Raw genomic sequence first — 72,089 nt, 5'->3', positions numbered from 1 at the left:
TATCGTAGTCAAAACTATGTAGTACTGGCATAAAAACATAGTCCGATGGGACAGAATAGAGCATTCAGAAATAAATCCACACATACATAGTCAATTAATTTTCGACAAATGTGCCAAGAATACACAATGGGAAAATGATAATCTCTTCAGTAAATGGTATTGAGAAAACTGGATATTCACATGCAGAAAAAATCAAATAGGACCATTAGTTTACACTCTACCCAAAAATCAATTCAAAGTGTCAAGATGGCTTAAAGATTTAAAAAAGATCTGAAACTGCAAAGTTCCTAGAAGAAAACATCAAAGGAAAGCTCCTTGTCATTGGCCTTGGCAATGATTTTTTTGGATGTGGCACCAAATGCACAAGGAGTAAAATAAAAAACCAAAGATTGAGACTACATCAAACTAAAAACTTCTGCGTGGCAAAAGAAACAATCAACAAAATTAAAAGGCAACCTATGTAATGGGAGAAAATGTTTGCAAACTGTGTGTCTTACAAGGGGTGAATATCCAAAATATATAAGAAATTTATTCAACGCAGCAACAAAAAGACAAATAATCCAATTTAAAAATGGGCAGAGGACCTGAACAGACATTTTCCCAAAGAATACCTGTGAGTGGCCAACAGACACTTGAAAAGATGCTCAACATCACTAGTCATCAGGGAAATGGAAATAAAAACCACAACGAGATATCATCTTACACTTGTTAAGATGGTTTTTATAAAAAAATATAAATAAAAGTGTTGGCAAGTATGTGGAGAAAAGGGAACCCTTGTATACTGCTTATTGAAATGTAAATCAGCTCGGCCATTATGGAAATGGCTGTATGCAGACTCCTCAAAAAATTAAAAAAGAAAACTATCATATGATTCAGCAATTCCATTTATGCACATACATCCAAAGGAAATCAAATCACTATCTCAAAGAGATGTCTGCACTCCCGTATTCATTGCAGCATTTGTCACCATAGCCAAGATAAGGAAACAACTGAAGTTTTCATTGACCAATGAATGGATAAAGAAAACGTGATATATAGGAATGTATATATTTATACCTGCAACTTTAATATTATTTATTAAATAAATGTTATTCAACTTTTTAAAAGGAAATTCTGTCATTTGTGACAACGTGGATGAACTTGGAGGACATTATGGTAAGTGAAAAAAGCCAGACCCCCAAAAGTAAATATTGCATGATCTCACTCACACAGAATCTAAAAAAGAAAAAGTAAGTCAAACTCATAGTAACAGAGAGTAGAAAGGAAGTTACCAGAGGCTGGGGAGTGGGGAAAAGGAGGATTATTGATCAAAAGGTACAAATTTTCAGTCATAAGATGAGCAAATTCTAGAAACCTTATGTACAGTATGGGAACTGCAGTTAACACTAATGTTTTGTATACTTGAAATTTGCTGAGAGAGTAGACTTCAAGTGTTCTCAGCCCCCTCAAAAAAAGGTAACTATGAGAGGTGATGTTTCTGTTATATATTTTGTTTCTGATAATAATTTCTGATAATATATCAAAATGTTAATTGTATACCTTAAATGTATACAATTTTTATTTTTTCAAAAATAAATAAAAACATATAGACAAAAATGTGCATACACAACAATTAGTTTACTTGAATATATGTTGGCAACCAATAGTTACTACACTGTGGACTGTAATACACATTTCCTTTTTTTCCCCTCCCCAAAGACCCAGTGCATGGTTGTATGTCCTAGTTTTAAGTCCTTCTAGTTCTTCTATGTGAGCTGCCACCACAGCATGGCAACTGACATATGGGTGGCGTGGTTCCACGACCAGGAAATGAACCTGGGCTGCTGAAGCGGTAAGGGCACCCGACTTTAACCACTAGGCCATCAGGGCTGGCTCTAATACACTTTTCTTAAATTCTTAGTTTTAGGAGTTATAGTTTAATAGAGTAGCTAAACATGAACACAAATAATCACACTACAAGATTATATATGTGATGTGGTTTAAGAGAGGTGCAGGAATTTTAGTATGGAAGTTCACAGGAGATGAAGTGATGCTTTTGGCTGTACACATCAGGAAAATGTAACATATCAAGTGATAGTTTGAGTTAATTTGGCTTAGACAAATTTTTAGTACGAAGTAGAGGATAAAGAAGAAGGGAGAGAGTATTCTAGTCACAAGAAAATTAAAGATCAGAGGCAATGAGAATCAGAAAGTGAAACATTGGAATTAAAGTAGATGTTCTAAAATAATTTACTATTCATTACTTCTTTTCTAGTAATTCCTCTTACTCACACATACAAACTATCTTTGTCTGGCTTTCAAGATATTCTACCCCATTGTAAAAGGAATTTTTGGATACATAAAACCCAGGGCCAGCTATGCACTCTTTTCACATAAATTTATGACCTAAGGCTTGGTGTTAAAGAGATGCCATGCATCTTCTCACTTATTGCTCTAAAGGATAGACCACAAGCATTTCACTCTCTTTTCCACATCCTGAAAATAAAAGAGCTTGCTAAATATTTGAATGCATCCATCCCAAGTGGAAATTTTCTCATCGAATTACCTACTTTAGTTTTTGAAGAAAGTATATTAATCCAAGTTCTAAGTACAACCAGTAGAAATCAGAGAAGTAAAATGTTGAAAAGGTCAGAAAAAATTCTTATATGAAAGATCCATGACTCTAATTTCTATCTTCTAATGTATTTTACTCAAAATGACTGGCTATATTTTAGCCACTCAAGTAAGAAGTATAACTATCATATGACATATACAAATATGATAATTCACTGTGAATACAATAAGCTTTGATTTTAGCCAATGTTGTTCCTTGATGCCAGCTTTTGACATCTTTTAAGCTAGAAATGAAAGAGAAGATGAAAAAGCTCTATGATTTTACCCTCCAGAGAAGAGATGTCTTCCTAATATGGAACACTCTTTCAAGAATGGCCTCCGATAGCTTAAACAAAATAGTTTGGATAAACTCTACTGACTGCTTGCCTGACTTAATAGATCAATGTTTTCTATGAATATTTGGAGGGCTTTTTTTCTTATATCATATGACAGCATATTTGTCACATTTTGCAAGCGGTATTCATATAGTTTTCTCTATGGGCTAAATTTGGTGATGGATTAGAAAATTAATATAAGTGACAGGATTACTGAGTGTATTACAGAAACTTGATCAACAAATAAACTTTAACCACAGTTCCTTAATAGTACATATATGTAGGAGATGGTTAGTTTTTTTTAAATAAATTCTAGCAATAAACATGTGAGCATTTGATTTATGGAATCAAATTCCATATTCTTTATTATAAATTATTCAGGCATCAACCTTTATTCTTGCTTCAACTGTTGCTGAAGTAGTCACTACTGGTGACAACTGGGAACTTTTTTTTCATGATGTGCAAATACTTGCTGACTCACCATTGCCTTGGATCTTTCTGGTCCTGTTGCATCCTCTTAAGCCTGGCTATGACTTCCTTTGGAGTTCTGATTTGCACAGTTTGCCCTCTGATCTTGTACAACACATCACATTTCTCCCTCACCATGTTGATCTACCCACCTACCTCACTCAAAGATTGTTTATTTGTACCCCAACTAACTTTCATGTTCCCAACTCAGGGGGTTGTGAGAATGCCTGGATCTGTTACATACAAATTATGGGCTCTGAGGAAACATATATAATCTTAGATACATCTCCCCATAAAATGTATACAACTATTTCTACTCTTCATTCAGATGCCATGTTGAATGTTGTTCGAAGTCCAGGAAGACTATGTAGGAATCATTCTACTCTGATATTTCTCCTTTCTGGATATTTGTGTCATACCCTCACCACTTCTTTCCACATAAAGGAAACTCAAATCTGTCCTTCTGTTCTTATCTTTCAGTTACCTCTTCCTTACAATGGAAGAAATTTTCTTCCCTGCATGATAGTGATTTCCTTTATGTCATATTCTTGTCCTTTTTACTTAAGGTTTATTTTGTGTTCACTATATTAGACTTTGGTTCTTGATATTCTTTAAAGGCTTTGGGATTTAAAAAATAGAACAGAAAACTAACCAAGCTGTGGACATTTAAAAAGTTAAATTTTAAATTAGAACTGGGAAATAACTATTTTAAGATGTATCTATCCTTCTCTTACCTGTTTTAAACTTATTTTATGAGTTATATACAGCTGGTGAACTGTGTATGCACATACTTTTATGAATGGTATTTCTATCTAACTACCTTACTGACCAGAGTTAAAGTTTGAAACTGCAAAATGAATGTGCAGCTTTCTGGTCACTCAGGTTTTAGGAAGGATTCTACTCTAAACATTGTTTGGATAGGGATCATTTGATTTTCTGGAATAAGTTGAGAGATATTCCACATAACTACCCAGGACACACCTGTTACTATATAATCCATAATTTACAGATCATGTTGCTTAAGCTTTACTTTGGGTCAAAAATTTGTATTCATTTGCCACTAGCAAGCCAAAGAGATATAGTCACATTGTTTTTTGGATGTGTCCTACAAGGATCGTTTTAATAATATTCTCCTAATAATGCTGAGAAAATGACTTTTTAATAGATATTTTAAATAAAATAATTATGCCTCCACAGGAAATTGCAAGGATATTACAGAGAGTTCTCTTGTATCCTTTATCCAGTTTTTCCTGATGGTTACATCTTCCATAATTATAGTACAATATACAAAGTTATTTACTTTGGTGTAATGAGTGTATATATAGATCTATGTCATTTTATCACATGTGTAGATTTGTGTAACCACCACTACAAGCAAAATACAGAACTATTTATTACCACAAATGTCTCCCTCATGATATCCCTTTATATTTTCCCTCACACTTATCAACTTCCCACCATCCCTAACTCCTGGCAACTTAACCAACCTGTTTTTCCTTGCTATGTTTCATCATTTCAAGAATGTTATATAAGTGAAGTATACAATATATGACACAAAGATTGGTTTGCAAAAAATGTTTACCATTATTTTTTGTGACATCTCTCCAAGTTGTTATGCATGGATAGTCTGTCCCTTTGTATTGCTGAGTAGTAATCCATGGTTTGGATGTAATACAGTTTGTTTAACCGCTCATCTGTTGACATCTGGATTTTTGAAGTTTTTTGGCTATTATAATAAAACTGGTATGAACATTCCTGTACAGGTTTTTCTGTGAACATAAGTTTTATTTATCTGACATAAATGCCTAGGAGTCCAGTTGCTGGAGTGTATGGTAATAACATGCTTAGTTTTATAAGAAATTGCTAAATTGTTTTCCAGAGGGTGTGTACCATTTTACATTCCCACCAGCAATGTTTGCATGATCCAGTTTCTGTGCATCCTCACCAGAAATTGATGTTATTACTATTTTTTTAATTTTTGCCTTTCTGACAGGAAAAAATATCATTGTAGTTTTAGTTTACATTTTCCTAATGGCTAATGATGTTGAACATCTTTTTATATGCATATTTGTCATCTGATATTCACTTCAATGAAATATCTCTTCTTGACTTTTGCCTATTTTCTTATTGAATTGTTTCTTTTCTTACTGTTGAGTTCTGAGAGTCTTTTACATACTCTAGATATGAGACATTTCGTAGATGTGTGGTTTTCAAATATTTTCTGACTTTGTAGCATGACTTTTTATCCTATTTGTAGGGTACTTCACATAGTAAGTTTTTAATTTTGAGGAAGTCCAATGTATTAATTTTTTTTATAGAGAGTGCTATTGGTGTCATGTCTAAGGGCTCCTTTGTAAGCTCCAGTTGCCAAAATTTTTCTTCTATATTTTCTGCTAAAAATTTAATATTTTACATTTAAGTCCATGACCTATTTTGAGTTAATTTTTACTAAAGGTATGAGACTTAGGTCAAGGTTCACTTCTATGCTGATGGATGTCTTATTGCTCCAACATCATTTATTGAAAAGATTGTCCTTCCTCCTGTGAATTGCTTTTGTACCTTTGTCAATAATCAGTTGATCATATTTTTTGTGGTTCTACTTCTAAGTTCTTTATTCTGTTCCATTTATCTACGTGTCTATCCTTCTACTATTACTACACATTCAGGATAAGCGCAGCTACATAACAGAACTTAAAGTCAGTTAAAATGCTTTTTCCCAATTTATCCTTCTTTTTCAAAATTGTTTTAGTTATTCTAGCTCCTTTGCCTTTCTATATACACTTTAGAATATTTTCAGGTCCTCTATTTCTAAGAGAAATCTTGGTGAGATTTTGAAAGAAATTGTGTTAAATCTGTATATTAACTTAGTGAGAATTGACATTTTACTATGTTGGTTTTTCCAATCCATGAACATGCTTTGTCTCTCTGTTTATTTAGATCTTCTTTGATTTCTTTCATCAACATTGTGTAGTTTTAAAACTGGTAGCCTTATTCTGTAGCACATTTTTTATTTTTACACTTACAACTAACAATTTCATTTTCTGAGGAATTTTGGATGATATATTTTAATTTTTTCTTCCTATTTATTGCTAATATATACAAATATAATCTTTCTTTATTCCAATGGTTTTTTTGTGGATTTCTTGAGTTTTGTACATAGACCACCATATCATTTGCAAATAGGTACAGTTTTATTTCTTTTTTTCAATCTGTATGACTTTTATTTCTTTTATTTCCTTATTATATGGGCTAGAATTTCCATTGAAATGTTGGACTGCAGTGATAAGAGTGGATGTCCTTACCTTGTTCGTGGGGAGCAAGTATTTAGTCTTTTACCATTTTATCAAGTAGTATATTAGCTGTAGTTTTATGTTTTTGTGGGAGTTTTAGTTCCTTTATATTTGTTCTCTCACAAGTTGAAGAAGTTTTCTATTCCTAGTTTTCTGTAAATTTTTATAATGAATTTGTGTTGAATTTTGTCAAATATTTTTTTCTACATAAATTTATACGATCATGTGTTTTCTTCTACTCTACTCTGTTTATATAGTGGATTATACTGGTTGATTTTCAAATGTTGAACCAGCCTTATATGCCTGCAATAAATCTCACATGATCATGATGTGTAATTATTTTTGTATATTACAGAATTCTCTCTACTATTATTTGGTTAACAACTTTTGTATCTATATTTGTGAGAGATATTGCTCTGTATTTTTCACTTTTTTACTGTCTTTGTCTGGTTTTGGTATCAGGATAATGCTGGCTTCATAAAATGATTTGGGATGGGTTCCATCCTCTATTTACAGAAAGAGATTGTGTAGGATGACTGTTAATTCTTTTTTAAATATTGGCTGGAATTCCCCAGTGAAATAATCTGGGCCTGCAAACATTTTTGGGAGGGGAGTTCTTAAATTATGAAATCAATTTCCTTCATTGTTAAAGGACAATTCAAATTATCTGTTTCATATTGGGTGAATTGTGGTGAATTGTACTTTTTGAGGAATTGGAACGTTTCATCAAAAAGCTGTCAAATCTGGGGCTGGCCCTGTGGCCGAGTGGTTAAGTTCACATGCTCTAATTTGGCAGCCCAGGGTTTTGCTGGTTTGGATCCTAGGCGAGGACCCAGCACTGCTCATCAAGCCATGCTGAGGCAGAGTCCCACATTCCACAACTAGAAAGACTCACAACTAAAAATATACAACTATGTACCTGGGAGCTTTGGTGAGAAGAGGGAAAAATAAAATCTTTAAAAAAAAGTTGTCAAATTTAACGTTTGTAGGGATATTTACATCATTCTCTAATCATCCTTTTGCTCACTGCAGCATCTATACTGATATCTTCTGTTCCATTCCTGATATTGATAGTGTGTAGGGTTTTTTTTTTTTTATCAGTCTAGTTAGGAGGTTGTCAATTTATTGATCTTTTCAAAGAACCATCTTTTTCATTCAGTAATATTTCTCTACTTTTTTGCTGTTTTCAATGTCATTGAATTCTGTGATTATATTTATTATTTTCTTCTTTCTTTTTGCTTTGTGTTTATTTTGCTTTTGTCCCCCTAGTTTCTTAAGGTGACAGTTTAGAAGCCAGATTTGATAGTTTTTTTGATATAAACTCCCAATACTATTTTAGCTGTGTCCCACAAGATTTTTAGAGTGTATTTTTATTTTCCCACAGTTCAATGCATTTTTTATTTATCTTGTGATTTCTCATTTTCCCCATGGATTTTTGTTTGTTTTGTTGATTTTTTTGAGTTTCTTTTTTTAATTTTAATTTTAATTTTTGTTCTTATAACAATAACATTGGATTATAACATTATATAACTTTCAGATATACATCATAATATATTTTGAATTCTGTGTAGATCAGATCATGTTCACCCCCCAAAGACTAATTACAATCAATCACCAGACATGTGCCCAATCACCCCTTTCACCCTCCTCCCACTCCACTTCCCATCTGGTAACCATCAATCCAATCTCTGTTGCTATGTGTTTGTTTGTAGTTGTTTTTATCTTCTACTTATGAGTGAGATCATATGGTAGTTGACTTTCTCCCTCTGACTTATTTCACTTAGCATAATTCCCTCAAGGTCCATCCATGTTGTAACAAATGGCTTGATTTCATCCTTTCTTATGGCTGAGTAGTATTCCATTGTGTATATATACCACATCTTATTTATCCATTCGTCCCTTGATGGGCACCTAGTTTGCTTCCAAGTCTTGTTTTTTTTCTTTTTAGAAATGTTCTTTTAGCTTCCTACAGTACAGAGATTTCCTTGTTAATAATTTCTAGTTTGATTCCATTGTCATCAGAAAACAAACTTTATATAACTTCAATTCTTTTAAATGTGAGGGTTTTTCGTTTGTTTGTTTCAGGATATAATTTATCTTGGTGAGTGTTCTATGGGAAAAGAATATGTATTCTGCTGTGGTTTGGGTGAAATGTTCTGTAAATGTAAATTAGGTGCTTTTGGTTGATGTTATTGTTAAGTTCTTTAGTAGTCTTGATAACTTTCTGTTCAGTTGTTCTACCAATTGATGCAAGAGGGGTGTCAATGTCTCCAACTATAATCATTGATTTATCTATTTCTCCTTTCAGTTCAATCATTTTTTGCTTCACATCTTTTCCAGCTCTGTTCTTTGGTGAATACACATTTAGAATTGCTATGTTGTGTTGGAAGATTGACACTTTTATCATTTGTCTATCTCTCTCTATGACTGTCCATGGTAATTTTCTTTTCTCTGAAGTCTACTTTATCAAAAATTCATATAAGTATTCTTGCTTTCTTTTAATTATGTGATATATTATTTTTATCCTGTTTCTTCCTATGTGCCCATGTGGTTACGTTTGAAGTGAGTATATTATAGACAGCATAGAGTTGGATCATTTACTTTTATCCATTCCGTCAATCTCTTTTAATTGGTATATTTAGACAATTCATGCTTAATAAAATTATTGATATTTCAGACCTCAAGTCTGACATTTCAATTTTTTGTTTCTTTTTCCTGCTTCCTGTTGGTTAATTGAAAATGTTTTAGAATTCCATTTGATTTTACCTATACTGTTTTTGAGCTTATCTTCTAATAGAAAAGGAGAAAGAGAGTGAGGCTGGCAAATATTCAAAAAAATAAGATCTGAAATTTGACAAAAGGCATAAAACTACACATTTTAAAAACTGAGAAAAATCCCAAACAGGATAAACCCTAATAAAGGCATGCCAAGACACATCAAAGTTCAACCTAAACTAAAAGCAAAGGAAAACGTCTTAAAAGCAGCAATAGATAAATGACATCTTTCCTATGGGAGAAAGATAATTCTAACGACTACAGGTTTCTCCTTAGGAAATATGAAGAAGCACAACATTTTATTTAAAGACAAGAAATAACAGTTTACTGGTGTTTCTGGGTTCCTGGAATTTTCAGTATCAAATCTGGGATATATGAGGCACAAAACAACCAAGAAACTCACCACTATGTCCTTCCTCAGGTTCTGAGGTCACTAGTAGGTCTAACTTCTTGTTTCTATCCTTCATATTTTTCTTATAATGGTTTTGTGTATAATGTCCATGATTTTTACTGGCACCTATTGGGAGGAATACGGAAAAATATGTCTACTCTATTTTTCCTGAAGCAGAAGTTCAAAACTAACTTTTTAAATGTTGTTTTAATGTTTTTATTTTACTGATGTTGCCCTTTTAAATAATTCTTCCATTACTCAGCAATACCTATACATGTTCCATTGATCCTATGAACTTCTTTCTTCTCTGGGATTTTGTTTTGTCAAATAGCTCATTTTCTCTTATATATATTCAATTTCTACTTTCCAATGTTTTTCTCTCAAAGTATAAAGTTTCTTAGCTGACCTACATCTTAAAAGAAAAAGAAATTACTACTGCCTTCAATCTTTGTTCTTCTCATAACACCCATCTCCATTATTATTGCAATGAAACTTCTCTAAGCCATTTCTACAGTCACTGACCCAAGTGACTTGAGTTCATGTACCAGATCTGCCTTTAATTAGTTAAGAAATCACAGGCATGTCACATAACCCTTCTTGGACTTGCCTTCCTAATGGGTAAAACAGTTCAATATAAAACAATTGTTTCAACTTTTTGTGAGGCTATTAATCTATGAAGATTTTGATATTACTGACCATACTTTCCACTTGAAAATTTTCAAAAAGCAGGAAAATGACATTTGAGTTATTAAAATATAAAACATTTTTTCTTCCTTCTTCAGTCTCTTTATTCATATGGCATGATATTTTTTTATCTTCTATTTAAGGTTCTGGTCTCTTGAGTCTAGGGATACTCAAGATGCAAGTATAGACCCCCACAGGTGTCCAAAGAACCTACTCTACAACTCAACACATTTGTGTGGCCCACTTGCTGCTGAGTTTCTCCTCCTACCAGTTACTTCCCTGCCTCAGCCAGGAGTGGAGAAGTTGACCCAGGATTTCTTCTTTCCACAGACCCACTGCACCAATGTGTGATAGGTGGGTGACCTCTAAGGGTATTGTCTTGGAGAGATGAGGAGGCTGGAGGAGGCTGGACCATGCATGAACTGAGGCTCCAATTCTCCAGACACATGCTGCATTGTACCCATGATATCACTTACAAAATTACAAAACAAATTTAAGGATAAAATTGCTAAGGATTTTAAAATGACAACCACAGAACGTTATTCTCAAGCACAGGGCCCTCATGAGTATGAGTCCCTGTGTGGTGATACTGGTTACATGCCCTTGGACAGCCCTAATATGATATAATCCTCTGATTATAACCTTTATTAGCTCCCAACCTCTTACAAAAGTAATCTATGATCCTTAGACTGTAAGTCCTAAATTCCTTCTTATTAGTTATAGAAGTGAGAGGATAGATGTAAAGAAAGAAACATTATGTAAAAAGATCCACAAATCTTGGGAAATGAATATGGAGCAGAAGATAAAAGTAGAATTCAAAGGTAATTTACTATCTTGAACTAAAGGAACTGGGGAGATGATAGTGTCATTAAGGGAGTTGAATTTACCCAGTTACTGGAGCCCATTTGTTTGGGAGATTAGAAAAGAGAGATGTGATAGTGACTTTGAAGTATTGATAGGACATCAATTTGTATTAGGTGGCTTCAAAGTTACACTTAAATGTACAATTTCATATATCTGTTTCAAAGAGATATTTGAAAAAGACTTGGAAGAGGAACATGTATACATTAGACATACAAATTTCTGAGTCATTCACATAAAAATGATAGTGGAGCTGTGTTATATATAAAAGGAGAAAGTCAACAAACTTTTCTAATTCCAAGAGGATAAATGGGCTGCAGCTCATAAATGGAAAAGCCACAGGATATTGTTCCATTATTATTACATTTGATCGTGCATTTGATCGTGTTTTAGTTTTTGAAGTTAGTGAACACAGTGTTTTATAAAGCAAAATATTTATATGTGTTTTAAGATGTGGGTAAAAATAGTACAAACATAGATATTTGTCTGAAATATTAAAATAAATATTTTTTCCTTTTTGGTGTAAAATGCTAGTGTATCTCTCCATACTAAATTCTGAAATAAATTCTCAGTGTGTATTAATTGAGCTCTTCAACTAAGTTCTAATATTAGTAGATTCAGTGACCTGTAAATCACCATCTAAAACTAGTAAGAAAGATGTTTGTTAGAGGAAGAATGAGTTTGCAGTTAGCATATGACATACATTGAGACCCCAGTTTTAGTCTTAGTTTTTCCAGAAATTTGTTTTATGACATTGGATAACACACTCCATTTTGAGCTTTATTTTCCCACAACTTTTTTTAAAACATGAAACAGTTTATTGCAGGTACAGTGGTCAGGAAGAAATATATGGTAGACCTCCCATTCCCTTATACGCTTCTTTGTCCAAGAGTAAACCATTTCTTCTGGACTAAACTTGGCCCACTTGTGAGTACTCTGATTCATCAAACAGATAAAATGTTTTATTCTTTGTTGTATTGGTCCTGTGTGCCTTGACCCTAATTGTTATATCAAAGAAGAAATAATTTCCAGGATTGTGAAGACCTGGTTGGTCTCCTTCTGGTGGCATGTGTGCCCTAGCCATAATGGCTCTGTTATGACTTAGTAGAGTAAGTTTAAGCTTTTTTGTCTTCCAATTATTTTTTTTTTTAGTAAAATACACATAACATAAAATTTGCCATCTCACCCATTTTTAACAGTACAGTTTGGTGGTATTAAATACATTCACAATGTGCTACTATCATCTCCATCTCCAGAGCTCTTTTCATCTTGTAAAACTGAAACTTTGTCTCCAGAACTCTTTTCTGATTTATTGAATGATACTTTAATAGAGTAATGACAACTTTTGTTCCATGTAGTTCGTCCTAACTTAACTTGGCAATAAGGGTGACCATCTGTGTTAACTTCTTGGCTTTATCCAGAGGAAAATTTCTTATGTCTTTATGACAGGAGGTAGTCTGCAAATTGGAGCAAGGCACCCACAAAAGTTAGGCTCTTACTCTTCCACCGGAACTGAGAGATAGTGGAGCTATCTCCCCTGATGTTTGCATTTTAAAAAGATGGCTCTCAAAGTGTTTGCCTTTTAAATATATGAGGAAGCATAAATTTTCTAAGGTAAATTATTTGAAAATAAAAAAGGGAGGAAAATCTCTATCCTCATTTTCAAAAAAGAAAATGAAGCCTCTTATTTTTAATTTATATTTGTCCTTATAGTATGAGGATAATATTAATAATATTAACTATAATTATTATTCTTGTTTACTATTATCAGTATTATAAATTAAAAGCTACCATTGCCAAGCACCTACTATGTGCAAAGGATCAGGCAAAATACTATGTAAATATTATTCCATTTGCTTCTTAAAACCCAATGGGATAAGCAGTATTAGTATTCTCATCAAACAGGGGAGAAAATTGCTGTGCAAATATTCTAAGTGGCTTGCCAGAGTTCAAACAAGTACAAAATTGGGAAACCAAATTTACAAACCTAGACTTATCTGGTTCCAAATTTCTTACAATCTCTTCTACACAACACCCCATAGACAGAAGTAAAACTTACAATGTTCGACTTGGTAGTGAGACAGTGAGCTGCTGACCTAAGGCAACAGCCCACTAGAGGAAGAACCAGAGTTTGGGCACCTGAGTGAGGGTTAGGTGTCTCCAGCCAGGAAGATTAGAAAGCTGTGTGAATAGGAAGCCAAGCATACCATTATACAATCAAGCAATTTGCACATTTAAATTTTGGTTGAATTATGATAATAGTCAAAGGCAGGGGGTCCTTCCCCTGAATTAATTCAGGAAGAAAATACCAACTGCAAAGACACATCTAAAGTTCCTGTATAATTTACAATTAGGATGAAGATAAGATTCCCCATCTTGAGGCCTACAAAAAAGAGCAGGAGACCTGGTCTGGTAAGTCATTTTGCACTAAAAGGTAGTATTTATCATTTTACCCTATTATAAAAATGATTTATACTTGACACAGAATATTTGAAATATTTAGAAAAGTTCTAAGAACGAAACAAAAATCACTCTAATCCTATTATCTAAACATAACCCCTGTTAACATTGTGATGACTGTCCTTCCGAAATTTTTTGTTCTTTTTAATGAGCACTAATGCACATGTTTAAAAACCTCTGCTTTCTATGAGTGATCACAAGTCCCTGAAACTATGTGGTTAAGAGGCCAGAGTTCTATCATTAAGGCCCTGACAACCTTGCCCATTTGGCCCCAATGGTTCTCAGAACCAGTCAATAAAGATAAAAATTACTTTCCATTAAGGGGCTAAGCTATCAAAGCTTGTCTTGTTTACAGACCTCATCAGCATTTCCTAGGAAGTTTGACAATTAGAACATCAAGGTCTGTTTAATCAACAAGAACCAATTGCAAAATTCTCTTCTGATAATTTGTGCAAGTCATAATTGAAATAGATATAAGCAGTTCCTTTAGCCACTTCAGGCTTATAAAAAGGACCTAATCCTTTAGATCACCAAATCCTAATGGGCTTCTGTAAAGATTGTTTTCAGTTGAAGCTCCTGAATAAAAAAGGCATTTTTTATAAAGAAACTACCAAATTCTATAAAAGAGATGAAAGAACTGTGGGGAAAATGACTTGTAGAATTTAGCCAAATTCCATTAGCTAGCGTTGAATAGAAATTAAATAAAAATGACAAAGTTGGATCAACACAAGAGATGTGAAGGAACAAACGTACTGCAAGTATTATGCCTGTTTTGAAAAGTCTCAACTTCCAGCAGTGTCAAAGGATAAAACTCATTGTGGTTCAAGATCAAGACAAATCAAAAAATTCTGGTGTCATATCTCTAGAGAAGATTCAGAGTAGTGGAAAAGCCTTATGAATGATCAAAAAGCAATCCTGCTAAACATTTATGTAGTATTTTATAGTTTTCAAAATACTTTTATATGTACTATTTTAATTAATCATTAGTTGATATTATTCATGTTATTTTTAAAACACTGAGGCTTACAGAAATTAAACAGCTTACTCGAGGACAGTTACAATTAAATTTAGGTCAATCTAATTACACAGTCTTGACTCTAAACCACTGTGCTATCTCACACTTAGACTAATTTAAATCAGTCATGTCCAATACTTTACTACTAAAGAATCCTTTTTATTATTTCACTTTCCCCATAGATCCCTTATCTGAAATATTTTGCTTATAAAAATTTGCTTCTTCTGATTGAAGACATATCACCGGGTTCATTGAATTGTAGTAAAAAGCCAAATTAAAAGGATAATTTAACCAATGTACTTTATCAATCCTATATATAATCCATTTATTGGGCTATTTGAGAAATTGAAAATACTTTTTTAAAACTTGTGGGAGCTTTATTATAATTACCTTCAAAGACTCTCATTTGGGAATGAATGATTACCGTGTTAATCTAAGGCCATTTCTAGATATAATATGTGATGATATTGATAGAACAAAGAGGTTTCATAACTTTCTCAAGAAAATACAGCTAGTGAAACTAGGAATTAAATTTACTTCTCTTTGCAAACAATTTTTGTTTTGCTATGCTTTTGCTTTGTGATTGTCACAGGAGGGCCAGTGACCAAATTGACACTATGTCGTAGTCTTCCTGAGTTTCCAGTACCTATCAAATTAATAGAGGACTTCTTCAGAACAGATGGGCATGGTTTCAAGTGCAATACTTTGTAGAATTCAACCATGTAAACTAGCACCTTTAATGGAATTTCCAGAGAGGGATTGTACTATAGGCAGTATCAAGAGTAGTTAGGTACCTGAGGGGTAGAATGAGGAAGGCAGAGTATAAAGGAAAGAGAAGATTTAATATTTTTAGTTTGATAGTTGTTTTATTATGATGAATGTCACTATGAATGAAACTACCAATTCCTTTAATACTTCAACTTACATTTAAATGGATAGATCCTATATGGAGTAACTTTTACTGAACGAATGACTATGCAATTGAATATACTATAAATTTAAATGTTACTTATATGCCCAGGTAAATCCATCACATAGTCATCAAATAGTGGAGAGTTCTCACCATGTTGTAAGTATGAGTGGCCATGTAAGAGTCCACCTAGTTTTCTTGCTCTACAATTTTATAATGATAATCATCTTTACCAGGGAACATTGGTAATGATCAAATGCATCTTTTAGGAAGATTAGCCCTGAGCTAACATCTGCCACCAATCTTCCTCTTTTTGCTGAGGAAGACCGGCTCTGAGCTAACATCCATGCCCATCTTCCTCTACTTTATGTGTGGGATGCCTGCCACAGCATGGCTTGATAAGCGATGCATAGGTCCACAACCGGGATCTGAACTGGTGAACCCCGGGCCCCCGAACCAGATTGTGCGAACTTAACTGCTGCACCACCAGGCTGGCACTGCTAATGACCAATTTTTGGTATTCTTTTTATTCTACCTTTAACAGTGGTAATTCGGTTCATATTTATGCACATATGTACCTAAACATATATCAAATACTTATTGGTGACTTGAGATTTTTTTTGGGCATTGCTTATCTTCACCATTACTTCAATAAGGTTGCATATAGTACTCATTCCATATGCTGGGGAGAAAACATGCAAGGTTACATGGACCTTGATTAGCAAACAAACAAAAAATTTTGGTGATTCTTTTAGCAGACAGAATAGCAATTGCCAAACAAGACTACAACAGATATAGCAATAGACATAACTGTCATAACTGAAAGAGAGATAGAAAAGTGAAAATACTGTGCTAAGCAGCACTAAGTTCTCCAGACTACGCTGGGCTGAGAGGATTTCTTCTAGTCACTTAGTAGCTTTAGCTAGTGGAAATTTTCCCATATGTACTTTAGCAAATTTAGAAAAACAGCTTCTCCCATGTGCCACAGCAGTGTTTCCCAGCTTTCAGTCATTTGAATCCCACATTCAAGAATTTTAGAATATCTACATGTCATCATTATTATTATTAATGTGACATTTAGGAAAAATTTTTAAATCACTCTGTAAAATAAGTGTCATTATTAATAATAATATTCCAGATGGAACACTACAACAAACCTTGTCATTCATACAATATATATTTATTTAGAATTCATGGAGCTCACGAATTCCTAAAGTGTGATACAACATATTGCATATGAATGAGTGTTAGGAGTGACAATGGTACCATGGATTTTCAACAAATATTAGAGAACTACCTCACTTTACTCAATTATTTCAAGTATTTAAAACACAATCTCTGAGAATGTATCAAACTCCTCCAGGGATCTGAAATGACTATTAAAAATCCTGCATTTTTTCATAGCCTTGCCTCTTATTTAATATACAATTTTAACAAGCTCCATTTTTGTCAGAGTTAAATAACAAATTAAGAGGGGAGGTGAGGCCTATTAGAGGCAGGCATGGTAAAAGCAAGAGAAGCAATGACTGAACTTCTGATGTTGTGAGAAGTGACAGAAAGAAACAAAAGCGAGCTATCTTCCTATATTTTCCAATAAAGAACACTCATAATGGTGGTAACTTTAAATAATCAGGAAAAATATTCAATTAAATTTAGTAGTTTTTACTTGAGAAAGCAGACAAACATGTAATTAAAAAATCCATCCACAAAGGTTAAAATAAAAAATACGAGTTGCTTGCAGAGAAATACTTCAGTTATCTGTAAAATCCACATATGCAGAACATTGCATTTGTAACATGGCCAGGCAAATGAATTGTCATTGTATTTTTATAAAGAGAAAGTAGGGATTCTCTGAATTTCTGATTATTTTTGAGTCATTATAATTCACCTAGATGAAGTCAAGTTCATGCTATATATTTTTTTAATCATAGAGAGATTGAATCATTAGGTAAAACAAAGTCCAAATCCTGAAGACCTTCCATGCCATAGAATTATAAACTACTACATCCTAATAAGCTTGAATGAATAGTGAATTGTGAGCCATTGCTGGTGATCCGTCAGAGGTAGAGATTTTGGCCCAGGCTAGCCATACAAGAAACAGGGAATAATAAAACCCTAATTGTCAGCCAGATCACAACTATACAGTGTGATTGTATTGTGAGATATCATTTCCCTAATATTAAAAGTTACTTCTCCTGATCAGAACAGAAAAATACAACCAGTCATAAAATGGAGGCAGGAAGGAAGAAGTATACAATTTCTTCTATAAAATAAACTTCAATGCTTCTTCAAAAAAGTCAATGAATATGATAAACCTTTAGCAAGACAAAGGGTCACTTAGATAAAAAAAAGAGAAGACAAAAATTACCAACATCAGGATTGAAACAGGATAACAATACTGCTCTTATAGCAATTAAAAGGACAATAAGGGAACACTACAAATAACTTTACACTAATAAATTTCACAATTTAGAAGAAATAGAATAATTTCTGGAAAAACAAAGTACTAAAACTCAACCAAGATAATCTGAACAGCCTATAATATTAAATAAACTTAGTTCATAATTAACAAGCTCATAAACAATACTCTTGGCAGAGTTGGCTTCACTGCAAAACTATGATAAATATTTAAAGAAGAATTTATGTCAATTTTATACAATCTCTTTCAGAAAATAGAAAAGGAAGACCCTTTAAAATTCATTTCTTGAGACCAATATTACCCTGATACCAAAACCAAAGACACTACAAAAAAGAAAGCTAAAGACCAAAGTTTATCATAAGCTTAAAAACAAAAATACTCCACAAATATTAAAAAATGAAATTCAACAACACATAAAGAGAATTATACACCATGGACAAGTGAGATTTATTCCAGATATGTACGATTGGTTCAACATTTGGAAATCAATGTAACCAACCATAACAAGACACTGAAGAAGAAAAATCATATGATCATATAAATTGATATAGAAAAAACACTTGACAAAACCCAATACCCTTTCATGATTTAAAAAAACACTCAGAATATAAGGGTATTTCCTAAAAACTAATAAATACCATCTATGAAATACTAATAGGTAACATCACATTTAAAGATGAAAGATGTAATGCTTTCCCCGTGAGACTGAGAAAAAGTCAGGAATGACCACCACTGCTATTTAACATAGTATTGGAAGTTCTACTGACTGTGATAAGGCATAACTAAGTAAGTAAGTAGATAAATAAATAAATAAATAAATAAGTAAGTAAAATGGCATGGAGATTGGAAAGGAAGAAATAAAACTCGCCTTATTTGCAAATGATATGATTGCTTAGAAAATCCCAAATAATTTACAAATACCTGCGATAATGAGTTCAGCAAAGTGGCAAGATATAAAATTAACACACAAAAATGAATTGTATTTCTACATAGTAACAATTAACATGTAGAAACCGACGTTAAAAAGACAATGTCATTTACTATCACTCCGAAAATATGAAAGACAGATATAAATTCAGCAAAATATGTACAAGATCTGTATACTAAAAATTACAAAATGATGATGAAGGGAATCAAAGACCTAAATATAAAGGCAGATATGTCATGTTCATGCATTAGAAGACTCAATCAAGAAAAGATATCAGCTCTCTTCAAATTGATATACAGATTTAATGCAATTTTTATCAAAACCAGCAAAGATTTTTGTAAAGTTCAACAAGATTCTTCTAAAATGCATAAGGAAAGGCCCTAGAGTAGCTAAAACAATGTTAAAAAAGAAGAGTACGGTGGGAGGAATTACTCTACCCAATTGTAAAGTCTTCTATGCATCTACACTAATTTAAATGTGTGATATTGGTGGAAGGATAGACACATAGATCAATGGAACAGAGTAAAAAACCCAGAAATAGATCTACACAAATTGGTCAACTGATTTTTTAAAAAGCTTCAAAAGCAACTCAATGGAAGAATGATAGATTTTTTAACAAATGAGGGTGAAGTAATTGGATGTCCACAGGGCAAAAAAAACAAAAAGAAGAACCTTGGTCTAAGTCTCACATCTTTTACAAAAATTAACTTAAAATGGATCATAGACTTAAGTGTAAAATGATAAACTAAAACTTTCAGTAAAACAACATAGGAGAAGATCATAAGTTTCAAGGGCTAGGAAAAAAAATTCTTAGACTTGAGTCCAAAAGCACAGTCCATGAAATGAAACATTGATATATTGTAACTTCATGAAAATTGAAATATTTGCTCTTCAAAAGATCCCATGAAGAAGATAAAAAGACAAGATACAGACTGAGACAAAATATTTGAGAACCACATATCCAACACACAATGAGTATTTAGAAGATATAAAGAACTGTCAAAACTCAACAGCATAAAAATAAACAATCCAATTACAAAACAAAACAGGCAAAAGTCATGAACAGATATTTCCCCAAAGAGGGTGTGACAAAGACCAAAAAAAAGCAAATTGTACATCAAGTTGGTTTGGAGAAAGTATGTTAGATGTACCCAGGTTTCTTATTGTAAAATATTACTTTCTAAGGACTTGAATATATCATAAAACATATTAATTTTGGACCACTTCCAAGGGAGCCTAAAATAATTTAACCATAAGGTTCTTTCACTTGAGGCAGGTCTCCTAGCTCTAAGGAGAGCTTTACAGTAAGGCATGAGTGCTTTCTTTAAAAGTCACTTTTACCTGAAAGAAAAAGTATGAATCCATAGAAGAAAATACCAGACAAGTAGTAAAAAATTTGCAATACTAATAAGGGAAGGAAACAAAATTCCTCAGGGTAGGAAAGAAAAATTAAGCAATCCAGAGGTCATCTATAGTGGTTATAGTAAACTTCCATCACATCATGTGAAAAACTAGAATCACCTTGTAAAAATATAGCTATTTGCCACTCGTAAATAAATATTTATCTCTTTAACTATGTGTATTACGTTTTAAAATCAGTCAATTGACAAGGGCATGTTGGCTTATGGTTTTCAAATAAAATAAATCTATGGAAAACTTAGCTATCCAGAGCTTGAGGCCATAGCTCCAGATGTTACTGTCTACCTGGTAGCAATTGATGTAAATTAGAGACATAGTATCTAAAAAGAAAAATTAGCCTATAGAAAGTAATTTCACACACCCAAACTTAAAATGTGTTAGGAAAAGTCAGATTTTCAACTTCTGAGTTGTGCTGAATAAAAAGTAAATTGCAAACATTTTACTTTAGCTATAATTTTCACAGTATAGTCAAATAATGCCAAGCATACGGTAGATTAAGTGCATTATTATAAGTGATAAGCTATTGCCAAACTGATTTTGGAAGACAGGAGGGTTAAAAGAAGCTACCTACTCAGATGCGAGCCAGATGGAATCTCTAAGCTTTAATTCAAAAAGTTCCATGTGCTGGTCTTCATGGTAGTCTTTCCACATTGATCTCAAAGACCCTACCTACCTACAAAAGAATTCTAAACCTTGAATGAGATGTTTGAAGTAAGTACTTCCAATGGGTGAGAGCTCTTGCATCCAAAATGCCTAAGCCCATCAGCATGGGCAGCTGGACAGCAGCCTTTGTGAGGAGAGCTCTTCACTAATAATTAACAGAAAGGACTGCAATCAAGTCAGGAAACCTCTCACAGCTCCAGTGTCACTGAAAGGGCACTTTGGCACTGTTTTCCCTAGTAAACTAATGAAACAGGAATTTGTAGGATATGAGATCAGCACTACCTTAAGTGGATCTTGTATTGTTTGGTTTACAAAAGCAGTTTTACTAGCTTTTTCTCCCTGCTATTTCTAGCTTAAGTTTCGTGATCAGATTAGGATAGCAGAAAAGCACTACATTTAAAGGACCTTTGTAGGTGGAGATACTTGCTAAATTCTTTGGATTTCTCAATAGATTGAACATGGGATATACGCTTTTTGGTTAGTAAAAGCTTTGTTGATGCAAATGTCCACTTTCAGGAATTTCAGAAGCAAGTTTAGCTTCTGAACAAAATGTGAATGAACAAAATTGTGAATAGAAAACTTTTGTTTTTGGTGGCTTCCATCTCATCTTTTAATGACCTGTCTTGCCATTTCCTAAGCACCGTCATCTCACTAAGAACTCAAAGCCTTCATGCTGCCTTCCAGCAATCCAAGCCTTCTTATGGCCGGGTCTCCTAAGCTTTCTTTCTATATAAACATGCAAAAATTTGTATTGTGGACTTTTAACTCTTTCAATTGCCTTCCAAATTTCATTTATCTGTGTTCTCTTTCTGCCCGAATCTTTAATAATTAATTTTATAAACTCATTCAACTACTGTATGATATTATAATAGGTCGCCGGTTAAAATGTTTGAATTTAAACAAGGCATTCACAGGTCAAATATTTTAACCACAAAAAATTTTGATAGAAATATACTAGTGGGGAATATAGTTGACAGAAAGGCAAGCTCTTTTACATCCTTCAAATCGGACGTGTAAACAGCTGCCTACATACTAACTTATCACCAATAGTCATTTAACTTGGTAATAATTCCAACAACTTCAAGTTTCCAAAGCAAAAATTGTCCTCAATGTAACAGTTTATTTTAATTCGCAAAGTCTGTAAATCAAAATTATATGCAGAAAGGAAGAAAATAACCAACATATTTGTTATAACAGGGAGAATTTATAGAACGCAAAGATGACCAAAAAGGGCAATTCCAGGAAGCCCTCAAATGATGCTTTTGGGTTTACAGAATATGTTCATACCCATGATTTCATTTGATCATTGCAACAATCATATGACATAAGCATGACAAGGATAATTATATAATTTTACAGATGAGGAAATGCAGCTGAGAAAGGTTAATATCTTTCCCAAGATATCACGGGGAGTCGGCAGCACAAGTTTTTTGACATATTTTAATGTCATATTCACTGTAATTATACTTGTCTGGCTAAATTTTCCCAAGCCAAGTTTTGATCTTTGCTTGTCATTGATAACTTTCCATTACCAATACTTCCTATATTGATTATTCTTAAAAAATCACTCATGGTCTTTTATGATTTTTCTAATAAATGCAGTCTATCATCTCTCGGCTTTCTATAGGTATGTGGCACTCAGTCTTACCTCTTATATGAAGGAATTGCAAGTGTTTAATGATATTTAACTGATCTCAATTATAAACACAGTCTTATATGCATTTTGCATACTTGTTTAAAATCATTAAACCACCTACCCTGGATGTTTCAACATTATATTTTCCTTAAGTCATTCTCTTAGCAGCAATTCTCAGAGTCACAGATTATACTGATACTACCAGATCCTTCTTTAATTTGATCAGTAATTTTGGGCCCTATAGATGCAGGCTCATTTCCTGTTGACCCCAAGTCAAAATTATTCTCCTCAAAGTTACCTACTTAACTGTCTGGCTCCTGGGATTGACTTATAATGCTTTTCTCACACTTCTTTTTTTGTAAAATTAATTTTTATGATGAAAATTCCCCATTCGTCCATTATAAGACCAAATTTTCAAGGACCTTAAGAAAGTAGATGCTGTTATGACGCTAGCAGTGCAAGAGATTTATTTGGTGTAATGTCTATGAAATATAAAATGAGGAAGAAGCCTTTAGTATTCAAAACTGATCTGACATGTGTGAAAAGAAAAGGGTAAGGGACATGTTTGGACAGGCAGACCATCAGACCATGATGCAGTTCTGACATCTTAGCTAGTTCAAGGGAGATCTCCAGAGCAAAATTGTCTGTGAGAGAATTCCAAATTGGGTACTTCTGCCATGCTCAGTCATTGGCTATGACTGTCTGGAAAGAACAACACGTCATTGCTAAATGGAAGGTGGCACCTGAAACTGTTAACATCTGGAGGATGACAGTTAAGTGCATTCCTTGTATCTGGGCAGTGAGTTCTTACTTTAAGGTAGACCCAAGTGGTACTATGGTTACCACAGCTGTACTAGGTCTTCACAACTCCATTTCCCTCCTCAGCATATCACTATAATTTTTAAGAAAGAAGATTGAATTAGCCCAAGAAACATCAACAGATGTCAACCTCAAGGTAACAAAGGAAATTAATTATTTTAAGTGTGAGAAAAGCATAATAAGGAGAGTTCTTAAAGGACTTGTTGAGTAGGTTAAGTTTGATCAACGTGGCCCTTGAGAACAATTATATCAAAACAAAGGATCATACTTTGAACTTGAGCATGGCATATTACAAATGCTTTATAATAATAATTTCTACTGACATGCAATTTACGAGTGAGAGGTAAATAAAATGAAGTGAGGATGATCAGCAAGAAAGCTACTTTAACAGTAATGCAGTTTTAAAGCTACTGAGCCTAGATGAACATAGTCCCTGTAGGAATGGAGTGGGAAGAACAGATTTTAGAGATGTGATATAGAAATATCTGGCAGGATTTGAAGCTAGGAAGAGTGATAACTCCCCAGACGGGGGCATTAAAAAGGAGTACAATCAAAATCAAAGATGTTTCAAGCTCCTCTCCCACCAAAAGCTGGTGTATATAAGAGAGCATCAAATCTCTAAAATCACAGAAAGGGATAGAAGGCAATTTTTGAATGAAATGTAATTAGTACTTGAGTCATAAGATGCAATACAAAATTGATTCAATAGTGCAATGATAGAAAAGCTGAAAAAATGGTAAAATATTATGGAGAATTGAATGTAGTGCTCCAAAAGATAATATTTTACATTATTGGTTAAAAATAGAAGACTTAAATTTGAAGAATAACAAGTGCTAATAAGAATTAATACAACTAAACTGATATTTAGACATCTGATAAGAAAATTACAAATTTACATACTACAAAGAGAAAACCTTAAAAGGAATTTGATTATTTATGGAAAAACAGCAATTAAAATGGCAGAAGACATCTCAATAGCAAAAATAAAGAAAAGGAAATAAAAGACTAATGTATATAAAGTGCTGAGGTACATTACCAGCCATTTTAGAATTCTTTATGCAGCTATACATGTCTAAAATATTATTCATGATAGGACTGTAATAAAAAAATTTCAGGGGCCAGCCCAGTGGCACAGCAGTTAAGTTTGCATGTTCTGCTTCAGCAGCCTGGTGTTCACTAGTTCAAATCCCAGGTGCAGACCTATGCACCACTTGTCAAGCCATGCTGTGGCAGGTGTCCCACATATAAAGTAGAGGAAGATGGGCACGGATGTTAGCTCAGGGCCAGTCTTCCTCAGCTAAAAGAGAGTGATTAGCAGCAGACGTTAGCTCAGGGCTAACCATGCAAAACAAAAATTAACAGGAAGAAATTCAAAGACTTTAAACCTGAAAAATTTTCACTAAAATAACTGTTCATGTATGTAACTTAAGAAGTAGAAAAATGAACCAAAAAAGTAAATGTAAACAATGAACAAGTGAAAATTGAGATTAAAAGCCATTTATATTAGCAGCTTTAAAGAAAATATTTAGGTACAAATTTTAAAAATAAATACAATAAGTATGAGAAAAATTACAAAATTCTGATAAAAGATCAACAGAATTAAATAAAAGGAGAGATATACCATATTCATGGATAAGAACATTCAATAGTGTCAAGTTGTCTGTTCTTCCCTATGTGATCTATAGATTCAATGAATTCCCTAACAAAATCTCAGCAAGTTATTTTGCAGATAAAAACAAAAGTTTATGTGGAGAGGCAAAAGACCTAGAATAGCCAACACAACATTAAAGGAAAAGAACAAAGTTGGAGAACTGATACTACCTGACTTCGCACTTAGTATAAAGATACAGTAGTTAAGACCGTGTGGTATTGGCAAAAGAATATCAAATAGATCAATAAAACAGAATGAGAACCAGAAACAGACTCACATCAATATGGTCGACTGATCTTTGACAAAGGAGCAAAGGCAGTAAAATGGAGCTAAGAGTTTTTTCAACAAATGCTGTTGGAGCAACTGGACATCCACATGCAAACAAAAATAATAAAGACACAAACCTTACACTTGTAACAAAAAATTAACTCAAAAAGGATCATAGAACTAAATGTGGAACACATAATTATAAGACTCCTAGAAGATGACGTAGGAAAAATCCTAGATGACTTTGGGCATGGTGGTGATTTTTTGATACAATAAGAAAGGTACAGTCTATGAAAGAAAGAATTGATAGTCTGGACTTAATTGGAATTAAAAAGTTCTCCTCTGCAAAAGACAAAATCAAGGAAATGAGAATACAAGCCAAAGACTGGGAGAAAATATTTGCAAAAGACATATATGAGAAAAGACTGCCATCTAATATATACAAACGAGTCTTAAAGCTCAACAATAAGGAAACAAACAATCCTATAAAAAATGGATTAAAGACCTAAACAAGCACCTCACCTCAGATGGCAAATAAGCACATAAAAAGATGCTCCATATCATATGTCATCAGGGAAATGCAAATTAAAACAATATGATACCACTACACATATATTATAATGGTTAAAATCCAGAACACCGTCAACATCAAATGGTGACAAGCATGTGGAGCAATAGGGACTCTCTCATTCATTGATGTTGGCAATGCAACATCATGCATTTAAGTGATTTAAGTGATTAAGTGAAGGAAGCCAATCTGAAAAAGCTACATGCTGTATTATTCCAACAATATGACATTCTGGAAAAGGCACAGCTATGGAGACAGTAACAAATATCATTGGTTTCCATTAGGGCAGTGAAACTACCTTGAATGATACTATACTTGTGGACACATGTCATTATACACTTTTCTGAACCCATAAAGTGTACAATCCCAGGAATGAATCCTAGTGTGAACTATGGGTGATAGTGATGGGTCAACATAGCTTCATCAATTGTAACAAATGTACCTCTCTGGTGTGGAATGTTGATAATGGGAGAGGCTCTGCATGAGTGGACAAGGAGTATATGAGACATCTCTATACCTTACACTCAATTTTCCTGTGAACCTAAAACTGCTCTAAAAAAATAACATCTATTATTTAAAAAGATAAATGTAAGGTGCAAGAAGAAATGATAAGAGAATGGACCCTCATATGATGAAATCAGGAGCTTAGCAGAGCCTCAGTCAGCAAAACAACACATTAACTAACAAAAATTATTTTAAAAGTAATTTAAATCTCTGGAAATCGTCCTATTGGCACACAACCAATGGAGAAACTTTTATCCAAGAAAATCTACTAGTGATGTTAGTGAGAATGGCAGAAAAAGGACCCCTGAAAATTATCTCTCCATAGAGGAAACAAGAATTTTGGAAGAACTTTTCAGTCAACTTTTCATAACTCTGGAAATGAACTAAAACTTGTAACAATTCAGGGATTGCTTGTTCAGGCAAAAGAGCTAAATCTTGGTAAGAACAGCAAGGTTGATGGTGTTTTAGCTTGCTCTACTAATCTGCTCTACTCTTCAGTTCCGTGGTAGACTTCAAAACTAACAGCCCATAATCCTGCTAAAAACCAGTAGCCTGGAAGTCACTGAAGGAGACAGAATGGAAGTGGACCACTGTGTAAGCTCTGTTTCCAGAGAATGGGTATTGTTTGACTTTTCTAGAGTTTCTCTAGAATATCCCACATACAAGGCTTGTCTTTATTTGACTTGAACATGAATTCAACGAGTGCTTTTTTTTCTCCAGGGATGTTTGTTCAAAGAAATTGATGGCAGTTGCTTAATATCACAACTGCCTGAGGCAGTAGACAAGAGTTAGGACAAATAGGAGGCTAACCAAAGAACTTAAACTAAGATATGAGATTTCCATAGGAGACTTTTAAAAGCTTCACCATATTCCTGGGGATATAGAAAGCCACATGCATGTGTATGTTTGTGTGTATGTTCAGGGTCATGTGCAAGCTCAGGACTGTGTATGTGCTGAGAAAAGACATGAGAAAACCCTGTGTTCTCACCTCTGGTTTTCCTTTAGTCTGTGAACAAGCAAGAAATAAAGGTTAAGGCAATGTTGTCAACTACTTAATTGAGTGTTGAAGGAGTGCACTAACACACACAGAGCCACTCTACAAAAACTGGGAGACAAATTGTTTTATGATGTTTAGTCTTATCAGTGTCCAATTGTTAACATACCGCTAAGATAAATGACCAGAGACTGTAGTGGTCACATATGAAAAAGAAAACAGACATCACAGAATTAGTTCAGGGAAGTAACTAAGCAAAACAACAACAGCAAACAGCAAACAAAAATAACTCTATAAACAGAGGAGAATCTGATATCCTGAGTTGGCACATTCTATTATTTATAATATCTATTTCCAAAAAAAAGAGCTGGATATACAAATAAATGAGAAGTTATGACTTATATATGGGAACAGATATATATCTCTTTTGGATGAATAACAACTTAAATTAGAAGGTATACAAAAAGTTTGTCCCTATACACCTGCATTCACTCCTCTCTTCTTTGTGCTATTATAAAATTGTTTGTTTATGCATTGTATGAACAACACAGATTAATAATTATTGCTTTATAAAGTTATCTTATAAATCACATGGAGGCAAAAATATTACAAACAAAATGTATATATACATTTATATATATATAAAAATACACACACATATAGGAACATAAATATATAATGTTCCTAGGAACAAAAGATATATATATAAAATACATATATATACAAGAACAATTAATAGAAATTTCCTGAGGAAGCCCAGACATTGTATTACTAGACATAAACTTTACATCAGCAAGTTTAAATGTTTTGAAAGAAATAAAGGAAACTGTGTATACAGAACTAAGAAAAGAATAGAAGCAATGCCTCACAAAATAGAGAATATCAATAAACAGAATATATTTTAAAAAACTAAACGGAAACTATGGAATTAAAAAATTCAATAGCATAAGTAAAAAAATTACTAAAAGGCCTCAACATCAAATTAGAGCAGGCAGAAGAAATAATCAGCAAATGTGAAGATGGATAAATTGAGATTATCCATTCCGAAGAACAGAAAGAGCAGAAACAGACAAAAAGAACAGAAAGAAAAATTAACAGAATCTCAGAGACCTGTGGGCCACCATCAAGATTACCAATATATGCATAATGGAAGACTCATAAGAAAAGAAGATAGAGAAAGAAATAGAACAAAAATGCTTTAAGAAACAGTATCTTGAAGATCCCCCAATTTAATGAAAAATATTCATCTACACATTTAAGAAACTGAGTGAACTTCAAATAGGATAAAATCAAAGACAGCAACACCTAGATGCATAATATTCAAATTTTGAAGGCCAAAACAAAGATAGAATTAGAGAACCAGTTAATCATATACGAGGGGTTCTCAATAAAATTAACAATTGACTCTTATTAGAAATAATAGAAACAGAGGAACAAAAAGACATGATCTATAGAAAACAAATAACAAAATAGTAGACACAAACTCTACCTTATCAGGCACTACAATAAATGCAAAGGCATTTAAAACTCCAACCTAAAGACAGAGATTAACAGAATATACTAGAAAAAACTAATGATCCACCCATATGCTATATACAAGAGATAAAGACATAAATTGGTTAGATGTAAAAAAATGGAAAATGACTTACCACGCAAACATCATCCAAAAGAGAGTAGGCGTGGCTATAGTAATATCAAACAAAATGGACTTTAATACACAAGTTGTTACTAGAGATAAAGAAAAACATAATGATAAAGGCTCAATTCGTTGGGTATATAAAAATTATAAACACATATGTACCTGTTATGAGCTGAATTGCATACCCTCAAAAGTTCATATGTTGAAGTCCTAACTCCCAATACTTCAGAATGTAACTTTATATGAAATCTTTTTTTAAAAAAGTAATTTAGTTAAAATCATGTCATTAGAGTTGGCCATAATCCCATATGACTGGTGTCCTTATAAGAAGAGAAAATTTGGACACAGGCAAAGACAGAGGAAAGATCCATGAGAAGACATCCATTTACAAGCCAAGGAGCGAGGCCTGGAACCAATCATGGCCTTCAGAAGATGTCATGGCCTTTAGAAGGAACCAACACTTCCTCCAAAATAAAATAAATTTCTGTTGTTTAAGCTACCTAGTCTGTGATACTTTGTTACGCCAGTCTTAGCAAACTAATACAACACCAGCAACAGACCTCCAAAATACATGAAGCAAAAACTGTCAGAATTGAAGGGAGAAGTAGATAATTGAAAAATAATAGTTGGAGGGGCTGGCCTGGTCCTGTAGTGGTTAAGTTCACACATTCCTCTCCGGTGGCCCAAGGTTCGCGTGTTTGGATCCCAGGTATAGACCTAGCATCACTCATCAAGACACACTGTGGAGGCATCCCACATAAAATAGAGGAAGATTGGCACAGATGTTAGCTCCGAGCAATCTTCCTCAAGCAAAGCAAGGAAGACTGGCAACAGATGTTAGCTCAGGGCCAATTTGCTTCACAAAAAAATAAATAGATAATAGTTGGAGAATTCAAAACCTTACTTTTATTAATAAATAGAAAAACTGGCAGAAGAACAGCAAGGAAAGAGACTTGAAAACACCAGAAAATAATTATACCTAACAGACATCTATGGAACACTCCCACTAAGAAGAGTAGAATACTCAGTCTTCTCAAGTGCACATGAACATATTTTAGAATAGATCATAAAGTGGACCATAAAAAGACTCTATTAATTTAAATTGATTGAAATCATACAAAATATGCTCTGCAACCACAGTAGAGTGAAATTAGAAATTAAAAAGAACAATATTTGGGAAAACCACAAATATGTTGAAAATAAGTCACACAATCACAAATAACCAATGGGTCAAAGAAGAATTTATGAAAGGAAATTAGAAAACACATTAAAATGAATAAAAAGATAGAAAAAAGATACAATAGCATATGGATACAGCTTGGTCAGACTTGTCTTCCTTCAAAATGTGAGGTTCATTTTAACCTCCACGTTACTATCCATATTCTTTTCCATATCTTTCACCTCATGTATTTACCTTTTTTGTGCTGAGAATACTTCAGATCTACTCTCTGGGTAAATTTCAAGTATATGATATATTATTATTAACTATAGTCACCATGCTGTACATTAGAGCTCTAGAATTTACTCATTTTATAACTGAAAGTTTGTATCCTGTGGCCAATATCACCCTATGTTCCCCATCCCCAGGCAGCTGGCAATCACTGTTCCACTCTGATTTTATGAGTTCAACGTTTTTCGATTCCACATATAAGTGAGATCATATGGTATATCTCTTACTCTATCTGACTTATATCACTTACAATAATGTCTTCTTGAGTCATCCATGTTGTCACAAATGGCAGGATTTCCTTCTTTTTTAAGGCTGAATAATATTTCATTGTATATATATGCCACATTTTCTTTATACATTCATCTATCAATGGACATTTACATATTTCGGCAGTTATGAAGAGTGCTTCTATGAACATGGATGAGCAAATATCTTGTCAAGAACCCACTTTCAATTTTTTTTGACATATATCCAGAAGTGTGAATTCTGGATGGTATGTTAGTTCTATTTTCAATTTTTTGAGGAACCTCCATACTGTTTTCCACAAAGGCCGCACCAATTTACAATCTCACCAACAGCATAAGGCAGCCAATTGCCCCTAGTCCAGCAAGAAGGTGCTCCTGCTTAGCTATGTTGTTTCTCAGAGAACTTGATCTGGACATTCCTACATCAGATCCATGTGGTCTTTGGTGCAGAGCTACATTAAGATATTAACTTTAGGGCCGGCCCATTGATGCAACGGTTAAGTTCGCACGTTCCACTTCAGCGGCCTGGGTTTCACTGGTTTGGATCCCAGGGGTGGACATGGTACCACTTGACAAGCCATGCTTTGGTAGGCATCCCACATATAAAGTAGAGGAAGATGGGCACAGATCTTAGCTCAGGGCTAATCTTCCTCAAAAAAAAGCTTTTGAGGGGCAATGTTCATGCCCACATTTCTTTCTTTAATGTGGTAAATATATATATATCATAAAATTTACCATTTTAACAATTTCTAAGTGTACAGTCCAGTGGCACTGAATGCATTCACATTGTTGTGCAACCATCACCACCATCCATCATTAGAACTTTTTCATCTTCAAAACTGAAATTCTGTATCCATTAAACAATAACTCTCCCTTCTTCTCTCTCCTTGACCCCAGGAAACCACTTATCTACTTTCAGTTTCCATGAATTTGACTACTCCAGGTAACTCATGTAAACGGAATCAAACAATATTTGTTCTCTTGTGACTGACCTTCATCATTTAGCATAACCTTTTTGAGGTCTGTCCATATTGTAGCATGTGCCAAAATTTTATTACTTTTTAAAGGCTAAATAATATTCCATTGTACATGTATACTATATTTTGGTAATATGTTCATATGGCACTGGACATTTGGACTGTTTCCACCTTCTGGCTAGTGTGAGTAATGCTGCTATAGAACATTGGTGTACAAATATGTGTTCGACTCTCTGCTTTCAATTTTTTTAGGTATATACCCAAAGTTGAATGGCTAGGTCATATGGTAATTATACATTTAAGTTTTTGGGAAACTGCCATACTGCTTTCTACAGAAGCTGCACCACTTTATGTTCCCACCAACAGTGCACAAGTGTTCCAATTTCTCTATATCCTTGCCAATACTTGTTATTTTCTAGGTTTTGTTTTAAATAATAGCCATCCTAATGGGCTTGAGCTGATCTAATTGTCATTTTGATTTGCAATTCCCTATTGATTGGTGATATTGAACATCTTTTCATGTGCTTAATGATCATCTGCATATCCTTTTTAAAGAAATATCTTTTCAAGTCCTTTGTCCTTTTTTTCCCAACAATAATTACAGTAGACATTTATTTAAATTAATACGTTTGCAGCCCTAATAGTTCTAAATTGTACATTTCAGGTTTAACCAACTTCATAAAAATACTTTGAGGACAGAGGTACCCACAGATTTCAACTACATTCTTATTTCTTTGCCCATTCTTCTCTCTCTTTTCTTTCCCAAATAAACTCTTTCAGATATGGTTCAAGGTAGAATATATCCTCCTCATATTTTGTCCACTGGTCTTTAGGCATGATCTGCTGCCTCATGGTCAGATCCAGTGCTCTTTTAGTGTGAAACACCCTGTCATTATAAAATTTCTCAGGAAGCCTTCTTTATGTCTTCTCTTACATCATCATCCTCATATATTGTATCATCTCACATTAACCCCAGTTTATTAAACCCAGCAGCATAGTAATTCCATTTTTGAATACCCTCCAGCCACTGGCTTGATGCTGCAATGACAGGCCTGCTCACCATTGTGACATGAGACTCTGAACATTTTTTAACTAGGTTTTTCTTTTTTTGTTGTCATTGAGTTGTAGGACTTTATATATTCTCGATATTAATCCTTTATCATATAGATAATTTGCAAATATTTTCTCCTTTTTTGTGGGTCCCCTTTTCACTCTGTTGATATTGTCTTTTGGTACACAATTTTTTTTAGTTTTGATGAATTCTATTTTTTTCTTCTGTTGCTCTACATTTCTTTTTTACCCCTCAAAACAGTTAACAAATTTGGGTTAATTCTTGGTACTCAATATATGATTGAATTACATTCAAAGAAATAGCTTTGCTACCTTTTTAATGAGTTATATTTTTCCATTATCATCCAAAACAGCACTGCCAAATCCAACATAAAAAGATAAGCATCTCTCATATCCTAATATTCATATATTAAAGGATTTGCACTCACTCAAAATCATTATTTATATCAAACACAGATATTTCCAGGGTGGCATTCTATCTTTAATCAAACAGTATGCAAATTATTACATATGAGAAAATTGGGAATAATTGAAAAATAAAACTAAAAACTTTACAGGGCAATAAATACCTTGTCCCTACAAATAAGGACAATATTAATCCAGAAAACAGGAGTAAAGATTCTCTGTTGTTAAAAGTGACTGCAACATGGAAATGGAAAACACACTAGTTAATTCAAGTGCTTAATTTTGCTAGCTATGGTAGCTTGTGTGATTCAATATGTTTAGCACATAGAAAATTATCTCATATATTATATAGTTTTGAATTTTTAATCATGGCAAAGACCATTCTTTTAAATGTGTAATGGGCAGAGCATTTCTATGTCAGGCAACGTGTAAGGTACTATGAGAGTGAGGGGTTTGTATAGATAAAGAGATGAAGAAAACACAATCTCTCTTTTCTGGCAAATATTTTATTTATTCTTTTTCAAATCGTATAATTATGTTGTTATACTATTATATACTCAGAATATCATGCAATGTCTGGCACATATTAAGCACTTAATAGATATTTGAAAAAATGCATAATTAAGAAGGCAACATAGTCTATTGGAAAGAGTGAAACCTCAGTTCAAATATATCAAGCACTTATGGCATCATTTAACTTTGTGTTAAAAACAGTAGTATGAATTCGCTCCAAGTACATTGGTATGTCTGAGCAAGTAGTCAGGAGAACAAAGTAACTTTGATACTTCAAGAAAATCAGCTGACACAATTGTTCCTAGGAAGCAGACATGTTCAATTAGTATATCCTTCTGGAAAAACACAAAATCTGCAACTAACCTAAAACATTCAAACTACAGATATATGCATTTTTTCCAATGATCAAAAGCTGGGAAATCTAAAAAATTCAAGGGGAAATAATTCAACAGTGAAGTAAAAAGATTAAGATGAAGTAAGATACATTATTAATCATTAACCCATTTTCTCAAGAAAGTTAAAGGATCTAAGTAATATGAAAGGTATGTGTGTATGTACATGTGTATGTATGCATAGAGAAATATTTTAATCCATGAATTTCTATAAACACATTGGTGAATGTGTATATAAAGCTGTATACCTGCATTCACACCTGACTGGAATATTCTCTCTGTAATTTTTAACAGCAAAAAGAATATTAAGACATTAAGAGTATTAAAAATAGAGATTCCATATGATCCAGCTATCCCACTACTGGATATTTATCCAAAGAAATAAAAAATTCAAAGAGATTTATGCTCACTATGTATATCGCAGCATTAGTCACAATAGCCAAGATGTGGAAGCAACCCAAGTGCCCATCAACTGATGAATGGATAAAGATGTGGTGTATATATACAATGGAATATTATTTAGCCATAAAAAAGACAAAATCAATCATGCCATTTGCAACAGTATGGATGGAACTTGAGGGTATTATGTTAAGCAAAGTAAGCCAGACAGAGAAAGACAAATGCTGCATGATTTCACTCATATGTGGAAGATAAAGGGAAAAGGGGCACGTATGTATAGTGATGGATAAAAAATAGACTATTGGGGGTGAGCACGATGCAGTCTATACAGAAACTGATATATAATAATGACCACCTGAAATTATACCTCAAGAAAATAACTCAATTTTAAAAAAGACATTGAGTATTAAACAGAAAAAAATGTGAATGTGAAGTGTTACTGGAGGGTCAGGCATCAGTTAGCACAATCTATAGTCCAGAGAAGCTCAACTAAAAAGATTTAAAGGATGGAGGCTGTTGTATAAGAAAGTACTTAAAAGTTTAGGGTTCCTTGTTCTATAAAGGGAGATGTAATAGTCTATAATTTATGAAAGAGGTGGTAAAGGAGAGGTATGGCACTTGCAGACTGAGTTCTTCTTCAGATAATAGTTAATATTTATTGAATGTTTATTATGTACCAGGAATTATGCTAAATATTTAATAGGCATTGTCTCACTTAATATACATAACATACCCGTGATACACAAAGTATTTTTTACCTATTTTTGATACTAGGGTTTAGGCTCAGTGGGATGAAATAACTTGCACATCATGTCACAGCCACGAGAAGAGGCAACATTTGAATATGGATCCAGTTACTGTCATACACAATGTTCTTAATTACTGTGTTACATGCCACCAGTGCAGGTGTGTGTGTGTGTGTGTGTGTGTTAGGCAGAGGATTATTATGTATATGAATGTTTCTGTTTGTGACGGGGTAATGTTAGAAATAAGTAATTTTAAAGACTTAAGAGACAAATATTTAAAAATTAAAAAAAAAAAGATTAAGAGAAAGTTTATACTCCACTGAAACTCTGCACTTGCAATCTGCCTTTTTCTTTTTTCCATACAATTTTTCTCCTTCTAAGATACTATATATATTTTTGTTTGTTTCTCTGACTAGAATTTAAACAGTATGAAAGTGTTTATCTTTGTTTTGTTTGCTCATATGTTTCAGGAATCTAGAAAAATATGTAGAATATAGTATGCACTCAATAAATATTTGATGAATGAATGAATTTACAGAATATGAAATATTAAAAAAACTTATGAAAGATGTTCAACCACACTCAAAATAAGAGAAATGTAATACCACAAAACATACAAATGTCACCCATCAGATAGATAAAAACGAAAAAATTGTTGATATCATTTTTGTCAAGGTGTGGAAAAAACATACCCTCATACATTGCTAGTGAGAATGTAAATTATTAAAACCTCTATAAAGGGCAATTTAGTGATAATTAGCAAAATATAAAATATACATATGTTTTGTTGCAGGAATTCCATCTGCCCAACAAATGATGGTTTAAAATGTTATTAATTTCAGTATTGCTTGTAATAGCAAATGAATAGAAACTGCCTAAATGTCCATTAATAGAAAACTGGTTAAATAAATGATGATCCATTCACATCAGTGCTATCCAATAGAAATGTAATGTAAATTGCATATATAATTTAAATTTTTCTAGTAATTGCATTAAAAGAATTAAAAGATAATAGTCAAATAAAATTTAATAATATATTTTATTAACCAAATATATTCAAAAGATTATTGTCTCAATATGTATTCAACATAAAAATATTGAGATATTTTACATTTTTTATACAAATTCTTTGAAATCTGGTATATTTTACACTTCTAGCACAATTCAGTATAGATAAGCCACATTTCAAGTGTTCAATATCCCCATGTGTCTAGCGGCTGCCATATTAGACAGTGCAGCTCTTTATAGGAAACTATACAAATATTTATAAAAACTAAGGTAATTTTTTTCTGCTTATGTGGAATTATCTCAAAGATATGTTGTTAAGTGGAAAAGGCAAGGAGCAGAGTAATGAGGCTGCTAGTATTTGTACTAAAAACAAGTATGCCTATATATTTGCTTAAATATACACAGATTATCTCTGTGAAGTGACACAGAAATGGATTACTGTGCCTGCCTTGGAGGAGGAGATCTACGTGGCTGCTGCACAGGGAGTGGGAAGGAGGAGGACTTCTTTTCAACCCACACCCTTTGTACCTTTTGAATTTGAACTATGTGAATGTATGAGAAATAAAAAAAGACAAATACAAAAATTACTCCTCTACCTATTGGGAAAAATCTTTTAAATAGGGATACCAAGTGAGTATACAGGCTTAAAATATAATTAGCTTCATAAAGACTTTAAATAAATTTACGGATAGCAGACCCATAGTAGATTATCAAAGGAAATCTGCAATGTTTGGTATACAGTAGTGGCCTTATTTCACTCTAACAGAGCTTTTGCTTTCATTCTCAGAGACAGAAGACTATATAGACATAGGGTCTAACTCAATATGTGCTTCTTATGTTAATATGGTTAGTATGGTTCATTGTTTCAGGCAGTTATGTTTCCATAAACAGGTCAATCCTGGAATAGAAAAGGTATGGAGTGCTTTCTACTTGCATAGCAATTGAGATAATGTATGCAAAAACACTGTGTGCTATGCAAATGTAAAGTATTATTATTATAATCATTATCATCAAGTGGTGGAACCAAGACCTCTTGCTCTATGCATAGAGTTATTCCCTCTGTGTGTGTTCTTACCCATTCTCCTAGGAATCAGTTTTTGTTTTTGTTTCTATTATTCTTAATAGGTTTCAGCAGATTCTCAAAAAGCCCTTAGTAAAGACGTATTATGACTGTGGGCAAATGGAGATAACACTTGGTTGTCTGTCTTTTTAAGTTTGGGCTAGTCCTGAGTTCTTAGGCCACTTTTTCATTATACACACAGAGCTGCTAGGGCTTAGTTAGGAAGGCTTAGAACAGAAGAATGAGTGTGAATTTGGATGATGCATCAGAGTGCCTCATGGTTAGATAACAATGTCTTTGAAAATATTCACTCTATTTATAGATTGGCAGGTACTTCTTTTGTAAAGAATAAAATGAATTATTTGAGTTTCCCATCACACAGAGAAAAAGACAGAAAGAGTACTCTGGTTGGTCATTTAATTTCAATATAAAACCATTTTATTTTTATTTTAGGGTGATTTAATTAAGGTGGAGAAAACAATCTTGGTCCCTTAGTAAATAGATGGTAGATTTTAGTAACATGATTTAATATCTTAACAATACCTACTTCCTCATCCCAACTTTATCTTTCTTAATTTAGCATAACATTGTGGTGGCTGATGTTTCTAGCAGCATATTTTCATTCTATTCCTTTGGGGGAATTATTTCATCATGTAATATCTTTTTGTTTTTTTCTTTTTTGCCTCTTTTTCTAAAGACATCATTCCATTAATTGGAAAAAGCAGTGCTGCCTACCAGAATGTGAAAATAGTTTCAATCAATTGATGAGCTGGAAACAGGAAGACATTCCATAGCAAATGAGGTTTGCGTATGATAATGCTGGATTTGTGATATAAGAGATTGACTCCTTTCAATTCTCTAAAAAGACTAAATTTTGCTTTTGTAGAGTCTATATAAGGCCAATAAAAAAGAACTAGACAAACCATAGAACAATAAGATGAGTGTATAATAATTTTAATAAACAAAAATTATTGTTAATTTTTTTTACAAAGGTAGACCAGTGCCAAACAGTAAGTAGCTCAAAAAGCCAAAAAAAGGAAGTATGAAGGAATTAGAGTTCTGGTTCTGCAGTGGTGGTGTAATTATAACCACTTTCTTATTGTCTCACCAGAAAAAATAGGTGATAAGATAGTGAAAACAAAACCTGCTTTATTTTACGTCTTGTGCTTGTCCTCTGATACTTCAGTGTGATGTTGCAAAGTATCAATGTTTTTAGGCTAATAAAACCAGTAAAATCATCATCTATAGATAATCAAATCACTCTCAATTAACTTCAGAGAGATGTTCAGTAAAATACAATCAATTAAGCACAAGCATTTGTTTTCTTGAGGTTACTCTTAAGAAACCATTGGACAAAATTTTTAGGTAAGCCTGTGAAAGTTGAGAGGGTAAGTTCATACTGTATTTCCTAGCCCATCTAGAGACTTAAGGAATCAGCTAGGTGTTTACAGAATTTAGAGGTTTTGATTTTAAAATGTCAGCTTATCAAACTCATGTTTGTCTTACCACTTTCATTTGCTAAAAGTCTATATTAAAATTTCTGTGATGATTTCTTCTTTTACAACAAAATCAAAAGCCAAAATGGTATAGTACATAAACTACTGTTTGGAACTCCAAATGTTGCACAGTTGACAGTTGCAGATAATAGAACCATTCTCCTGAGGAAGAGATTATTAGGATATTTGTCTATTTGCTTTAAGACATCTTAGGAGCCGGCCCGGTAGTGCAGCGGTTAAGTTCACACATTCTGTTTCGGCCCAGGGTTCGCCAGTTCTGATCCTGGGTGCGGACGCGGCACCAAGTGGCAAGCCATGCTGTGGTAGGCATCCCACATATAAAGTAGAGGAAGATGGACATGGATGTTAGCTCAGGGCCAGCCTTCCTCAGAAAAAAGAGGAGTATTTGCAGCAGTTAGCTCAGGGCTAATCTTCCTCAAAAAAAATAAATAAATAAAAAATAAATCCTAAAAGCTTCAAAATTTCCTTTTGGCCTTTAAGAATTGTTTTTCAAGGGTATCTTAAAACTATGTATTTTTTCCTAGATGGCATGGGAAAGTATCTCTCAAGTGTGGAATCAGAATTTTTGAGACTAAGCACTTTAACAAGCTCCCCAGGTGTTTCTTATATTCATTGAAGATTGGGAAGCACTGTTCTAATAATTACAAGATATACAATACAAATAGCCATCGTTGGCGGATCTATTTAATTAAGAAAATACTTGTAAAAAGAATTTTGCAGGTACTTCTGCTTTATGTTACCTTTCCAGTGGTCAATGGACCAATATTACCTTTGTTCAACAATCTGATTTTTTGATTTATGTAAAACCAATTTAAAATATGATAAATATAATAAAATATGCAAGCATGTGTTGCTGTTTGTGTATTTTTTTCTTTTATTTTTGAAGACTATTTTTAGAGCAGTTTTATGTTCACAGCAAAATTAAGTGGAAGGTACAGAGATTTCCGATATACTCCTTGCCCCCACCCATGCATAACCTCCCCTGTTATCAATATCCTCCACTGGAGTGGTACATTCGTTACAATTGGTGAAGCTACATTGACACATCATTATCATCTACAGTCCATAGTTTACATTAGAGTTCACTCCTGGTGTTGTATGTTCTATAGGTTGTGACAAATGTTTCCACCAGTATATCATTTAGAGTAATTCCACTGCCATAAAAATCCTCTGTGTTTTGCTTATTCAGCTGTCCCTCCCCCTTAACCCCTGGCAACCACTGATCTGTTTATCTCTCTAGTTTTGTATTTTCCAGATGTCATGTTATTGGAAATATATAGTACATGGCCTTTTCAGATTGGCTTCTTTCACTTAGTAATATGCATTTAAGTTTCCTTCATGTCTTTTTGTGACTTGATAGATCATTTCTTTTTAGTGCTGAATAATATTCCATTGTCTGGATGTACCACAGTTTATTTATCCATTCACCTACTAAAGGACATGCTTGCTTCCACATTTTTGCAGTTATGGATAAAGCTTCTACAAATGTCCATTTGTAGGTTTTTGTATGGACATAAGCTTTTAACTCCTTTGGGTTAATTCCAAGGAGCACAATTGCTGGATCATATGGTAAGACTATGTTTAATTTTGTAGAAAATTCCCAAACTATCTTCCCAAATGGCTATACCACTTTTCAGTTCCACCAACAGTGAATGAGAGTTCTTGTTGCTTCACATTCTTGCCAGAATTTGGTGTTGTGAGTGTTTTGGATTTTGGCCATTCTAATAATTGTGTAGTGTCCTCATTACATTTTTTTCCACCTAGAAGTATAAGATTGTACCATTTAACAGCTTCCAACTATAGGTCCCATAATGATCATACAGCATCTGAGTTGATACAAATATATCAAAGTAGCAATTATATTTTATCTGAATTTGTGACTAGATACAACACAAAACACCAGGCCATTGTTATCAATTTGAAAGGATATGTAAATAATGGCAATCTTTGCATGGATATAAAACATCCTCCTTGTTTCATGACTGGCTTAAATTCATTTTCCCTAGAATGTTCAGGAATACATCAGTAGCTACTAAAAACTTTACCTTGTTAATATGGATATTTGAAGTAACAACCACTATCCAAATTTCATTGAATATCTCATGTTGTTTAGTTACACACATACTTAGCTGGCTCACTATCTTACTCCAATCCCTCAATAGCTTAGAAAGCAACAGTAAACATAATAAACAAAACTATTGAGGATTATAGGAAATTGTATATAAAACATTACACACAAAGGTGGCTATGATTGGAAATACAGAAAGTATCAAGCTATCATCTTCTTCATTGTCTTAGGCAGTTTAGGCTGCTATAACAAAATAACCTAGAATGGGTGGCTTAAACAACAAACATTTATTTCCCACAGTTGTAGAGGATTTCAAGTCCAAGTTCAAGGTGCTGCCAGATTTGGTGTCTGGTAAGGGACCACTTCTTAGTTTGCAAATGACTTCCTTCTTGCTGTATCCCCAATGACAGAGAAAGAGAGGGCTCTGGTCTCCTTTACTTCTTATAAAGGTACTGATCCCATTATGGAGGCCTACCCTCATGACTTCATGTAAGTTTAATTACTTCTCAAAGGACCCACCTCCAAATACCATCTCATTGGGGGATAAGGCTTCAGGAAAAGAAATTTGGAGGGACACAAAAATTCAGTCCATAGCATTTAACCCTTGGCTTCCAAAATGCATGTCCTTTTCACATACTAAATACATTCACTCCACCCCAAAATTCCTAAATCTTAACTAATTCCAGCATCAACTTTAAAATCTGAAGTTCAAAATCTAGCTTAAATATCATCTAATCAGATATGGGTGAGACTTAAGGTATGATTCATTCTGTGGTAAAATTCCTCTCTACCTGTGAATATGTGAAACCAAACAAATTATGTTATTCCAAAACACAATGGTGAGATAGACATAAGGTGGACATTCCCATTCAAAAAGGGAGAAATAGGAGGGAAGGAATGAGTAATGGGTCCCAAGCATGTCCAAAACCTAGCAAGGTAAATTCCATCAGATGGTGAAGTTGGAGACTAATCCTCTTCAGCCTGATGGTCTGCCCTGTAGGCCCACTGGGGTGCCAAATCATCTCAGGTATCAAGGGGGCACCATGACTTTTTTCAGGGCTCCTGTCCACTCTGTGGCTCTGAATGGCATAAATCATGCCCCTGGGGCTCTAGGTGGCCTTACTCCCATGACTCCTATGCCTGAGGAAGGAAGTCTTTGGTTGGAAGCTGTCTGATCTGTTGAAACTGAAGTAGTGGCCCTTATGATCTCTGAATCTCCTTTAAATCCACTCTTCCCTTTTATTGAAGAATATGCAAGTCCAGAGTTGAATAGCTTTGTTATGCTGTCTAGTAGAAGCAAAGGAGTCCATCAGCTTTCCTTCACTATATCCCACCTCATTCCCCTTCAGATCAAGCTTCTAGCATTCATGCTTGGAGAGCTGATTAGGTCTGTGATTCACACCATTACTAATAACCTTATCAGATGTTTGCTTAGCCACACTTTTAGTATTCCCTTCAGAACACATTTCCTTACTTTTTGAAATATGGATAAATTGATAATTTTCCAAATCTTTAAGTTCTGGGAGTTTTTTGCTTAATAATTCTTTCTTCCATTCATTTCTCCCTTCTTGTATTTTACTATAAGTGGTCAGAAGAAATCAAGAAACTCCTTCACATTTTGCTTAAAAAAATTCCTCAGCTAAATATGTAATCTCATTGCTCACAAATACTACCTTCCACAAATTCTTAGATGATGAACATGATTCACACAAGTTCTTTACAACTTTATTGTAAGGATGGCCTTTCCTCCTTTGTCCAATAATATATTCCTCATTTTCATCTGAGGCCTCTTCAGAATGGCCTTTACTGTCCATATTTCTACCAACATTCTGTGCATTATTATATATCCTTTAAGAAGAAGGAAGCTCTCTCTACAGCTCTAATTTTTCCTTTCTGAGCTCTTATCAGAATCACCTTTAACAGTACCTTTATGGCAATGTTGGCTTTTTCTAGCATGCACCCCAAAATTCTTCTAGCTTTTAGCCATTACCCAGTTCCAAAGCTGCCTCCATATATTTAGGTATTTATTACTGGAGCGTTCCACTTCTGATATCAATTTCTGTCTTAGATAAGGCTGCTATAAAATATAACCTAAACTTGGTGGCTTAAACAATAAATATTTATTTCTCATATTTCTGGAGGCTAGGAAGTCCACAATCAAGAGGTTGGCTGATTTGGTGTCTGATGAGAGCCCTCTTCCTGGTTTGTAAATGACCACTATTATTCTGGGTCCTCATATGGTGGAGAGACACAACAGGCTCTGGTCTCCTTTTCTTATAAAATACTAATTGCATCATGGGGGCTCTATTTTCATGACCTCATCTAAACCTACCTACCTCAAGAAGACCCCACCTCCAAATGATATCACATAGGGGGATTAGGGCTTCAATATGTGAACTTGGGGAAAGGATTTGGTTTACAGCACTTATCCTCCTTTTTAATCTCAATTCAAAGCTCATTTTTTCAAGAATAAACCTTTTGTGGTAGGCAGAATAATGCCTTCCCAATGATGATCATATTCTAATTCCCAGAATCTGTGCTTACATGGCAAAAGCAACTTTGCAAATATTACTAAGTTAAGGACATTAAAATGAGGCTATCATTTGGGATTCCTGGGTGGACCCAATTGAATAAAATGGGTCCCTAAAATTGGAGAAATTTTTTGGCTGTTGTCAGTGTAGGGGATGAAGACATTTCCTCTAGCCTCTCTAGGTCCTTCTGGCTGGGCTACAAATTAAATTCATACTAGACAGAATAACATGAGGAAATTAAACAAAGCTTTATAACATTTATACATGGAAGAGACTCAGGAAAACTGAGCAAATCGCCAAAATGGCAGAGGTTCTCATCTTAAATACCCTCTTCAGGTACAAAGGAGGATGTTGGGGGTGGGGGGAATCAGTTATGGAAGATTACCAGAAAAGAGCAGTAAACAAAAGTAAGGTTATTATGCAGATGTAAGTCCTTGCCTTCCACATTGACAAAAGTTTTTAGAGATAAGGTCATCCCCCTTATTCCTGATACAGAGGGAGATACCTTTACAGATGGAGATTTCCCTTACAAGTGTAAATGTCTCTTGCAAAGGGTAACTTCCACTTTTCAGAGTTTCTCTCATGTCTGCAGCTTTTAAAATTAACCAACTCAAAATAATCCCTCATGCCAAAAAGACCTATGTTTGGGTGGCCAATTCCAATCCCTCACATCAGAGAGAGGTATAACTAAGGAAGAATGGTAGGAGAGATGCAACGTTGCTGCCTTTGAAACTGGAGGGAGTTACAAAAATACAACATACAAAAATGCCTAGGATGAAGCTAACACAGTGCTTAGTGGGAATTTATAGTAGGAAATACCTACAATAAAAAAGACAATCTCAAATCCATAACCTACCCTCCCATATTAAGAAACTAGAAAAGAGTAAACTGAACCCAAAATAAGCAAGGGAAAGGGAAAAAAAATTAGAGAGAAAATAAGTAAAATAGAGAGTAGAATCCCTGTAACATGCAAGAGAGAACTATGAGTTTCATGAGAATATACTATCTTCAGAAACACTTCCAGGTTGGAAGAAAAGAGACTCAGAATGTAAGAAATAAAAGAAGGCTGTTGGGCCTCCAAGATTCTATTGGCTGGAAACAATCTGATAAAATGATTCAGTTGCAACATGAGCTTACATTTCGTAAAATAGGAAGCGTGACTCAGTGTATTGAAAGATCAACCCAGATGAAAGAGCTATAAGCTCAGAGAATGGAGTCACAAAACACAGATGATTTTTTCAGACTTTGAAACCTAAAAGAATTTGCCTGCTTGGATTTCAAAGTTGCTTTGTACTGATGACTTCTTTCTTCCATTTTCTTTCCTTTTGAACCAGACAGTTTATAACTGTTAGCCCGTGCTTTTCCCAATGTTGTATTTTGGGAGAATATGTTTCTTTAGTTTAAAGATACACAGATGAAAAGAAATTGTGCTCCAGGATGGATTATATATCTACTCTTGCCCATACCTAATTTATATTATTTAGAATATGAGGTTTTGGACATTGGAACTAATAGGATTTGAATGAGATTTTGGACATTGAGCTGATGCTTTAAAGGGATGAGACTCTTGTAGACCTTGGAATGTGGTGAATGTATTTTTTATGTGGAAATGTATGTGGAGGGCAAACGGTGGACTGTGGAACATAAAAAAATGACCACCTAGTTATTCATTTCCTATCTCTACAACTTGTGAACTGCTACTTTACTTAGCAAAAATACCTTTTCTGATGTGATTAAATTAAGAACTTTGAGATGAAGTAATTATCCCGTATTATTTGGGTGGTCCCAGTTTAATCACATGAATCTGTAAAAGTGGAAAGAATTTTCCCTTTTTTTTGGGAATTTGTAAGATTTTTATCGAAGTAAAAGTTACATACTGTGAAATGCACATATGGTAATTGTACAACTTCATCAGACTTTTTTTATTGAGATATAATTGACTTAAAATATTGTGTAAGTTTAAGGTAAATGTGTTGATTGGCTACATTTATATATTGCAATGTAATTACCACCTTACCAGTGTAACACTAGCTAACACTTCTATCACATCACATAATTATCTTTTTAGTCTGTGTTGAGAAAAAATAACATCTGATGTCTTACGAACTTTGAAATTTGTTGTGTTGCTGACTATAATTACTGTAATGTATGTTAGATGTTCAGGACATATTTACTAGTCGCAAGTCATACCCTTAAATATCATCTCCATGATTCCTGCACTTCACCCCCTAGGGCCTGCTTATCACCCTTCTTCTGTCTGTTTTTACAAGTTTGGCTTTTTTAGACTCCACAAATGAGTGATAACACACAGTATTTTTCTTTCTCTGTCTGACATCTCACTTAGCATAATGAACTCAAGGTCCATCCATGTTGTTGTAAATTCCAAGAGTTCCTTTTTTCTCATGGCTGAATAATATTCCATTGTATATACATACCATGCCTTCTTTATCTATTCAACCCCTTAAAGGATAAGTAGATTGTTTCCATATCTTGGCTATTATGAATGATGTTACAATAAACATTAAAGTGCAGATATGTTTTTGAATGCCAGTTTTCATTTACTTTGGACATAGACTCAGGAGTGGGATTGTTGAATCATATGATAGCTGTCTTTTTTTTTTTGAAGAAACTATACCGTTTTCCTTAGTGGCTGAACCAATTTACATTCCTACACAAGGGTTCCCTTTTCTCACATCCTCACCAACACTTGTTATTTCCTGTCACCTTGATGATAAACATTCCCATAGGTGTGAGTTGGTATCTCTTTGTGGATTTGACTTGCATTTTCTGGGTATTGAGTGATGTTGAACATCTTTGGCTGTGCCTGTTGGTCATTTGGATGTCTTTATTGGAAAAATGTCTATTTAGTTCCTCTGACCATTTTTTAATCAGACTGTTTTTTTGTTATTGAGTTGTATGAGTTTTTTATATAGTTTGGATACTAGCCCCTTATCTAATATATGGTTTGCAAATATTTTCTCCCATTTCTTAGGCTGTATTTTTATTTTGCTGATTATTTCTTTCGCTGTGCAGAAACTTCTTAATTTGGTGTAGTCCTAGTTGAGTTTCGCTTTTGTTGCCTGTGCTTTTGGTGTCATATCTAAAAAGTCATTGCCCAAACCAATGTCAAAGATCTTCTTTCTTATGTTTTCTTCTAGAAATTTTACAGTATCACGTCTTATGTTTAAGTCTGTAACCCACTTCAAGTTAATTTTTGTAAGTGGTGTATGCTAGGAGTTCAATTTTATTTTTCTGCCTATGGTTATCCAGTTTTCCCATCACAATCTGTTGAAGGGATTATCTTTACCCATTGAATACTCTTGGTTCCCTTGTCAAATATTAGTTGACTGTATATATCTCGGAGTATATTTCTGGATTCTCTACTCTGTTTCATTGGTCTAGATGTCTATCTTTACACCAGTATCCTACTGTTTTGATTACTATAGCTTTTAGTATAGTTTGAAATAAGGAAGAGTGATGTCTCCAGCTTTGTTCTTCTTTTTGATTGTTTTGCCTATTTGTCCTCTTTTGTGATTCTGTACAAATTCTAGGATTGTTCTTTCTATTTCTGTGAAAATTGCCATTGATCTTTTGATAGGGATTACATTAAATCTATAGATGGCTCAGATAATATAGATTATTTAACAATATTGATTCTTCCAATCCATTGACAAAGAATATCTTTCCATTTGCTTATGTCTTCAATTTCTTTCATCAAAGTCTTATACTTTTCATTGTACAAGTCTTGAACTTCCTTGGTTAAATTTATTCCCAAGAATTTTACTGATTTTAATGCTATCATGAATGGGATAGTTTTTTTAAAAAGAATTCAGGTGTTTCTTTGTTAGTGTATAGAAATGCAACGGAGTTTTAAATGTTGATTTTATATTCAGCAACTTGACTGAATTTGTTGATTAGTTCCAGCAGTTTTGGGGTTGAGTCTTTGGTGTTCTCTATATAGAAAATCACACCATACACAAATAATGACAATTTTATTTCTTCCTTTCCAATTTGGATTCTGTTTATTTCTTTGTTTTGTCTACTTGCTGGAATTAAAACTTCCAGTACTACATTGAATAAGTGATGGGTGTACACACCCTCGTTTTGTTCCTGTTCTTAAAGGAAAAGCTTTCTTTCAGCATTGAGTATGATGTCAGCTTTGGGTTATGCTCTATATGGCCTTTATGATGTTGAGTTATGGTACTTATATCAATTTATTGAGGGTTTTTGTTATAAATCCATGTTGTATTTTGTAAAATGTTTTTTTCTGGATCTATTGAGCTGATCGTGAATTTTATCTTTCACTCTATTTACATAGTATATCACACTTATTGATTTGCTTATGTTGAATCATCTTTGAATTCCAGGGATAAATCCTAATTGGTCATGATTTATAATCCTTTTAATGTGTTCTTGAATTTGTTAACTAATATTTTATGGAGAGTTTTTGCATCTATATTCATCAGAGATATCAGTCCATATTTGTCTTTTATTGTAGTGTCCTTATCTTGCTTTTCTAACAGTGTAATGCTGTCCTCATAAAATTAGTGTGGTAGTAGACCCTCCTCTTCAATTTTTTGGAAGAGTTTGAGAAATATTGGTGTTAATTTTTTATATTTTGTTGAGGTGACATTGGTTTATAAAATTATGTAACTTTCAAGAGTACATAATTATATTTCAGCTCCTGTATAGACTGCATCATTTTCACCACCAAAAGTCTAGTTTCCATACATCACCGTACAAATATGCCTCTTTCCCACTTTTGTCCTCAGTCCACCACCTCTGTGTCTGGTAACCACCAATCTGTTCTCCATATCTATATGTTTGTTTATTTTACACATATGAGTGAAGTCATATTGTGATTGTCTTTCTCCCTGTGTATTATTTAACTTAGCATAGTACTCCAAAGGTCCATCCATGTTGTTGCAAATGGAAAGATTTCATCTTTTCTATGGCTAACTAGTATTCTACTGTATATATATATATATATACACACACATATCATCTTTATCTGTTCATAAGTTGAGTTGCACTTAGTTTGCTTCCAAGTCTTGCATATTGTAAATATTGCTGCAATGAACGTAGGGGTGCATATATCTTTCTGAATTAGTGTTTTTGTATTTTTTTGATAAATATCCAGCAGTGGAATAGCTGGATCATATGGTAGTTCTATTTTTAATTTTTTTGAGAAATCTTCATACTATTTTAAAGAGGGGCTACACCAATTTACATTCGCACCATCAGTGTATGAGAGTTCCCTTTTCTCCACATCCTCTCCAACATTTGTTATTTCCTGTCTTTTTAATCATAGCCATTCTGATGGACATGAGGTTATATCTCATTGTGGTTCTGAACATCTTTTCATGTGCCTGTTTGCCATCTGTATATCTTCTTTGCAAAAATGTCTGTTCAGATCCTCTGCTCATTTTTTGATTGGGTTGTTTATTTTGTTGTTGTTCAGCTGTATGAATTCTTTATATATTTTGGACATTAACCCTTTATGTGATACTTTTCTTCCAGTTCGTGACTTACCTTTTCATTTTGTTGATGCTCTCCTTTGCTTTGCAGAAGCTTTCTAGTTTGATGTAGTCCCATTTGTTTATTTTTTCTGTTGTTTCCCTTGCCCGGTCAGACATGGTACTTGAAAATATGCTGCTAAGACCGATGTCAAATAGCATACTGCCTATGTATTCTTCTAGAATTTTCATGGTTTCAGGTCTTACATTCGTCTTTAATACATTTTGTGTCAATTTTTGTGTATGGTGTAAGATAATGGTCTTACTTTCATTCTCTTGCATGTGGCTGTCCAGTTTTCTCAACACCATTTACTGAAGAGATGTTCCTTTCTCAATTGTTCTTGGTTCCTGTGTTGAAATTAGGTGTATACAGAGGTGTGGGTTTATTTCTGGATTCTCAATTCAGTTCCGTTGACCAGTGTGTCCATTTTACGGCCAGTACCATGCTGTTTTGATTGCTATAGCTTTGCAGTATGTTTCAAAATCAGGGTGTGTGATACTTGTACATTCATTCTTTTTTCTCATGATTGGTTTGACTGTTTAGGGTATTTCGTTGTTCCATATAAATTTTGGGATTCTTTGCTCTGTTATTGTGAAAATGTTATTGGAATTGTAATTGTGATTACATTGAATCTGTAGATTGCTTTAGGTAATATAAACATTTTGACTATGTTAGTTCTTTCAGTTTACAAGCATGGAATATATTTCCATTTCTTTACATCTTCTTCAATTACTTTCAACAATGTCTTGTAGTTTTCAGAGTATAAATCTTTCACCTCCTTAGTAAAATTTATTCCTAGGTATTTTATTCTTTGTGTTATGATTATAAATGGGATTGTATTCTTGATGTCTCTTTCTGCTGGTTTGTTACTATTGTATAGAAACACAACTGATTTTTGTATATTGATTTTGTACCCTACAACTTTACTGTATCTGTTAGTTATTTCTAATAGTTTCCTTGGTAGATTATTTAGGGTTTTCTACATATAGAATCATGTCATCCACAAATAGTGACAGTTTTACTTCTTCCTTTCCAATTTGGATAACATTTATTTCTTTATCCTGCCCAATATCTCTGACTAGGACTTACAAGACTGTGTTGACTAAGAGTGGAGAGAGTGGACATCCTTGCTTTCTTCCTCATTTTAGAGCACTATCTTTGAGTTTTTCACTATTAAGTATGATGTTGGCTATGGGTTTGTCATATACGACTTCTATTATTCGAGATATGATCTTTATTATGTCGAAATGTTTTCTCTGCATCTACTGCTGATTACGTGATTTCTATTCTACATTGTGTTAATGCAGCATATCACATTTATTGATTTGTTGATGTTGAAACATCCCTGCTTTCCTGGAATAAATCCCACTTGATGGTGGTCTGTGATCCTTTTAATGTATTGGTGCATTTGATTTGTTAAAATTGTTGAAGATTTTTACATCTATGTTCTTCAGTGATATTGGCCTATAATTTTCTTTTTTTCCATTTTCTTCGTCTGGTTTTGGTATTACAGTTCACCTCATAAGATGAGTTAGGAAGCATCTCATCCTCTCCAATTTTTTGAAAGAGTTTGAAAAGGATAGGTATTAAATCTTTGAATGTTTGGTAGAATTCACCAGAAAAGGCTTCTGGCACTGAACTTCTGTTTTTTGGGAGTTTTTTTATTACTATTTCAATCTCTGTACTTGTGATTGATCTATTCACATTGTCTATTTCTTCTTGATTCAGTTTTGGCAGGTTGTATGATTCTAAGAATTTATCCATTTCTTCCAGGTTATCCAATTTGTTGTCATATAGCTTTTCATAGTATTCTCTTATAGTGCTTTGTATTCCTGTGGTGCTTGTTGTAATTTCTCCTTTTTCATTTCTGGTTTTATTTATTTCAATCTTCACTCTTTTGTTTCTTAGTGAGGCTACCTAAGGGTTTGTCAGTTTTTTCTCTCTTCAAAGAACCAGATCTTGGTTTAATTCATCCTGGTTATTATATTTTTAGTCTATATTTCATTTATTTCTCCTCTGATTTTTATAATTTTCTTCTTTCTGCTAACTCTGGGCTTAAGTTGTTACTTTTCTAGTTCTTTGAGCTATAATGTTAGATTATCAATTTGTGATTTTTCTTGTTGCTTAAGGTAAGCCTGTATTACCACATACTTCACTCTTACTACCGCTTGTATTGCATCCCATAAGTTTTGGTATGTTGTATTTTCATTTGTCTCCAGATATTTCTTCAGTTCTCCTTTGATTTCCTCCTTGATCCAATAGTTATTCAGTAGCATGTTGTTAATCTCCACATATTTGTGACATTTCCAGCTTTCTTCTTGCAGCTGATGTCTAGTTTTATGCCATTTTAGTCAGAAAAGATGCTTGATATGATTTCAATCTTCATAAATTTATTGAGACTTCTTTTTTTCCCAATTATGGTCTATCTTCAAGAATGTTCCATGTGCACTTGAAAAGATGAAAATAGAAGAATGAAAAAAGATGACAAGAATGTGTATTCTGCCGCTTTTGGATGGAAGGCTTTATATATGTCTATTAAGTCCATCTGGTCAACAGTTTCATTTAAGGCCACTGTCTCCTCATGCACTTTCTGTCTAGATGATCTATCCATTGATGTAAGTGGGGTGTAAAGTTCCCTAATATTATTGTTTTGCTATCAGTTTCTAACTTGAGGCCTGTTAATAGTTGCTTTACATACTTTGCTGCTCCTATATTAGGTGCATATATATTAATAAGTATTATTTCTTGATACATTGTCCCCTTTATCATTGTATAATGTCCATCTTTGTCTCCTGTTATCTTTTTTGGCTTGAAGTCTATTTTGGTTGATCTGAGTATAGCTACACCTGTTTTCTTTTGCTTGCCATTTGCTTGGAGTATCATGTTCCTTCCTTTCTGTTTGAGCTTATGTTTGTCTTTAAAGCTGATATGGGTCTCCTGAAGGCAACATATTGTTGTGTCTTGTTTTTTAACCCATCCAGCCACTCTGTGTCTTTTGATTGGTGAATCCAATCAATTTGCATTTGGGGTGATCATTGATATATGAGGACTTAATACTGCCATTTTATCTTTTGTTCTTTGGATGCTCCATATTTCCATTTTTTCTTTTTCCTTGTGTTTCTGTCTGGCATTTCAGTTTGGTTGTTTTCCATGATGTGTTTCTCAGTTTTGTCTTTTTTTTAATATTTCATGACTCTGCTCTGAATTTTTGTTTTGTGGTCACCATATGGTTTGTGTAAAAGATCTCATAGATGAGATAGCCCTTTTTCTGCTGATAGCTTCTTATCTTCATTAGCCTATGCAAGTTCCATTCTTTTCCTCTTCCCTTTCCGTTTTTGTTGTCACAAATTATTCTTTTTTGTGTTGTGAGTTGGCTACCAAATTGATTGTAATTATTTTTGATGCTTTCTTTTCCTTTAGCCTTTATGGTATAATTAAATGTTTACTAACCTATTCTGATATTGAGTTGCAATTTTCTGATTTTTTCTATTTATCCCCTTAGTAAAAGCTTTGTAATTCTTTGACTTTTTCTTTCAGGCAGCAAGGCTCCTTTCAACATTTCTTGTGAGGCTGGTGTAGTGAACTCCCTCAGCTTTTGTCAATCTGGGAAAGCTTTCATTTCTCCTTCATATCTGAAGAATAACTTTGCATGATAAAGTATTCTTGGCTGATAGTTTTTGTCTTTCAATATTTTAAATATAGCATTCCACTCTCTCCTAGCCTGTAGAGTTTCTGTTACCAAATCCACTGGCAGCCTGATGGGGGTTCCTTTATAAGTTACATTTTTTTCTCTGGCTACCCTTAATAATCTTTCTTTGTCATTGACTTTTGACAGTTTTAGTGTAATGTGCCTTGGAGAAAGTCTTTCTGCATTGAGATAATTAGGAGCTCTATTAACTTCATGTACTCGTATGTCCATTTTCTTCCCCAGGTTTGGGAAGTTCTTCACTATTATTTCTTTGAATAAGCTCTCAGCTCCTTTCTCCCTCTGTTTTCCCTCTGGAATACCCATTATCCTTATGTTGCTTTCCCTAATTGAGTTGGATATTTCCTGTAGAATTTATCCATTTTTTTAAAAAATCTTAGTTCTCTGTTTTCTTCCACCTGAATCATTTCTAGATTTCTATCTTCAAGCTCACTAATTCTCTGTTCCATATGGTCTGCTCTATTTCCATTGCTTTCTATTTTATTCTTCATCTCATTTCTGTGCTCTTCAACTCCCTCCAGAATTTCTGTTTGGTTCTTTTTTAGAAGTTCATCTCTTTGGTGTAGTACTCCTTCTGTTCATTAATTCCAGAGCTCATTGAACTGTATTTTGGTGTTTTCTTTTAACTCATTGAGTTTCTTCATGACAGCTATTTTGGATTCTCTGTTTGTTAGGTTGTAATCATCTGTGACTTCAAGATTGGTTTCTGGAGACTTGTCATTTTCTTTCTATTCTACTGTGTTACTGCAGTTCTTCATGGTGCCTGATGTGTTGACCCTCTGCCGGAGAATCTGTAGTAGTAAACAATTTTTTCATTTGCATAAGATTTTGGTTACTTTAATTCTGAAATGCTTCTAGTTGTATTTGAGAGCCTTCCCTTTTCATGCTCCACTGCCTCTGCCAGAGGCATTGTCAGTATCCTCCTTGTGCTGCTGTACCTCTGAGGTTGCTGGTGCCTTGCTGCTTATGAAGTCACTGAAGTCTCAGGTGTAACAACTGGGGTCACCAGGCTGTGAGCACTTTTGCTGCTTTTGGGGTCATCTGTGTCTCATGTTGGCCCACTGGCTCCCTGTGGGCTCTCCCTGGGTTAGGGTGCTACTTCTCTGTGCACCATCTACACTGCTGCTCCTGCATTATCTGAAGGTGTTGAATGCACTGCTGTTGGGGTGCTTGACTTACAGGTGCTTCTCCCAGCATCTTCTATGCAGCCCCAGGTGCTGCTATAGCCTTTGTCAGGGGTGCCATTGCTGTGGGCTGGATCACAGGTTATGCTGTGGCTCCTGAAACCTCAGGTCATGGCTTTCACCTACTACTGCTGTGGGATGCAGAGGGACTAAGCCATGAATACCACTGATACTCCTGCAGCCTCTGGTCTCTGGCTTTGGTGAAATTTCTGAAATCTCAGGTCAGGACATCACTGCCCGTGCCTGGGGTATCCATGTTTCAGATGCAACCCTTGCTACTGGAAAGACCTAGGTCAGAGTCACTGCTTCCTGGGAAGGGGGAGAGGCTTGAGTCATCCACACTGCTCTGTTCTCTGAAGCATTAGGCCGTGGCACCACTTGCCACCACCAGAGGAGGGGCAGGGGCTAAGCTGCTGGTGGCATTGCTGCTCCTGCAGCCTCTGGTTGCTAGAACAACCCAGTGTGCTTCCTGAAACCTCAGGTCAGGGCTCCACCACCATTGCCTGAGGTATCCATGTTTTGCATGCTGTCCCCACTGCTAGGGGAGGGAAAGGAAGCATGATCACTGACACCACTGTGTTTCCTGAAGCCTCAGATCATGGGTACCACCCACCACAGCTTGGAGGGTGCAGGGGCTAATCTGTGAGTGCTCTTGCTGCTCCTGAAGCCTCTGGTTGCTGGTGCATGCTGGTGTGCTTTTTGAAACCTCAGGTCAGCACCACCACTGTGGGTATTCATGTTTTGTATTGCCACCACAGGCAGAGGGAGAGGGGGCTGCTCCCTTAGTTCTACTACCTCTTGGAGGTCCAGCCTTCCCACCTTCATATGTATAGGTGTATGGATCTATCAGGCATTCTAGTGTGCTGTGCAGCAAGTCCTTTCTTGGTCAATAGATGCCCTACTCGTTGTGACTTAGAGAGGAGAGACAAAGGGAACAAATCACTCTGCCATGGTGCTGATGTCACTCCACGGTTAATTCTTATTTAAATGTTTGGCAGATTTCATCAGTGAAACCATCTCGTCCAGGGTTTCTTTCTGTTTGGAAGTTTTTGAATACTGATTCAGTCTCTTTGCTCATTATTCTACTGTTCAAATTTTTCTCTTTCTTTCTGATTCAGTTTTGGTAGGTTTCAAGTTTATAAGTATTTATGATTTTTTTCTAAATTACCTAATTTGTTGGCATATAATTGTAGTTTCATGACTCTTTGAATTTCTGTGATATTCGGTGTAATAGCTCATCTTTAATTTCTGATTTTATTTGAGTCTTCTTTCTTTTTTCATAGTTTGTCTAGCTAAATGTTTGTCAATTTTGTTTGTCTTTTTGAACTAAGAGATAGAAGGGTTTGTTGGAGAAAATGTAACTATAAATAATCAGGATTTCAAGAACAAAGAAGAGAATGATGGTCTATAGAGGAAATAAAGGTAGATATTTATTGCCAGAAGAGTTAGAGATTTCTAAAAAAATTATATACATATGTGTATAGTTTACCAAGAAACAAAGGATGGAAATAAAATATTGATCCTTCCTCGCTATCTACCCTTCCTCCCTAAAATAATAGGCCTGTATCACTATAAACTGTCCTCTTAGAACTTCCTTTATTGCATCTCATAGATTTTGGAAATTGGTGCTTTCACTTTCATTTGTCTCAGGTATTTTTTAATTTCCTCTTTCATTGCTTCATTGACTCATTAGTTGTTTAGTAGTGTGTTCTTCAGTTTCCATGTGTTTGTGGTTTTTCTAGTCTTCTTCTTACAATTGTTTTCTAGTTTCATAGTGTTTGATCAGAAAAGATGCTTGATATAATTTCAACCTACTTAAATGTATTGAGACTCATTTTGTGGCCTAACATGTGATCTATCTTGGAGAATGCTCCATTTGCACTTCAAAATGACATGAATTCTGCAGTTTTTGGATGGAATGTTCTACATATATCTATTAAGAACTTCTGGTCTAGTGTGTTTTAAGGCCAATGTTTTCTTATTGATTTTCTCTCTGGATGATCTATACATTAATGTAAGTAGAGTGTTAAAGTCCACTACTATTATCATATCAGTCAGTTTCTCCTTTTATACCCGTTAATATTTGCTTTATGTATTTTGGTGCATTTATGTTGTGTGCATAGATATTTACAAGTGTTATATCTTTTTGTTGGGTTGATCCATTTATCATTATGTACTGCCCTTCTTTATCTCTTCTTCCAGTCTCTGTTTCATTTATTTATTTACTTACATAATTAATTATGTTTGATGTAAGTATTGGTACCCCAGCTTTTTTGTTTCCATTTGCATAAAATATTTTTTTTATCCCTTCACTTTTGATTTCTGTGTGTCTTAGAACTCAAGTGAATCTCTTGTGGGCAGCATTTTGGTACTTTTTTCTTTTAACCTTTAAACTAGCTATTTAGATGGTTGATTTACTATCTTTACTATATGTTTGACATTACCAGTGAGTTTTTTCTTTAATAATTTTCTCATTTCTAGTTATGGTCTTTTATTTTCCATTTAAAAAAGTTCCTTTAACATTTCTTATAAGGCCAGTTTAATGGTGATGAACTCTTTTAGATTTTGCTTGTCTGAGAAACTCTTTATCTCTCCTTCAATTATTAATGATAATCTTGCCAAGTAGAGTATTCTTTGTTATAAGTTCCAGCACCTTGAATGTATTAGGCCACTTCCTTCTGGCCTTTAAATTTCTGCTGAAACTTAGCTAATAGTCTTATGGGAGTTCTCTTGTATGTAACTATAGTCATGTGTCAGTTAACAATGGGAATGCATTCTGAGCAATGCATTGTTAGGTGATTTCATCATTGTGAAAACAACATAGATGTACTTTCACATACCTAGAGAGTATAGCCTATTCCAATTAAGCTATATGGTACTAATCTTATGGGACCATTGTCTTACATGCAGTCCATCATTTACCAAAACTTTATGTCGCACATGACCATACTTGTTTTTCTCTTGGTGATTTTAAGGTTATCTCTTTATCTTTAACTTCGATATTTTAATTATAATGTATCTTGGTGTAGGTATCATTGGGTTTATCTTTTTTGGGAATCTCTGTGTTTCCTGAACTTGGATGTCTGTTTCCTTCTCCAGGTTGGGGAAGTTTTCAGCCATTATTTCTTCATATAGGTTTTCTGTCCCTTTCTCTCTTTTTCTTCTGGGACCCCTATAATGTGAAAGTTAGTATGCTTGATGTTGTCCCATAGATCCCTTAAGCTATTCTTATTTTTTTATTCTTTTGTTTTTGTTGTTCTTATTGGATGATTTCCATTACTTTGTCTTCCAGATCATGAATCCATTCTTCTACATTATCTAATCTGCTCTTGATTCCCTGTGGTGTGTTTTTTATTTTCATCATTGTATCCTTCAGCTTTGATTGGTTCTTTTTTATATTTTCTATCTCTTTGTTGAAGTACTCACTGTGTTCATCCATTCTTTTGTTAAGTTCAGTGAGCATCTTTATGATCGTTGCTTTGAACTTTTTATCTGGTAGATTGCTTATCTCTGTTTTGCTTGGTTCTCTTCCTGAAGTTTTGTCTTTGTCTTTTGTTTGTAACATATTCATTTATCTCCTCATTTGCCTAACTCTTTGTGTTTGTTTCTATGTATTATGTAGAGAAACTACATCTTCTGGTCCTGAAGTCATGGTTTTATGTAGCAGGAGTCTTGTGGGAGGTAGTAGCAGAATCACCCCTGGTCACCACAGCCAGGTGCTCCAGTTGTGTCCCTTGTGTAGGCTATGTACATCCTATTTATGTGTTTTGGCTGAAATTGCTGCAGGCTTGCTATTGTGTGTGGCTGGTCTACTGGGGTTAAAACCACTTTGCAGTGGCTTCAGGGCTGGCTGGTGCAATCTTCTAGGTGAGGCCAGGTGGAGACTCCTTTTGAGGGGCTTCAGTGCTGGCCAGGGCCACCAACTGGGTGAAGTGGGGCTAGTGTCACTTCAGAGGGGCTTCAGTACTGGCAAGGGCCATCCACCAGGTAAAGCAGGGAGAGGGCTGCTTTTGAGGGGCTCTGGGACCAACCAAGTCTGCCTTCCCAATGGGGTAGGGTGGGAACTGCTTTGGAGGTAGTTAGCTCAGGGTGGTCCTCAGGGGAATACCAGGGTAGGACAAGCAGTGCTAGTAAGGTAGATGGGCAGTGTCAGAAATAGCACCCACAAGGGCCGGGTCAGCTAGGTAGAAGGAGAATAAAAGAAATGGCAACTGATAGCATTTCTATCTCCAGAGAAATTATCAACAGATCATTACCCCTGTGGCATATACCCTCAAATTATCACTCATCAATGAGTCTCCTTCATGTATAACCTGGGCACTTTTCAATCTGCTGCCTCTGCTTGTAGCAGAGGGGCTTGTAGCTAGTGAGTTTGTGCATGTGCCCTTTAAGAGCAGAGTCTCAGTTTCCTAAAGCCCTCTAGCTCTCCTGTATGCAAACCCCATTGGTTTTCAAAGCCAGACATTATAGAAGTTTGTCTTCCTGGTGCAGCTCCCTCAGGCTGCGGGTCCTGATGTGGGACTTGGGCCCTTCACTCATCTGGGAGGACCTCCACAATTGTAATATCCCTTCCACTTGTGGGTTGCTACGCTGGGTATGTGGGTCCTGAGTGGACTACATCTATCCTTAGTTGTAGAAAATCTGTTCTGCTAGTCTTCAGGGTGTTCTCAGTGATAGTTGTTCTATATGTCAGTGTAGTTTTATTGTGTCAATGGGACAATGTTAGATGAAAAGCTTACTAATCCACCATCTTGACATAATCATCTATTTGCAGTTTTTGGAGGACTTCCATACTGTTTTCTACAGTGGTTGCACAAATTTACATTCCCATTGACAGTACACGAGAGTTTGTTTTTCTCTGCATCCTCCTCAGCATTCATTATCTCTCATCTTTTGGATAATAGCCATTTTACAATATGTGAGGTGATATGGCATATGGTTTTGATTTGCATTTCTCTGATTATTAGTGATGTTGAGCATCTTTTCATGTACCTGTTGGCCATTTGTATGTCTTCTTTTGAAAAACTTCTATTCAGATTCTTTGCCAATTTTTTAACTGGGTTGTTGGCTTCTTTTGCTATTGAGTTGTATGTGTTCTTTACATATTTTGGATATTAATCCCTTGTCAGATATATGATTTGCAAATATGTTCTCCCAGTTGCTAAGTTGTCTTTTTGTTTTGTTGATTTCCTTTGCAGTACAGAAGCTTTTTAGTTTTGTGTAGTCCAATGTATTTATTTTTGCTTTTGTTGCCCTTCTGTAAAATCTAAAAAATATCATTGCCAAGACTGATATCAAGAAGCTTACTGCCTATATTTTCTTCTAGGAATCTGATGGTTTACAGTCTTACATTCAAATTAACAAATTGTGCTAGAGCATTAGATGTGCACAGGCAAAAAAATAAGCCTCAACTTAAGCTTCACATCTTACAGAAAATATAATTCAAAATATATCATATATATATAGGTGAAAGGTAAAAATGTAAAACTTACACAGAAAACAAAGGAAAAATTCCTCTGGACTTAGCATTTGTTAAAGTATTCTTAGATATAAAACCAAAGACAAATCAGGGGCCGGCCCAGTGATGCAGCGGTTAAGTTCGCACATTTCGCGGTGGCCCGGGGTTTGCCAGTTCGGATCCAGTTTGCGGACATGGCACCGCTTGGCACGCCATGCTGTGGTAGGTGTCCCACATATAAAGTAGAGGAAGATGGGCACAATGATAGTTCAGGGCCAGTCTTCTTCAGCAAAAAGAGGAGGACTGGCAGTAGTTAGCTAAGGGCTAATCTTCCTCAAAAAATAAAAAAACCAAAAACACAATCCATGAAATGAAAAAAAATCAGTATGTTGCACTTTATCAAAATGAAAAATTTTAGCTGTGTCAAAGACTGTGGTAAAATATTTTGAAATCACTTATGTGGAAGATGACTCATGTAAAATAAATTTTAAAAATCCCAAAATTCAAAGGTTAAAATCTCCAATTATTAATCGGCTGAAGGCATAAAGAGGTGTTTCAGTGGATGTGACATAGAGATCACAAATAAGTACATGAACACCCGTTCAATATCACTAACCAATGGACAAGTGCAAAATATTGCACTGATACCACAACACAACTTTTAGAACAGCAAAAATAAAAAACAATGACAATATCAAATTATGTGAAGATTTACAGAGACTGGATCTCTCATACATCACTAGTGGCATGTAAAATGGTACAGCCATCCTGGAAAATACTTACCAGTTTCTTAACAAAACAATGATGCATTTACAATTCAATCTAACGATTGTACTCACGAGGATTTATAGTAGCGATATGAAAATATATGTCCACCCAAAAACCTATATATGAATATTTATAGCAACTTTATTTGCAATAGCCCAAAACTTGAAACAACCAAAATTTCATTCCAAAAATGAATGATTAAACAAACTGTGGTACATGCCATGGAATACTACTCACCAGAAAAATAGGAATGGACTACTAATACATGCAACAATTTGAAGGCTCTCAAGGGAAGTATGCTGAATGAAAAAGCAAATTCAAAAGACTATATGCTATATGAATCCATTGATATAACAGTCTCAAAATGACAAAGACATTACTATGGAAAACAGATAAATGATGTCCAGGTGTTAGGGATGGTGTGATGAATGAGCAAGTTTGGGGTGGTTTTAATGGGGTAAAAGGAGGGAGATATTTATGGTGATGCAATAGTTCTGCATCTTAATTATGGTGATGTTTAAATGAATCTACACATATTATAAAATAGTACAAGATCATACACACACATTACGGCCCAGGTTAATTTTCTGGTTTTGATATTGTACTATAGTTATGTAATCTGTAAGCATTGTGAGAAATTGGGTGAAGAGTATACGGGACTTTTATGTATTATTTTTGCAACTTCCTGTGAATTTAAAATTATCTTTTAAAAGTTTTTAAAAAGTAAGCAAAAGACTTAGACACTTCACCAAAGGGGATAGATGACAATCATATGAAAAGATGTTCAATGCTATTAGCTAGTAAGAAACTGCAAAATGAAACAATGATGAAATACCCCTGCAAGAATATTAGGATGGCTAAGATGAAACATATAGAAAATATCAAGTGCTGAAAAGGATGTAGAGAAATTACAACTCTCATATATGGCTGGTGGGTATTCAAAATGATACAGCTGCTCTGGAAAATGGTTTGGCAGTTTTTTATGAAGTTAAACACAAACTGACCATATCATCCAGCAATCCTACTCCTGGATACCTACTCAAGAGTTATGACAACTTATGTTTACATAAAAAATACACATGGGTGCTTATAGCAGCTCTATTTATTTCCACTCCAAACTGAAAACAACTCAATTAACTTCAATGAGTGAGTAAACAATCATTGACCTGTCCATACAATGGGATACTACTTAGAAGAAAAAGAAGCAATCTGTTGTGCAGACAACACCTGGATGATGAATTATTTTAGAGAAAAAAAGGCAGTCTCAAAAAGTTAAGTACAGTATGGCTTCATTTGTTTAGTAATCTCATGAACACAAACCTGTAGTGATGAAGTAAATGTCAATGGTTTCCAATTGTTATTGCTGGGGGTAGAGTGCAACTACAGACACAACACAAGGAAGTTTTTTGGGGTTATAGAAATATTCTGTATCCTTCTCGTGTTGGTTGCTACATGAATCTCTACATGTGTTAAATTTTCTTGAACTGTACAACTTATGCATAAATCAAGTCTATTTTGTTCTAATTAATTGTAAAACAAATAAAACAACTTTCTACATATGAGTGGTCTACTTCTGCATATTTTATTCTGTTCTACTGACATATGAGTCCTTCCATTTGTTAATATCACACTTTTGAATACTGTAGCTTTAGAGTAAATCTTGAAATCAGGTAGTATAAATTCTCTAAATTTATTCTTTATGTGTATATTTTTTCTTTGCACCTAATTATACATTTTAGAATGCACTTGTCATGTTCTATGAAAAAGCCTTTTGGGATTTTGAGTGAGATTGCATTGATTCTACAAATCAATTTGGAAAAATTTTGTCTATACAAAATTGGTAATATTAAATATACATGCCATGTACTTCTTTTGATAAATTTATCCCTATGTAGTTGATATTTATATGATATTGAAAAGGTATTTTTAATTAAAGATCTTATTTAGAAAACAAAATTGTAGATTCACATACAGTTGTAAGAAATAATACAAAAATGTCCTTTATACCCTTTACCTAATATCCTACCTGGTAATATCTCATTTTTATTGAGGTAACATTGATTTATAACATTATATAAATTTCAGGTATACATCATTACATTTTGCCTTCTGCATAGACTAGATCATTTCACCACCAAAAGTCTAGTTTCCATCCATCATCATACACATGTGCCCCTTTACCCCTTTCACCCACCCACATCCCACTTTCCCTTTATCACCAATCTGATCTCTGAGTTTGTTTATCTTCCACATATGAGTAAAATCATGTGGTATTTGTCTTTCTTTGTCTGACTTATTTAAGCTAGCATAATATTCTCAAGGTCCATCCATGTTCCAAATGGAAAAGCTTTCATTTTTTTATGGCTGAGTAGTAGTCCATTGTGCAGATATGCCACATCTTCTTTATGCATTTGTCCCTTGATGGGCACCTAGGTTGTCTCCAAGTCTTGGCTATTGTGACTAATGCTGCAATGAACATGGAGGGGCATATATCTTTCCTAATTATTGTTTTCATGTTCTTTGGATAAATACCCAGTAGAATAGCTGGATCATATGGTGGTTCTATTCTTAATTTTTTGAGGGATCTCCATACTGTTTTCCATAGTGTCTGTACCAATTTACATTCCTACCAGCAGGGTAGGAGGGTTACCTTTTATCCACATCCTCTTCAACTCTTTTTATTTGTCTTTTTTAGTAATAGCCATTCTGACAGGTATGACGTGATTTCTCATTGTGGTTTTGATTTGAATTTCCCTAATAATTAGTGATGTTGAATGTCTTTTCATGTGGTTTTTGGCCATCTGTATATCTTTGGGAAAATGTCTGTTCATATCCTCTGCCCATTTTTTGATCAGGTTGTTTTTTGTGTGTGTTGAGTTGTGTGTGTTCTTTACATATTTTGGATGTTAGCCTCTTATCTGATATATGATTTGAAAACGTATTCTCCCAATTGGTAACTTGTCTTTTTGTTTTGTTGATGGTATATTTTGCTGTGCAGAAATGTTTTAATTTGATGTAGTCTCATTTGTTTATCTTTTCTTTTGTTTCCCTTGGCTGAGGAGACACATCAAAAAGATACTGCTAAGACTGATGTCAAGAGAGTATTGCCTGTATTTTCCTCTAAGATTTTATGGTTTCAGGTCTTACATTCAAGTCTTTAATCCCTTTTGAATTTGTTTTTGTGTAAGCTGTATGGTATCCAGGATCCTGGGCTCTCCCTCTGCTATTTCTCTGTTTAGCCTCCTCTATTTGCTCTAACCCACCCACATTTGTATATACTGACATGTGGATCTCTCTGGTGTTCTGGGGTGTTGTGCAAAGTAGCCTTTGTTGAATTATGGATATTTTACTCTCTGTATATTGAAGGGGAGAGATAAAGGGATCCTCTCACACCACCATGATGATGATGTCTCTCCAAAATATTAATATCCTGCAACATTATAGAAGAAGAGAAGACTTCCAAATTGGCAGTGCAAGGAGCTCTGCAGACCCTCTCTCTAGTGACACAATCACGACTTGTGAAAATTATATATATATAAAATCAGCCATTTAAAATCTTTAGAACTTATACTAAGAGTATACATCAAATGAAGACCTATTAAAAGAAACTGCTAAATCTCAGTTAAAACAGCAAGTCTGTGGTATTTTGGCCTCCACACATTTCCTCCCAAACCTCCCATCCCAGCTCAGTGTCTGTAAATTCCACTACAGATGTGTGTGTTCAATAAAACAGGACTCCCTCTCCCACTAGGTCTCAGTCACGAGCAATGGTATATCTCAAGGAGAGAGAGGTCACCAATGTTTCTTATGCCCCTGCCCTGCTTGGTGTAGCAAAGGCTAAATTACAAATGAGGGAGGTTAAGAGTTTAGAGATCCTTTAGTCCACTCAGCCCACAATCATAGGAAGGGGGCTCTGTCCCAGGTGCAGCAGTTAGACCTGTGATCCTAATTGCCCTCACCCAAGCTCATTTGGGCAGGGTTTTCACATCAGAAGAGGTAAGCCAAGACCAAAGGTTACTGCCCTTGCCAGGACCCTCCTTATAAGACGGGAGTGTCATTTTGTGAGAAATAGGCAACTGTCCCTGTCCTTTATCTCTGAGAGCATTGGTGAAGAGATTTTGCCCAGGGAGAGAAGCAGGCCAATCAAACAGATCCAAAACTCTCCCTAAGGAAACTGACATTATTTGAAATAGAGTATGAGAAAGTTCAAGTCTAAGGATGGTCTCCGAAACAATGATGATTTTGATGGTGAGCCATTAAGAGGAGGTGATAGCTCCATGAAATTAGTAATATAAACCATAAAACATTCAGTTTATCAGAGAGAACCAGAATAAGGAGCTCCATCAATAGGCTTAAAGTAGATTAGTTGTCGCCTAGAGCTAGGGCCATTGGAGAGATAATGGAGAATGACCACTAATGAGTGTGGTGTTTTATTGAGGGGTGATGACAATGTTCTAAAATTGATTGTTGTGATGGTTGCACATTTCTGTCCATATGATTTTTATATCACATGTTATTCACTTTAAATAGATGAATTTGAGGGCATGTAAAGTATACCTCAGGAAAGCTGTTATATGAATGAATGGGGGAAAAAACTGTACAGCAATATCACAACCATGTTATTGACATTGATGAAGTTAAAATTAGGAACAGTTCAATCCCTACAAGAGTACTGCTTCTTGTGCTTTTATAGGCACGTTCAACCCGTTTCCTCCATTCTCCTACCTAACACCTGGCAACTGCTAATCTCTTATCCAATTCTGTATTATCATTTAAATAAATTTATATAAATTTAATATTACAGTATACGACTTTTTGGATTATCATTTTTAACTCAGCATAATTCCTTGGAGATTCAGGCAAGTATCAATAGTTCATACCTTTTATTGCTTAGTAGTAATTTCATGCATAGATGAACCATAGTTTAAAGGTTCACCTATTGAAGGCATCTGAGTTATTTCCACCTTTTGTCAGTTATGAATAAAGCTGCCATGAATATTCATGTATAGGTTTTTCTGTAAAAAAAAAGTTTCATTTCTCTGGGATCAATGTCCAAGAGAGCAATTGCTAGGTTATATGCTATGTGCATGTTTAGTTTTATACAAACTGTCAAACTGTTTCTAGAGGAGCTGTATCATTATCCATTCCCAATAGCAATATATGAGTGATTCACTTTCTCTACATCTTCACCAGGATTTGATGTTGTCACCATTTTTTTAGTCATTCTGATTGCTTAGTAGTGATATCTCATTGTGGTTTTAATTTGCATCTCTTTAATGGCTGATTATGTTGAACATATTTTCATGTGCTCTTTTGCGATTTGTAAATCCTCTTTAGTGAAATGTATGTTCATAACCTTTACACATTTTCTAATTGTTAAGTTTGGGGAATTCTTATATAAGTTCTAGATAATAGTCCATTGTCAGATATGTGCTTTGAAAGTATTTTCTCTCAGTCTTTACCTTGTTTTTTAATCTTCTTAAAAGGGTCGTTCATAGAGCAAAAGTTTTTAATTTCAACGAGGTCTAATTTACCATTTTTTTCTTTTATGGATTGTGCCCTTGTTGTCAACTCTAAAATCTCTTTGCTTAGCCCTAGATATTAAAACTTTACTCCTAAGTTGTTTATTCTAACTGTATTCTTACAGTTTACACTTAAGTTCATGATCCATTTTGAGTTGACTTTCGTATAAAGTATGAGAACTGATTGAGTTTTTTTTTTTTTTGCCTTTGAATGTCCACATGCTACTGCACTATTTCTTGAAAAGGCTATTCTTCCTACATTGAATTGCTTTGCACCTTTTTCAAAATCAGTGGAGCATATTTCTGTGGGTCTTCTTCTGGATTCACCACTGTGTTCATTAATCTATATGTTTATCTCTATGCCAATACTATACTTTCTTGATTACTATAGCTATATAGTAAGCCTCAGTATCAGGTAGACTGATTCCTTGCACTGTGTTTTTCTTTTTCAAGGTTATTTTAGCTAAGATGTGTACTTCATATAAATTTTGGAGAAAGCTACGTATACCTTCAAAACACCTTACTGGGATTTTCATAGGAATTTCTTTAAACTTATATGCCAATTTAGAGAAAATTAAAATCTTTACTATGTCCAATGTTCTAATTTATGCTTATATGTCTTTCCATTTATTTAGATCTTATATGATTTATTTCATCATTATTTTGTAATTTTCAGCATACAGATGGATGATTCATGGAAAATTTAAAAAATGTGCTCTGTTGTTGACTGGAGTGTTCTATATGTCAATTAAATCCTTTGGGTATATGGAATTACTTCATTCTTCTAACCCATTGCTGATTGTCTGTCTAATCGTTATATGAATTGCTGAGATTGGTGTGTTGAAATCCTTAACTATATCTGTGTTGTTGTCTATCTTTCATTTCAGATCTGTCAGTTTTTGCCTCATGTAATTTGAGGCTCTTGTTTGGTACATACGCATTAGGAAGTATTATATTTTCCTAGTGGATTGATTTGTTGATCATTATGTAATAATCCTTTTCATTATTTATTTATTTTTTGAGGAAGATTAGCCTTGAGTTACATCTGCTGCCAATCCTCCTCTTTTTGCTGAGGAAAGCTGGCCCTGAGATAACATTCGTGCCCATCTTCCTCTACTTTATATGTGGGATGCCTACCACAGCATGGCCTGCCAAGTGGTGCCATGTCCGCACCCGGGATCCGAATCTGCGAACCCCAGGCCACCAAAGCAGAATGTGTGAACTTAACTGCTGTGCCACTGGGCTGGCCCCATGTAATAATCCTTTGTCTCTATTTCTTTTCTTTGTTCTGAGTTCTACTTTATCAGGTATTAATATAAACACTCCCATTTGTTTTGGATTTTACTTTTGCTGAGGAAGATTCACCTATGAGCTAACATCTGTTGCCAATCTTCCTTCTTCTATGTGAGCTGCCATGACAGCTTGGCCACTGACAGATGAGTGGTGTAGGTCTGTGGCTGAGAACCCAACTCAGGCCACTGAAGCAGAGCACACCAAACTTAACAACCAGGCCACCAGGGCTGGCCCAACACTCCTGATTTTTAATTAATATTTGTGCAGTATATCTTTTCTCATCCTTTACTTTGAAACTATTTACCTATAAAATTGTATTTGAAGTAAAGTACTCCTAGACAGCACATTGTTGGATCCTTGTTTTATCCACTCTGCTAATCTCTGTCAAAGTAGTATCTTTATACTATTTACATTCTTCAGATAATAATGATATAATTAAATAAGTTAATATAGTTAGTGTAATTTAATGAGATTAAATAATGCATTTAATATTCATGTTTAAATATTTATTTAAGATAATTGCTGCTATGTTAGTGCTTAAGTTTTCATTTTATTATTTGTTTATTGTTTTGTATGTTTCTTAATTTTTTAATTTTTATAAAATAGATATTTAGTGGTATAAAGTAATTTTACTTAGTAATTTTTCCCAAATGGTATGTAACGTATAATAAACATATTATTGCTATTTCAGGTGTTCCATATAAAACATAAATCCTCAAGCACATATTTTAATATATTTATACTTAAGCTATCATGTTTAGCCTGAGTACTTTTTGGTGGGGAAATTATATCATGTCATGTTTCTATAAAGCAGGGCTCAGCAAAGTTTTTTGGTAAAGGGACACATGGGAAGTATTGTCAACTTTGTGAACTATATGATCTTGAAACTATACAATTCTGCTGTTGTAGCATGAAAAAGTCATAGATGATATATAAAAAAATGAATATGACTGTGTTTCAATAAAAGCTTGTTTACAAAAATACAGATGGTAGGCCGAGTTTGACCTGTGGGCCATAGTTTGCTGACCCCTACTGTCAAGGATAATTACCAAGTACAGGCTAATGGTCACAGCTGAGAAAAATCAATAGGTCAATTGATGAATCAGGGTCTTGATTAGGATACTTTTGTTATCATAGATATTTTGTGTTTGGCTTGGAGTAGTTTGTCCTAATTAAATTTGTTGATTCGCATATTAGAATTTCTTGCCACATCTTAGAAATCTCGGACATATTAAAAATGTGGCTTGGTTTCTCCTGGCTTTTCATGATAAAATGCAAGAAGACAGAGATAAATGGAAGAGGATATTGCTACTTAAAAAGAAGCCAGATTTTGAAGATTTGGAAAACTTTTAGCCCATTGATATTGCAAAAAAAATATAAAACTATGTTCTGGAAAACACATCAGGGATGTGGATGAACAAAGAGTTTGTTAAAGAGATTGTGAGGGTTACTCACAGATCAAATCAACTATCTCAGTAGAATCCAGGAGTAGAAATGCAGGTATCCAAGAAAGATCTATGGATGAAACTCTTAAATGATAGCTTGGACCCCCATGTATTTCATGGGAGGACAACAAGATTCTTAGAATTTTATACCAGCGCAAACTTGACCAGATTGGATTGAAAAGGAGAAAATGAAAGAAACGTGTCAGCCTCCTGGGATTCTACAGGATGGGCTAAAAGAACTATCTGGTTGCAAACGTGTTATCCTTCAAGAAAAGGAAAGAATGGTCCCAAAGGCAGTTCATAGGTCTATAGGACTGCCATTGCCACCACACGTCCAGAGGGTACAGACCTGGAGGGCATTGCTGTCTCCTTGATTTCAGAAGGCAGGGCCACCTCCTCCATTTCAGAAAGTGGGCCACCTTCTTGGCTCAGAGGTCAGAGCCACATTCTTGGTTTTAGAGGGTGAGTTCATCACCTCGATTTCAGTGGTCCAGGCTACTTCTGCTCAGGTCTGAGGAGGCAGTGCCATTGCCTAGGGCCAAGGGTGTGGAGACACTGGCCTGTGGGCCCAAAAGACATATGCAGCCAAAGAAGATTAGTCTCAAGTCTTAAAATTGAATGGAAAATTTCTTGATAGGTTTTGGACTTGCTTGGGAACAAAGACCTCTTTCTTCTTTCCAATTTCTCCTTTTTGGAATAGTAATGTATACCTTATGCAAATCCCACCATTGTATTTTGGAAGCAAATAACTTGTCTGGATTCACAGGTTCACAACTGAAGAGGAATTTTGCCTCAAGCAAGTATCATACCTCAAGTCTCCCCCATAGCTCATTAGATAATATTTAGATTAGATACTGTCCTAGAGTTCATGACGGAATGGGTTAAGACTTTGGGGGCTTTCATAAAGGGTAAATGTATTTTACATGCTAGAAGAGCATACATTTTGGGAGGCTTGAGGAAAGAGTGTTATAGATGGAAGTATTTCCCCCAAAATTCATATGTTGAAGTCCTAACATCCATTACCTCAGAATGTGACAACATTTGGAGATAAGGTCTTTTAAACAAGTAACTAAGGTCAAATGGTGTCATTAGTGTGGGCCCTAATCCAATATGAGTAGTATCCTTATAAGAAGAGGAAATCTGGGCACATTCATATACAAAGTTAAAACCATGTGAAGACACACTGAGAAGATCGCTATCTCCCAGCCAAGAAAAAATCTTCAGAAGAAATCTGCTCTGCTGACACCTTGATCTCTGACTTCTAGCCTACAGAACTGTGAGAAAATAAATTTCTACTCTTAAGCCACCCAGTCTGTGGTACTTTATTATGTCAACCATAGTAAACTGATACAATGACCATTATTATGTTGAGGTAACATTTAGTAGTATTGTCTTTGTCTGGCTTTGATAGGGTAATACTGCTGACCTTATAGAATGACATAGAATGTGTTCCTTCCATTTCAATTTTTTGGAAGGATTTGAGGAGGATTGGTGTTAATTTTTCTTTAAATATTTGGTAGAATTCCCCAGTGAAGCATCTGGTCCTGGGCTCTTATTTGTTGGGAGATTGTTTTTTATTACCCATTCAGTTTCTTTACTGGTTATAGATCATTTTAGATTTACTATTTTTTTATGATTCATTCTAGGTAGTTGTCTATTTCTAAGAATTTTTCAATTTCATCTAGGTTAACCTATTTGTTTGCATACAATTGTTGATAATATTTTCATATAATCTTTTTTTCTGTAAATCAATAACAATGTCCCTACTTTCATGTCTGATTTCAGTTATTTGAGTCTTAACTCTTTTTTCTTAGTCAATCTAGCTCAAGGTTTATTAGTCTTTTTGATCTTTTAAAAAACCATCTCTTTTAGTTGTTTACTTTTATATTGCTTTTCTATTCCTTATTTTGTTTATGTATATTTTATTATTGATTCTTCTAGCTATGAGTTTAGTTTGTTCTTCTTTATCTAGTTCCTTAAGGAATAAACTTAGGTTTCTGATTTGAGAACCTTCTTTTATAACGTAAACATTTGCAGCTATGAATTTTTCTCTTAGCACTGCTTTTTCTGTTCCCCATATGTTTTAGTATGTTGTGTTTTCATTTCTTTTGTCTCAGGAAATTTTCATATTCTCTTGTGGTTTCTTCTTTGACACATTGGTTGTTTAAAAGTATGTGTAAGTTCCACGTATTTGTGAATGTTCCAGTTTTCCTTCTGCTGTTGGTTTCTAGCTTCATTCCATTGTGATTATAAAATATATTTTATGTCATTAAATTCAATAAGATATGTTTTGCGACCTAATACACGGTATATCATGGAGAATGTTCCATATACACTTGAGAAGAATGTATATTCTGCTATTGGTTGGTAACGGTGTTCTGTATATATCTGTTAGGTCCAATTGGTCTGTAGTGTTGCTTAAATCCTCTATTTCCTGTTTCCACATTGATCTTATGTCTGATTGTTCTTTCCACAATTGAAAGTGGGATATTGAAGTCTCCTACTATTTTAGTTATTTTAGAATTGTCTATCACTTCAATTTTGTCAGTGTTTGCTTCACATATTTAAGAACTCTGACACTTGGTGCATATATGTTTATAATTATATCTCCTTGGAGATTTGATCCTTTTATCACTATATAATGCTCTTATTTGTCTCTTGTAAGAGTTTTTGATTTCTCTGATACTAGCATAGCCATGTTTGCTCTCTTTTGATTGCTATTTACATGGAATATCTTTTTTCATTCTTTTATTTTCAAACTATGCATGTTCTTATATCTAAAGTGAGTCTCCTGTAGGCAGCATATATTGAAATCCTGTTTTAATTTATGTCTTTTTATTGAGGAGTTCAATATATTTACATTTAAAGTAATTATTAATAGTTAAGAACTCACTATTTCCATTTTGTTGTTTTCCATATGTCTTACATCTTGTTTATCTCTCATTTCCTCCCATATTGTGTTCTTTTGTAATTAGTTGGGTTTTTTGTACTGGAATATTTTGATTCGTTTTCTTATTTCCTTTCATATATATTCTATAGATACTTTGTTGCTACAATGGGCGTTACATATAACATCATATAGTTATAATAATATACCTTAAACTAACATCAACTTAAATTTAATCACATTAAAAAATTACTTTTACAGTTCAACACCACTTGTGTTATTGATGTCACAAATTACTTCTTTATTTAATTAAATAGATTAAATTAAAATAGAATTTATAATTATTCTTATGCTTTTACTTTATATTTTATAGAAAAATAAAAGGTAGAGTTATGAAACAAAATAGAAATAATACTGGTTTTTATATTTGTCTTTATCAGAGAAGTTTATATTTATTGGCGTATAGTTATTATTTAACAGTCTCTCATTTCGACTGGAAGGACTGCTTTTAGTATTTCTCACAGGACAGGTCAAGTGGTAATAAACTTCCTCTGCTTTTGTTTATCTGGAAATAAGTTATGTTCTCCCTAATTTATGAAGGAAAATTTCACCACATACTTTTGCTGTTTCAGTATTCTC

Source organism: Equus quagga, chromosome 10 (assembly GCF_021613505.1).
Source record: "Equus quagga isolate Etosha38 chromosome 10, UCLA_HA_Equagga_1.0, whole genome shotgun sequence".
In the NCBI taxonomy this organism is placed as follows: Eukaryota; Metazoa; Chordata; class Mammalia; order Perissodactyla; family Equidae; genus Equus; species Equus quagga.
This window is presented reverse-complemented; position numbering follows the sequence as displayed.